Source organism: Pinus tabuliformis, chromosome 3_1 (genome assembly GCF_031772625.1).
Source record: "Pinus tabuliformis cultivar Carrire ecotype Pingquan chromosome 3_1, CPIR1, whole genome shotgun sequence".
Lineage (NCBI taxonomy): Eukaryota > Viridiplantae > Streptophyta > Pinopsida > Pinales > Pinaceae > Pinus > Pinus tabuliformis.
In genome coordinates this window covers 501,315,663-501,387,751 of record NC_142301.1, presented here as the reverse complement: position 1 = coordinate 501,387,751, position 72,089 = coordinate 501,315,663, and positions in this window count along the sequence as shown.

Sequence of the window (72,089 nt, the reverse complement as noted above, 5' to 3'; positions counted from 1 at the left end):
TTTAAGGGTGTTTGTAGCGATTAAGGGCCTTGGTTAATTTTAGTGATTAAGGATGTTGGAAAATTTTAGTCAACATTTGGGGGCATTTTATATGATTTATTTGAGTTCTCTTTGTGATCAATAAAGATCATACCATGAGGGATGGCTAGTCTTAATCAGGTATTACTAGTCTTCTTGTTTGAACTCCAATTGTTCTTGGGAAATGACTACTCTTAATTTCAGATGATTAGTTTGATTTTTGAACTCCAGGAATTTTTGGGGGTAATGCCATTTGGGAGTCTTAAATTTGGGGGTTCTTAGTGCATCAAGGATTAATGGATAAGTTTGAGGGGTTTTACTGCATCAATGATTAGTGGTTGTGAAGTGGAATATATGTGCAATAGGGAAATAGATTTCTAGGGCACAGAAGTAAAGCTCCACCAAAGATGGATCTAGGAGTGAGGAAAGATTATTTTATAGGATATCACATAGATAAGATAAAATAGAATTAAGAAATGAGAAGAAAATAGATAAGATCAATGAAATGCCCAAAGGACCATATCTAGAACCAAAAGGACCTTGAGGTAATATAGATGGGAACTTAGATAACATAAAATGAATGGAAGCACCTCTTTTCTTTGAGCAACACAACTATTTGGATTCACTTTGGCGTTCCCTTTCCCTCGCTTTTGGGGTGTACTAGTTTAATAATTTATTTCAAGTTTTTTGACAATGTTTTGAGGCTTTATATTTTCAAATTTATACAAACCACTGTGAGAAAAATTGATTTGATGTGGTATCATCCCATTACCTCTTTCCATTTTTTAAAATACCACATAGTTTCTTGAAAATGCCATAACCTCCTTATGACCCAACAAGCAAAATCTTCATGATTGGTTATGGATTGAACTATGTTGGGAACGATCTTTCCAAACTTCTTTGGTGATGAAAGGATACAAGGTTTACTACCATAATAACAAATATTATAAGTTTTATTGTCATATAATATACTTGCTATAATAATGAGATTAATGTCATTCTGAATTTCTTTTTGATTGGATTTATTGAATGGGAATAAATGTTATTATTCATATTTAGTTTATATTAAATATAAATAATATAATTTTATAAATTGATATATAAAAAATATTTTATTTTAAAATATTCTATTGAAATATTATTATCCAAATATTATATAATAATTTTTATTTTTTATTTTTTTTTGCCGAGGACAATTTTGTAATTTTCATTAAGAGGTTTGAAAATTACATTTTGTATGTGCACTCTAAAGGAGCCTTCACCAGGTTGCAACAAAACATAGATATCTCAACATATTGTGATCAAAATAACAAAGCCACAAAAAATTGCCACTCATGGCCATAGAGAACAACTACCAAAAAGTTGATTTGCATAATAAACAATCCAAAAAGGAGAGTAGTGCAAAACAACTAACTGTTACAACCAATCTAAGATATACAACATATACATAAGTATTGATTAGGTTCAAAAAGCCGGAGATATGAATCTGGAGAAAGAAAAATTAAATCAAAAATAGATCATCCATAAATGGCCTATGATAGTAGTTGTAATGCTGGTGCTCCTAATACTCTTATATTTGTCAAATTCCCACATTCTTAGTAATGCATTATTTGGACAGGATGTTAGCTATCCCATTTCTTTCCTTGTAAATGTGAAACAAATATATAATCAAAACACTGCTTAAACATGAGAATTTCCCCCAAAATAGGACCAAGAGTATGAACATGACATCTCAAAACATCATTGAACCAGTTAACAATCAACTAAGAGTCTCCAAAAATTCGAATACGGCGGATCTCGTTTTCAATTGCAAAAATATGAAGAGGCTTAAGACTCATAATTTCAGGAAAATTATACGATCTGACCCAAACCAACTTTTATTAAAAAAGAGTGGTTGTTCGAAAGATACAATGTGATACCACCCCCACATAGGCCCTCCCTAGAAGCTGATTCATTGAAAAAATCCCCACGGGAATGAGGGATCAATGGGCCCTTCAAACACATTATGCAGGCGAGAAGGAGCGTTGAGGTCAACAATAAGAGAAAAGGATGCTACAACTTTGGAAACGATGATATCAAGAAAGAGCTATTGTCCATAAATACTTTGACATTATGGGCCAACCAAATGCCCCAGGAGATAAGAAGGGGCAAAGCTCTGAGCTTCTTTGGAGAAGGAGAGTTCCACCAAAGGCCCCAAGCCTCCACATAAGAATCCCCACACCGTTGAAAATTAACCCCCAACGTGACAATTGCAGATGACCAAACAACAAAGGCAAAGGAGCAAAATTAGAAAAGAGTATTTACAGAATCAATGTTCCGCTTGCAGAGAGGGCACGATGACGACCCAATAATTCCACGCTTGGATAACATACCCTCAGTAGGCACTCGATTTTCTAGCAAGCACCTTTGGAAGAGATGATATTTTGATGGGCTTTCAATTTTCTAGAGCTTATTCCACCACCAAGACTTAAGTTTTTTACTTGGTTCAATTTACAGTAGCATGATTGGATAGACATCACAATAGCCAGTTCTCATTATATTCTCTACTTTTGTTTTTTTTTTTTTATGGTCAAGGCATTACCGATGTTTTATTCTTGGTGGCAAAAGAAGTCTCAATGGATTACTCAAAAGGTTGTTTTTTTGAAAGTGTCGAGAAAGCAATTGCAATGTAAACTCTTTTCATCTCAATATTAATAGAAATCTACCGAGCAATTTACAAAAAAAAATAATTCTTGTTTATGGTTAGGAGATTAGATGGGTATAAAATCATATAAATTATAAAATGACACCAACTTAGATTTTAGTATAGTGAAAAATATACCGTAACATGAGTGAGAATGTTGATGATAAGTACACAGATTTGTTGAATTATAAATATTCTAAAGAATTTATTATTGTGAGTAATATGTGTATATTATGTGGAATCAGGAACATCTTATAAAGCACTTTAAAATATTCATGTAAATGATTTAAGATACAATGAGGTTATTATGAATTGTGTGCCAAAGGCCTACTTAATGCTTATGAGCATTGCATCAATAATTAACATTTTATAAATGTTATAGAGCATGATATTTTACCATCATCCAAATAGTTTTTTTTGGTGGGGTGAATTGTATTGCTTTCAATGCTAGAAAGGATAAGATATGCTTAAGGCAGTTTGTCACGAGGGAGACTTGACCAAATCCCAAAATTTACTCTCTGAAGTAAGGAGAGAGGTAACTAAGTACTAGGAGAGACCACATTAAGCATACAAAAACTGAGAGACTGAGATTGGCGTAAGCGGCTTTAGAGAAAAGCAACTGTAACAAAGGGAAAAAAAAAACATAGACATGATAAAACTAGATAAAAGGGTTCAAATCCAAAACAACGACCCAGATGGGCTCTTTAATATCCCCAAAGGTTCTCCTTTCCAATGGGGGCTATATCGAGCTACTGTTCAATTTGTTCCATCCTTCGAGCTAAGTCCCTCATATACCAATGCAAATTCTCAGGGGAATGGGGAATATGCCCACGCAGCTCTTGTCGGTCCAAAAGAATGTGCCCCAATAAAAATTCCTTTGCTAATAAAGATCAACAATTTTTATATTGATTAAATTAGCCTCTTGCATGCCCTATGTCTAGTATCCAATCTACCCATTTAGTAAGACCCTGTGTCTGAGAGGGGAAGAGATGAAGCTTCCCCTTCAACATGGGTGAGCTCTTCTTGAATATGTCTCAGTGTTAGGTCATGATATCATGAGGCAAACTCAAAACAATGGTGCATATGTGTGCTTCCCTTGTGGGCTCGCACTTGGTAATGGGTGACACCCCTTTAAACTCACACCCATTAACAAGGCATGGGGGAAAGGTTAGGGAATCGGTAAAAACTTGAGCAAAGAATACGATAGACTTAAGAATTCAGGGAATTAGGACGAGTGCCATGTAGGTTGAATACTAACCAGATTATTGCCACGAGGACCTCCAAAGAGATACACCAGATATGTTAGCACAAATGGAACAGGAGGAGAATAACTACAACTTGACAAAAAACAGACCACCGGAAGGCACCAAAGCGAGAACTTACAATGAGCACACTCATATAGCAGGGCATGCAAGAAGATAAAACACATTGAGGGAAGGAGTGGAAGCTCAACAAATGAAAAGGGGAGCTTGAGGGAAAGAGAATGGGTGGGGGGCCATAAAGGGAAGTGAGGTTCACAAAAACAATTAGGAAAGTGGGGAAGTAAAATGCTCATGGTGTTCAATTATACCAAACATTTAAGATATTTTGAATTAGCTATAAAGGTTAATCTATAATGTCAAGCAAAAGTTAACAATTTCTCTAGTAAGAAAGAAATTCATCTACTCTACTCATTGACAACGAAAGGAGAAAAAAAGAGAGTGATTAAAGATACCTTCTATTAGCTATATTTTTAGAATGTCCATTACCTATCAATAAGTGGGATGTCATTTAACATTTGGAGGTATGAAGGAGCTTGTTCTTACTAGCCACAATTGTTACCACTTTACAATGACCCAATTATAGGAGCGACCGACCTAGGAGGGAAAACCTACTTTCATTTGAGAAATTTAATTTAGGTAAGAAGTGTTCTAATGCCTCACTATCGTGAACCTATCTCACTTCCCACAACTATAATTAAGGGAAACCAAGTATCACACTCGCATATTTTATACCTATAGGAAAAAGTAATGAAACTATCTTTTGAGATCTCTTCTAAAATATTGTTAATTATTCCCTTATAATACATCGAAAAAATTGCTTATATTAAAGAGAATAACTAAATTTAAGTTGTGCAAATTACTCTTTCGATTATGTTATTCAATATTAATAGTAATAGTCTCAATACATAAATACAAGAATTCTCAACATATTGTTCACTAAAAAAAGAAATTATTGACTCCCATATATCCAGTGCATTCAAAGCTAATATATTTAAAAAAAACCTAGGAGTCATAGTTCAATCCTGATAGCTTAGATATACCACTCAATGAATCAATCCAACAAGCTAAAAGTTTGTAGGTAAAAAAGCAACGATCCAAAAAGGATATAGTCCACCTGAACAATGATTGAAAACAAACACGATATAAATCAATATTTCCTTCAGCCATCTCCTTGCCATCAACCAAAAACTATAATGAATAGAGCTTGCTAATAGTTCTACTTTGGAATTCGAACCCAATCCCCGATGCTAGAAAAGAAGAAAATGAATTAGAGGATTAATCCTCAACCATGCTCCACAACCACACCTACCGTCTTGGGCTGCGCCAACGAAGAAACCTGATGGGAAGACCACTTAATTGAGGACACAAAATTTGGGAATTTTATCAGCCTAATTTGTATTCCTTTCAATCGACAACCATGCCATGATATTAGAGAAAATTTTGAGGTAATTGAAAGGCGTATTTTCAAATATTGCAAAGTTTCTTGCTGGCCATATCTCCTAGGAAACAAACGATGGAAGATTATTATAGCTTCCTCTCCTATTAAACCACCAACGATAACATGTTTCCATGGAATCAAAGGTACCCATATGTGGAATTTGAACACAATTTAGAATACGCACCCAAACCTCTATTGACATGGAGCACTGAATGAATAGATGTATGACACTTTCTTATTCCTTGAAACAAAGAACACAACAACCCGAGCCCTGATAACCCATCTTATAGATGTTTCCCCAAGCAAGGATTTTGTTTTTCCAGACTAGCCAACAAAATATTATAACTTTCAAAGGAACTTCCCACCTCCAAGCTTCCCTGTATCAACACAAGTTTGATAAGGGGTTAACCCTTCATGAAATATAGTTGTAAATATCATAAACCACCACCGAACCTTTTTTCATAACACCATTCCAAGTTATTGTTTCATGAAGAAAGCTCTAGGTGACTCTTTAATTAAAGACATTTCATTTGTTTAATATATAATTAAAAATTATATCAACAAAATTGTACATAAGGATTATTATAAGTTTTGGTTAAATTTTATTAGATATTTTAAATTATCATTCACAAACATTAAAATTTATAAAAAAAAACCCTACTGGTAAAAGAAATTATATTTGTTATGTGAGCATGGCAAATAAAAAGTTGAGTTCTTTGAATTTTAAAAGCTTTTAAGTTGAGCAAGGAAGATGTAGAATTATATAATTGAAGAGGTTTTCCAATGAGATGATAAGGGGTGGTTTCCAAAGTTTACAATTTAACTTTTATGCACATTTGAGATTTCTTGTCCATACTTCCCTATTTATTGATATAGAACTATTTTGAAATTCTATTTTGTTTTCAAAATAAAAAATTCTTTAATATACTTACTATTATATGTTCTAGAAAATTGTTTATTATTCATCATTTATCCATAAAGATTTGTGATGTTAATTGAATAATAACAAAAATGATATAATATAATTACTATAATATGTTCCAGAAAACTTCTAATTGGGCTTGGTTCATTGTTTATCCATAATAATTATTAGGTGATTTACGGTGCTAATTGAATTGTGTTAGGGTTTAAGCTTTAATTCATGTTTGTGAGAGAATGATTAAGGGTGCTTGCACTCATTAAGGGCCTTGGTTAATTTTAGTTATTAATAATGTTGGGAAATTTTAGTAGTCAACATTTGGAGGCATTTTATATGAATTATTTGAGTTCTCTTTGTGATCAATAGTCATACGATGAGGGATGACTAGTCTTAATCATGGATTACTAGTCTTCACGCTTGAACTCCAAGTGTTCTTGGGAGATGACTACTCTTAATTACAGATGATTAGTCTTGATTTTTTAACTCTGGGAGTTGTTGGGGGCAATACTATTTGGGAGTTCTTAGTGTATCAAGGATTAGTGGATAAGTTTGAGGGGTTTTACTCATCAATGATGAGTGGTTGTGAACTGGAATATATATGTGCAATAAGGAAATAGATTTCTAGGGCACAAAAGTAAAGCTCCAACTGAAATGGATCTAGGAGAGAGGAAATGTTATTTTATAGGTTATGAAATAGATAAGATAAAATTAAATTAAAAAAAGAGAATAAAAAAAGATAAGATCAATGAAATGCCACAAAGGACCATATCTAGAACAAAAAGGACCTTGAGGTAACACAAATGGGAACTTAGATAACATAAAATGAATGTAAGCACCTCTTTTATTTGAGCAACACAACTAATTTGATTCACTTTGGCGTTCCCTTCCCCTTGCTTTGAGGGTGTGCTAGTTTAATAATTTATCTTTGACAATGTTTTGAGGCTTTATATTTTCAAATTTATACAAACCACTGTAAGAAAAATTGATTTGATGTGGTATCATCCCATAAAATCCTTCCATTTTTTATAATATCACATAATTTCTTGAAAAAACCATAACCTCCATATGACACAACAAACAAAAGCTTCATGATTGGTTATGGATTGAACTTTGTTGGGAAGGATCTTCAAAACTTCTTTGGTGATGAGGTTTATTACCATAATAACAAAAATTATAAGTTTTATTGTCATATAATATAATTGCTATAACAATGAGATTCATGTCATTTGAATTTCTTTTTTATTGGAATTATTGAATGGGAATAAAAGCTATTATTTATATTTAGTTTATATTAAATATAAATAATATAATTTTATAAATTGATATATAGAAAATATTTTATTTTAAAATATTCTATTGAAATTTTTTATCCAAATATTATATAATAATTTTGTATTTATTATTCTTTTTCGGGAGGGAAAAATTGTAATTTTCATTGAGAGGTTTGAAAATTACATTTTGTATGTGATTTTGACACTAAAGGAACCTTCATCAGGTTGCAACAAAACATAGATATCTCAGCGTATTGTGATCAAAATAACAGAACCACCAAAAATTGCCACACATGGCCACAAAGAACAACTACCAACAAATTGACTCCCATAATAAACAATCCAAAAAAGAGAGTTCAAAACAACTAACCGTTACAACCCATCTGAGATATACATACATATACATAAATATTGATTAGGTTCAAAAAGTTGCAAAGATGAATCTAGAGAAAGCTAAATTAAACTGACAATAGATCATCCCTAAATATCTTGTGATAGTAGTTGTAATGCTATTGCTCCTAGTACTCTTCTATTTTCCAAGTTCCCACTTTTTGAGTAATTCCTTCTTTGGACAAGTTGTCAGTCGTCCCATTTCTTTCCCTGTAAATGTGAGAAACAAATATATAATTAAAACACTACCTCAACATGAGAATTTTCTCCAGAGTAGGACCAAGAGTATGAACATGACATCTAGAAACATCATTGAACCGGTTAACAATCAACTGAGAGTCTCCAAAAATATCAATACGGTGGATCTTGTTTTCAATGGAAAAAAGCAAGAGAGGCTTAAGACTCATAATTTCAACAAAATTATATGATCCTTGACCCAAACCAACTTTCATCAGAAAAGAGTAGTTCAAAAGATACAATGTGATGCCACCCCCACATAGGCCCTCCCTGGAAGCTGCTCCGTCGAAAAAATCCAACGGGAATGAGGGATCAATGGGCTCTTCAATCACATTATGCCAACGAGGAGGAGCATCAAGGTCAACAATAAGAGAAAATGATGCTACAACTTTTGTAGCGACAGTGCCCAGAATAGAGGTTTTGTCCAGAAATACTTTAGCATTGCGGGCCAACCAAATGCCCCAGGCGATAAGAGGAATCCACCATTGGAGAGTCTTCATACTTCTTTGAAAGAGAGGGGAAACTTGCAAAGTGATTGAGGAAGAGAAAACACCTCGCTGAGGATTTTTGAGCTCCGTAGGTCAAATAATTCTTTTCAAGTGTCTAAGATTCAAGCGACAAGAAGGGGCAAAGCTCTGAGCTTCTTTGGAGAAACAAAGTTCCACCAAAGGCCCCAAGGCTCCACATAAGAATCTCCACGCCATTGAAAATTAACCCCTAGCACAACAATTGTAGAGGACCAAACAGTATAGGAAAAGGAGCAAAATAAGAAAAGTTGATTGACATATTCAATGTTTTGCTTGCAGAGAGGGCACCATGACGGCCTAATAATTCCACGCTTGGATAGCATATCATCGGTAGGCACTTGGTTTTCCAGCAAGTACCATTGGAAGAGATTGGATTTTTCCGTGCTTTTGATTTTCTAGAGCTTATTCCACCACCAAGACTTTAGTTTTTTACTTGGTTCAATTTACAATGGCATGACTGGATAGGCATCACAATAGCCAGTTCTCATGGTATTATTTAATTTTGTTTTTATGATGGTCAAGGCATTGCCTATGTTTTTTGACTTCTTGGTGGCAAAACAAGTCTCAATGGATTACTCAGAAGGTTGTTTTTTGGAAAGTGTTGAGAAAGCGAATGTAATGTAAACTCTTTTCATCTCAATATTAATAGAAATCTATCGAGAAATTTACAAAAAAAAAAAGGATTCTTGGTTATGGCTAGGAAATTAGATGGGTATACAATCTTATAAAATGACACCAACTTAGATTTTAGTATTGTGAACAACATACCGCAACATGAGTGAGAATGTTGATGACAAGTACACAAATTTGTTGAATTATAAATATTCTAAAGAATTTATTATTGTGAGTAATGTGTGCATATTATATGGTACTATGAACATCTTATAAAGCACTTTAAAAGATTCATGTAATTGATTTAAAATATGTTGAATTATAAATATTCTAAAGAATTTATTATTATGAGTAATATGTGCATATTATGTGGTATTATGAACATCTTATAAAGCACTTTAAAAGATTCATGTAATTGATTTAAGATCCAATCAAGTTATTATGATTGGTTTGCCAATGGCCTACTTAATGCTTATGAGCATTGCATCAATAATTAGCATTTTATAAATGTTATAGAGCATGATAATTTATTGTCATCCAAATAGTTTTTTTTTGGTAGGGTGAATTGTATTGCTTTCAATACTAGAAATGGAAATATATGCTCAAGGCAGTTTGTCGCTAGGGAGACTTGACCAAATCCAAAATTTTACTCTCCAAAGTGAGGAGAGAGGTAACTGAGTACTAGGAGAGACCAAATTAAGCATACAAAAACTGAGAGACTTAGACTAGCCTAAGCAGTTTTGGAGAAAAGCAACTGTAACAAAGGAAACATATAACATAGACATGATCAAACTAGATAGAAGGGTTCGAATCCAAAACATTGACTTATATTGGCTCTTTAGTATCCCCTAAGGTTCTCCTTGCCAAGGGGAGGTATGTCGAGCTATTGTTCAATTGACTCCATCCTTCAATCTAAGTCCCTCATATTCCAATGCAAATGCTCAAGGGAATGGGGAATATCCTCCCGATGCTCTTGATGGTCTAAGAGAATGCACCCCATTAAATACTTCATCTGCCAATAGAGATCAACAGTTTTTATATTGATTAAATTAGCCTCTCGCATGCCCTATGTCTGGTATCCAATCTACCCATTTAGTAAGAACTTGTGTCTGAGAGGAGAAGTCTATGAGACGAAGCTTCTCCTTCAACATGGATGAGCTCTTCTTGAATGCGTCTCGGTGTGAGGTCATGATAAAACGAGGTAAAGTCCTCCAAAAAATGGTGCATGCGTGTGCTTCCCTTGTGGGCTCACTCTTGGTAATGAGCGACACCCCTTCAAACTCACACCCATTAACAAGGGTTGGGGAGAAGGTTAGGGAATCGGTAAAAACTTGAGCAAAGACTAAAACATTCTTAAGAATTTAGGTAATTAGCATGGGTACCATGGAGGTTGAGTACTAACCAAATTATTGCCACAACCAATGGTGCCTCCAAAGAGATACACCAAATATATTAGCCCAAAAGGAGGGGTATGAGAATAAGCGTGCCCTGACAAAAAACATACCACCAAAAGACACCAAAGTGGGAACTTACAATGAGCACACTCAGATAGTGGAGCATGCAACAAGATAAAACACATTGAGGGAAGAAGAGGAAGCTCAATGGAGGAAAAGGGGAGCTCAAGGGAAAGAGAATGGGTGGGGGGACATAAAGGGAAGAGTGGGCCGTAAAAACAATTAGAAAAGTGGGGAGGTAAAATGCTCATGGTGTTCAATTATATCAAACATTTAGCTATTTTGAATTATCTATAAAGGGTAATATGTAATATCAAACAAAAGTTAACAATTTCTCCAGTGAGAAATAAAATTCATATACTCTACTCATTGACAACTAAAGGAGAAAAAAAGAGAGTGATTAAGATGCTTTCTATTACATATATTTGTAGAATGTCAATTACCTATCAATAAGTGGGATGCCATTTAACATTTTGGATGTATGAAGGAGTTTGTTCTTACTAGCAACAATTGTTAACACTTTACAATGACCCAATTATAGGAGTGGGCGACCTTGTTCTTACTAGCAACAATTGTTACCACTTTACAAATAATGACCCAATTATAGGAGTGGGCGACCTAGAAGGGAAAATCTATTGTCATTTCATAAATTTAATCTAGATGAGCAGTGTCCTAATGCTTCACTATCATGAACTTATCTCACTTCCCACAACTACAATTAAAGGAAACCAAGTATTGCACTCCTTACATATTTTATAACTCTAGGAAAAAGTAATGAAACTATCTTTTGAGATCTCTTCTAAAATATTGTTAATTATTCTCTTATAATACATTGAAAATAATGCTTATATTAAAAAGAATAACTAAATTTAAGTTGTGTAAATTATTCTTTTGATTATATTATTCACTATTCATTTTTTGGGGTTAAAAATGCAATTCCCAAAAAATGATTAATACAATTGTCACAAATTTTAAAATATGTAATTAAATACTTGTAAAGTGATGTTACCAAAGAAAGATTAATATAATTGTCACCAATTCTAAAATATGTTATGTTACCATTTATCCATGGAAGGTATGAACGGACACATGCTCATGGTTAAAAGCTATATATGCTAAAGGGTAAGTGAATTGTAGTTTTATAATATGGAGATAAATAAACTTATAAACGAGGATTATTAGATTAAAATAAAGAACTAGCCAATACCTTTTTTTATAATGATGAAAGATACTATGGAAAACAAAGTCAACCATCCTCTAGGTTATATGTTTCCAAGTTACAATGACCATTACAAAGAATCTGATTAATTGATCTCATCACCAATGAGCCTCATAATTGCAATAACACTTTCCAAAGTCAACCAGGAAGAATAAATCCTCTAGGTTATATGTTTCCAAGTTACAATGACCATTACAAAAAATGTGATTAATTTATCTCATCACCAATCATGCTCATAATTGTAATAGCATCTTAGTGATACAAGGTTAAAGTGTACTAAGTGTACTATTGATACATGAATTTACAAATTTTAAGAACAATATTATTATAATTGATTATTTAATAAAATTACTGTTAAAATAGTAAATAATTAACATTTTTATTATTTTAATATTAATAGTAACAGCGTCATTACATAAATCTGAGAATTCTCAGCATATTGTTCATAAAAAAATGAAATTATTGATTCCCATATATCCAATGCATTCAAAGCTAATATATTTTAAAAAACTAGGAGTCATAATTCAATCTTGATAGCCTAGATATACCAATCTATGAATCAATCCAACAACCTAAAAGTTTGCAAGTAAAAAACCAACGATAAAAAAGGATATAGTGTACCTGAACAACCATTGAAAACATACATGTAATAAGTCAATATCTGCTTCAACCATCTCCTTGCCATCAACAAAAACCCTGTAATGAATAGAGCTTGCTAAGATTACCAAAACACACTTAGATAATTCGTTGGCCACTGTGTTGAGTTCCCTGTACAAATGGATGAATGTAATATTCACAAAATAATGTTTAAAGAACTTAGTGCACTCTATCCAGTGAACGAAGGAGGGCCCTGAGAGAGAGAGGACTGCCCAACCACTACAATAGTAGAACTAGAATCTCCATAAGCAAAAAAATTTGCAACTAAAAACGCTTGGTGAAAACTACTAAGCCCCAAAGAGCTACTAGTTCTTCTTTAGAATTTGAACCCAATCCCCTGTGCCAGAAAAGAAGAAAATGAATTAGAGGATTGATCCTTAACCATGCTAGCTAGCAAAATATTATAACCTTCAAAGGAACTTCCCACTTTCAAACTTTCTTGTACCAACACAAGTTTAATAAACACTTAACCTTACTTGAAATATTTTTAAACATCAGAAACCACCACCGAACCCTTTTTCATAAAACCATTCCAAGTTACAGTGTTTTCATAACATCATTCCAAATAAGAATTCATGAAGGAGGCTTCCCATGATATAACTAAAAATTATCAAAACAAAATTGTACATAATGATTATTATAAATTTTAGTTAAATTTAAAATCTTTTAACGTGAGCGAAGAAGATGTAGAATTATAGGATGGAGGAGGGTTTCCAATTTAATTAACCATTTTAACATTTTAAAATGACATACATATATATATATATATATATTTTTTTTTTACTGGTTTACAAACATTGTTAGAAATAAAATGTAAAATAAAATAATAATCTAATTCAATTACAAGAGATCAACATTGTCCTCGGTAAAATAATATTTTCAAGCGGGTGAAATGGCTAACGACTCTCCTAGTCGAGCATCAAGTTGGTGGCTTCCAATCAAGTTGCTGGTTAAAGACAACTATAACTTCATCTTGATTTTCTCGTAGTCGAATGAATAAGGGAATACGGGTTGTTGAAGGAGCGAACTGCGGCTGCAAAGCAGAGATACACGTGAAGCTAAAGAGCATACTGAGTTTTAGAAGCGCAACCAAGCATGGAATCAGTCGTGGTTTTGGAAGGGATTGTGGGCAGCCGGATGCGTGCAACTGAAGGGTGGCGTGTTTTAAGCAGATCTAATGGCCAGATCCGATGGTTGGCTGTTTGGGATGCCACTTGGAGCAGATCAAATGGACAAATCCGATTGTTGTGGTGCTACCACTAGCCGCAGATCTAATCGAAAGATCTGAGGGATGTCGAGATGCCACTTGGCACAGATCTAATCGAAAGATCTGAGGGCTGTAGAGATGCCAGATCCGATAGTTGTGGAGCTACCACTTGGCGCAAATCTAATCGGTAGATCTGAGGGCCGTGGTGTTGCCAATTTGTGCTCATCCTGTGGGCATATCTGAGGGCCTGGGAGCTGCCACTTGGCACCCACCTGTGGTAGATCTGAGGGCCATGGAGCTACCACTTGGCGCAAATCTAATGGCCAGATCTGATGCCTGTGGAGCTACCACTTGGTGCAAATCTAATGGCCAGATCCGATGGCTGTGGAGCTACCACTTGGCGCAGATCTCATCAGCAGCTCTGAGGGCCGTGGAGCTGCCACTTGGACCTTATCCTGTGGGCAGATCCGAGGCGCTGCCACTTGGCGCACAGCCTGTGGGCAGATCTGGGGGTCGTGGACTTGCCTGTTGGCGCTCATCTTGTGGGCAGATCTGAGGGCTGTGGAGCTGCCACTTGGCGCAAATCTTGTCGGAAGATCTGAGGGCCGTGGAGCTGCCACTTGGCGCAAATCTTATGGGCAGTTTGAGGGTGGAGTTGCCACTTGGCGCATATCTTGTGGGCAGATCAGGGGGCATATCCGAGGGCCATGGAGCTGCCACTTGGCGCCCATCCTGTGGCCAGATCCGACCGAGGTTCTGCCACGTGATGGAGATCTAGTGGATAGATCCGATGGTTGTGGGCCTGCCACTTGGCGCAGATTGATGGCCAGATCCGATGGCGCTGGGCCTGCCACTTGGCGCAGATCTAATTGCCAGATCCGATGGCACTGGCCCTACCACTTGGCGCAGATCCAATGGCAAGATCCGATGGCTCTGGGACTGCCACTTGGCACAGATCTAATGGCCAGATTCGATGGCTCTTGGCCTGCCACTTGGCGCATATCGACTGGCCAGATTCGATGGCTCTTGGCCTGCCACTTGGCGCAGATCTACCGGCCAGATCTGATGGCTTTGGGGATGCCACTTGGCACAGATCCGATGGCTCTGGGGATGCCACTTGGCACAGATCCGATGGCTCTGGGGATGCCACATGGCACAGATCCAGTGGCTAGATCCGATGGCTCTCGGGATGCCACTTGGCGTAGGTCCAGTGGCTAGATCCGATGGCTCTGGGCATGCCACTTGGCGCAGATACAGTGGCCAAATCCAAGGGCCATGGCGCTGCCACTTAGCGCAGATGACTGGTCAGATCCGAGGGCCACGGAGCTGCCACTTGGCGCAGATCCACTGGCCAGATCCGAGGGCGACGGAGCTGCCACTTGGGGCAGATGGACTGGGGCCATGGAGCTGTCACTTGGGGCAGATCGACTGGGGCCATGGAGCTGCCACTTGGCGTAGATCGACTGGCCAGATCCGATGGCTATTGGCTGTCACTTGGCGCAGATCGACTGGCCAGATCCGATGGCTATTGGCCTGTCACTTGTCGAAGATCTAATGGCCAGATCCGATGGCTCTAGGCCTACCACTTGGCGCAGATCTACTGGCCAGATCCGATGGCGCTGGGCCTGCCACTTGGCGCAGATCCAATGGCCAGATCCGATGGCAGTGGCCCTGCCACTTGGCGCATATCCAATGGCCAGATCCGATGGCTCTTGGCCTGCACACTTGGCGAAGATCTACTGGCCAGATCTGATGGCTCTTGGCCTGCACACTTGGCGAAGATCTACTGGCCAGATCCGATGGCTCTGGGCCTACCACTTGGCGCAGATCTACTGGCCAGATCCGATGGCGCTGGGCCTGCCACTTGGCGCAGATCTAATGGCCAGATCCGATGGCATGGCCCTGTCACTTGGCGCAGATCCAGTGGCCAGATCCGAGAGCTGTGGGGATGCCACTTGGTGGAGACCTAATGGACAGATCCGATGGCTGTGGGAATGCCACTTGGCGGAGACCTAATGGACAGATCCGATGGCCGTGGGGATGCCACTTGGTGGAGATCGAATGGCCAGATCCCATGGCTGTGGGGATGCCACTTGACGCAGATCCAGTGGCCAGATCCGATGGGTCTGGGGATGCCACTTGGCGGAGAGCTAATGGACAGATCAGATGGCCGTGGGGATGCCACTTGGCGGAGATCGAATGGCCAGAGCCCATGGCTGTGGGGATGCCACTTGACGCAGATCCAGTGGCCAGATCCGATGGGTCTGGGGATGCCACTTGGTGCAGATTCAGTGGCTAGATTCGATGGCTCTGGGGATGCCACTTGGTGCAGATCTAGTGGCCAGATTCGAGGGCCATGGCGCTGCCACTTGGCGCAGATCAATTGGCTAGATCCGAGGGCCACAGAGCTGCTATTTGGGGTAGATCGACTGGCCAGATCCGAGGGCCATGGAGCTGCCACTTGGCGCATACTTGGAGCAGATCGACTGGCCAGATCCGATGGCTATTGGCCTGCCACTTGGAGTAGATCTACCGGCCAGATCCGATGGCTCTGGGCCTACCACTTGGCGAAGATCTACTGGCCAGATCCGATGGCTCTGGGCCTACCACTTGGCGCTGATCTACTGGCTAGATCCGATGGCGTTGGGCCTGCCACTTGGCGCAGATCTAATGGCCAGATCCGATGGCAGTGGCCTGCCACTTGGCGCAGATCCAATGGCCAGATCCGATGGCTCTTGGCCTGCCACTTGGCGAAGATCTACTGGCCAGATCCGATGGCGCTGGGCCCGCCACTTGGCGTAGATCTAATGGCCAGATCCGATGGCATTGGGCCTACCACTTGGCGCAGATCCAGTGGCCATATCCGAGGGCTGTGGGGATGCCACTTGGCGCAGATCCAGTGGCCAGATCCGAGGGCTGTGGGGATGCCACTTGGCGGAGATCTAATGGAGAGATCCGATGGCCGTGGGAATGCCACTTGGCAGAGAGATAATGGACAGCGCCGATAGCCGTGGGGATACCACTTGGTGGAGACCTAATGGACAGATTCGATGGTCGTGGGGATGCCACTTGGCGGAGATCGAATGGCCAGATCCCATGGCTGTGGTGCTGCTGCTTGGTGCAGATCTGGTGGCCAAGGTTCTGCCAAGTGGCGCAGATGTAATGGCCAGATCCCATGGCTGCGGGGATGCCACTTGGCACAGATTTGGTCGCTGATGCTCTGCGACGTGGCGCAGATCTGGTGGCCAGATCCGATGGCTGCGGGGACGCTACTTGGTGCAGATCTGGTGGCCAGATCCGATGGCTGCGGGGACGCTACTTGGCGCAGATCTGGTGGCCAGATCCGATGGCTGCGGGGACGCTACTTGGCACAGATATAATGGCCAGATCCGATGGCTGCGGGGATGCCACTTGGCTCAGATCTCATGGCCAGATCCGATGGCTGTGGGGATGCCACTTGGCGCAGATCTAATAGCTAGATCCGGTGGCTGCGGATCTGTGACGTGGGGAAGATCTAATCCCTAGATCCGGTCGCTGAGGTTTTGCCACGTGGCGCAGATCTAATGGCCAGATCCGGTGACTGATGTTCTGCCACGTGGCGCAGATTTAATGGCTAGATCCGTGGGCTGTGGAGGTGCCGCATGGCATATCTAATGACCATATCCAGTGGCTGAGGCTCTGCCGCGTGGCGCAGATCTAATGGCCAGATCCAAGCGCTATGGAGCTAACACGTGGCCAAGATCTAATGGCCAGATTCGGTGGCTGAGGTTCTGCCACGTGGCACTGATCCAATGGCCAAATCCATGGCTGCAGGATGCCACTTGGCACAGATCTAATGGCCAGATCCGATGGCTACGGGGATGTCACTTGGCGCAGATCTAATGGCCAGATCTGATCGCTGGGATTCAACGTAGGCCAGATCTTATCGCTGGGATTCAACGTAGATCTAATGGCCAAATCTGATGGCTGCAGGGATGCCACTTGGTGCAGATCTGGGCAGATCCGAATCGCTGGGATTCAACGTAGGCCAGATCTGATCGCTGGGATTCAACGTAGATCTAATGGCCAAATCTGATGGCTGCAGGGATGCCACTTGGTGCAGATCTGGGCAGATCCGAGGGCTGTGGAACTGCCACTTCGAGTGAATTCATTGATGGCAGCGGATATGCTACGTGGCAGTCATCCAGTGGTCAGATAGGTGCCCAGTACGTGGTGCTGTTGAGTTGGCTGTGGGGTTGCGCCATGCTGAAAATGAATTTGTTTTTGCCTCATAAATAGTGTCTTAGAAAATTATGTGTTATTCATGTGGGATAAATTGTGATGTATTCATTTTGCCTCATTGTCGGGAAGTTCGAAGAACTCATCCATGAACTACGGTAGGTTACCCAGGGAAATTTCTATTGGGCATAAATTTCTCTCAGTAGCATCAAAGACAGAGACGACAACCGCTCATCATATTTAGTGTTCATGAACGGAAAGGATGTCAACTTATGCAAACTTGGTGGGAGGAAAGCTGAAGCGGAAAGGCAAAGCTTTCGATGTAAAAGCCATAGTTACCAAGTAAATACGTAAATTCGATTCGGTACAGCAAATGATTCATGGATTACAACTCGGTACGTGAATAATTTTGGTCAAATCTTTCCACTCGCTTACCGCCTCCAACATTTGTTGTTTCATCATCCGATGTGCTTTGTGCCTCACCCTGAATTTTCCAGAGTCCACTGTGCTTCGTGCCTCCACCTTGAACACAGAACTCGGCGTCCACTGTGCTTCTTGCCTCGACCCTAGACACAGACAGAAAAGAGAAAAAACAAAGATAATTACATGAATATGATAATTACATGAATATATACAGGATTCAACTTATTAACTGTAGCTATGCTAACCATGTAACTTCCTAACTTGGTAAGTATGAAATGTTAATGACTAATACTATTTCCGTTTTTCCGTTTCATTTTGTTATTTCACTATGATTTACAGATGGTTCCAACATACATTATGGTATAATGGAAAGCCAATTGTTTTAAAGAAAGTGAAATTTTTGTTTCATTTTGTTATTATTTCACTATGACTTATAGATGGTTCCAACATACATTATGGTATAATGGAAAGCCAATTGTTTTAAAGAAAGTGAATTTTTTATTAAATAATTAATTTAATAGAAAGTAAAATTTTTATTAAATAATTAATTTAATTAAAAATAAATTAAATTAAAGGAAAAAAATATTGTTATTGACATTAAATAATATGAATAGTTTTTATACATATATATATGTCAGAGTTATGTTGCTTAACTAAATGTTGCTCAAATTTGATTTGTAATTTTATCTTTTAAAAAAATCAATCGAGATACTTTAAAGAGAGAGGCGAGTTAGTATTTTTTATATAATGACAAATTGCAATAAAAAAAAAGAAAAAAGATAACTTCTATCTTAATAAAAATTATAAAATAGTAAATTGGTTGCAAATTATATATATTCCAAAAAAAACTATAATTTTTATATTGGAAAAAATTATAAACCACTCAAATTTCAATGTTAAATAGATAATTAGTTAGTAATTTCTTATAATAAATTACAATAAATAAAAAATATAACTTCTATCCTAACAAAAATTATAAAATAGTAAATTGGTTGCAAACTGATAACTCTTATATAAAGAAACAAAAAACAGTGACTTCTATATTGGAAAAAATTATAAACTAACAAACTTAAGTGTTAATTGGATAACTCCTATAAAAAAATTAGAAAATAGATAAATTCAATATTAGAAAAATTATAAAAGTTATAAATGGCAAACTTTAATTGCAAATCCATAACTATGAAAAATAAATAGAAAAAAAAAGAGAATTGATCTACAACATAAGGAGAAATTAAAGATGGAAATAAGTAAACAAAAATATATTTATTAGGAAAAAGATCCAATGATTTTTCCTATAATGATGGTACATTAAAAAAAATATTTACATATTTGTAAAATGTAAAATGTATAATGTCAAATTTTTCCTGTATTAAATTTTATAGAGTCAAATTTTTCCCTCAAATCAAATTAGAATTTGAATTTAGTAATTATGGTAAAAGCTGGAGGCATTAAGAAAGGAAAAGCATGATAAGCAGAATTTAGCAATGATAAAAACACCAAAATCATCAACGAAGGATTCAGAATGGTAAAAACACCCATAATTAGCAAATCTTTGTAAACATTACGAAATTCCTAAAGTTGGTGCAGGATAAATGATTAAAATACGTGTCCAACCCTTCATTTGCTCTTTACTTTCCATGCAACATAATATGAATAATTGGTCTTGACAGTATCAAATATCACTACAAGTAGAACCGCTTTATATCTGTTATACCTGTCCTTATCCAACTTCAATAGCATTTTGTGTTTATTAGTAATATGCGGTGGTAGTTGCAATTGAAAATGAAATTATATTGGATTAATGATTCCTAAATTTGAACAGGATAATGGTGAGTATGTGGTTAGCTTTTATCTAATTACCAAATTAATTTTTATGACACTTTGGCTCTTTTCAAAGTTATAAATTGGTAAAAAAAAAAAAAAACATTTCAACAATATATCTAGAATATCTTTAAAAAATATCATCATTTCTACATTTCTTATTACTATCAAATTTAATAATCAATACTCAATTGTACTTTCATTGTATTAATAAGCAAATTTTATAATTACAATATTAGTGATATATATTTATTATTATTATCTTTTCAAATTTAATAATTAAAATAATAGTGTAATCAATTGTAACACTATTAATAATAAAGTCATTTAAATTAATTTCAAAATAGATAAGAAGTAAATTTTTGTAAATGTATATTTGTATAAATAAACATGAAAATACTTTTTAAATATAAATTTAAAATAAATATAAATAAATATATTTGAATTTTTTATATATATAAATTAATATGTTTCATTAAAACAAAAAATATTAATTAATTATTTCTTTCCATGATTATTATAAAGATTAGAAATAAATTTTAAACTAGACATATTGATATTATTCAATTAAATTGATATTTTTTATTTTTTATAAAGATTATATATATATATATATATATATTTCAAATTTTTGAATTTTTATGAGAAGATTTTTCGATGTAGGTAAATCACATTAGAATACATTTGTCCACGCGTTTCAAACCAACAAGTGTGGTTTATCCTCATTAGAATGCATTTGTCAACCCGTTTCGAACCAACAAGTGTGGTTCATCCACAGGACCTAACGATGAACCACACTTCCAAACGCGTCGAATGTGATTTAAGATGAAAAATCTTCTCAGAAAAACTTGATATAGATCACAAAAGCCTCAATTCCACAATTGAAATTATTGAATTAAATTGATATCTATATATATATATATATATATATATATATATAGTTGAATTGAGCTTTGCCATTGTGAAACAAATAGATAGCTTGAAATCATTAATTTAAATTAATATTTTTTAAAACTTGCATAATAATTTATTATTATTATTATTATTATTTTATTAATAATGGGGAATAATGCTTTGTTTCTCAATAGAATTTTATTTTGTTGATGGGTTAACAAATTTACATAATTTACTAAAAAATGACGTCAAAAAATATTAATTCTTATATGTTAGAATTTAATTTATAATATTTTGTTAAAAAATATTAATTTATTAAATTTTAATTTTAAAATTTATATATTATATTGATTAAATGTATTTATAAAATTTTATATATTATATTGATTATTTAAATGTATTTATAAAATTTTGTATTTAAATTTTTTTATGTAGAAATCACATAATTTTTTTTTAACCAAAATCAACAAATAATAATTTTTTTATTTTAATTTATTTTGAAATTAAAAATTATGTAAAACTAAAAATATATTATTATTATTAATATGAAAGACATATTAAAAATATATATTATTATTATTAACTAATATGAATATGGGTTACTACATCTACAAAATGTAATTTTGTTATTTCTAATAAAATTAGGAATTTTCCTAAAAGAAAATATTATTATTACTCATGAGAAAACACACTAAAAATATATTATTATTATTGATATGAGAAAACACACCTATATTGATGAGTAATCGATATTAAAATTGTAGAGATTATTAACATTATAATATATAAATTATAATGTGTGGTTAATATTAAATCATCCCCACTTTTATATCTTCCGGGAATTTGAATAATGAAAAAGCTATCAAAGATCCATGCTCTCAATCACCCGCCTCGTAAAGTGGTTATGGTGAACCGATGAATAATCCACCTGACTTTTTATTACTACTTTTATTTCCACCTCAGATTTTCCCGCACTAGTCGGGGAGCCACAACGCTGGCTCAATGGTTATGGCCTTCTTCATATCTTCAGTGGCTTCCTTGCACCTTGAGTGTATTTTATTACAGTTCTTTATTGTATATTTTCATGAAAGGTTATAGAGTTTATTATTATAATAACAAGGGGTTTAAGTTTATTGTTGTATATTATAATAATTATGACTAATGGTTAAAATTGAAGTCGTATCTCTTATACCATAATCATTATAATATAATATAATATTTGAAAAGAAGTAAGTTAAAAGATTTTTAGAAGGAGAATATAAATTAATGGATGTGGTGTGAGAGACCATCCAAAACAATTTATTAGTGTTATGATATGGCTAATAAAAGCTTAGAAACATTAAGAGAAATAATTGATCATTTTCCAAGATTGGAAATAGGTATGTGCATTAAATTGTTGATTTGTAGTAGCCTAACCTAGAGGACCCCTCCCCCAAAGATTTGATCTCCTCCAATTCAACCATTCTTGAAGATGAACTTTAATGGTTCATCGAAAGGCAACCCAATATTAATTGGTTTTGAAGGGGTTTTAAAGGACCCAAAGGGAAATATTATAATATTATTCTTAGAAATATTGAATCATAATTCCAATAATAGGGTTGAATTGGCTAGACTAATAAAGAGGTGGATTATAGCAAGACAAAGAGGGTTCAACAAAAGGATTGTGGCGGATACTTCCAATTTCTCATTGAAGCTATGGAAATGATCCTCAATGACACTCATTTGGACAAGGTGTCCACCAAGTGCCACCTATTGACAAGGCTCTGGCAATACGAAACACTATTTAGCAAAATATGAGTTATCACCCCTTCACACATTAAGTGGAAGGGAGTGCCTTCACTTGCTCCTTAGTAAATGAGGGCATTTATATATAGACATCTTCCACTATTTGGTAGAGCATGGAGGATATTCCCTCACTATTACATGTAGTATGCTATAGAATAAATAAAATGGGTCTAGCTCCCTCAAAAGGGGTGGTAGGTCAATGGTTAAACATACGTTGTGATAAAAATTAGTTTAGAACATTGACCTTCGAACATGAAAATACAGGACAATAATAAGAGAGATCCTAATGTAATGGACGAAATGAGAGGCTATCAGAGTTTAATGAGCTTATTTTCTCATGATTTCCAGAGCATTGTATTGAAGGACAATTAGGCTCATTGTTGGATATAGGGGGAGGGGACAAGACCCACACCAACACTCGACCAAGACATGCATTCGAGGAATTGGAAGTTGCAGTCTAGAGACAAAGAAGGGAGATTTTGGATGCGCAACTTCCTTAGGACATGACCTCAAGATCTATCTTCCAATCCATTCAATAACACATGTTGAGATTAACAAAGGCCCTCCAAGTCCTGCTCTAAAAATGGTTCAAAGGAAACAATGGTGCCATTCTAGAAATGATAATGGAGATAATTTCTGTCTTTCCCACTACCTAATCTTTGCTTATCTACCAACACTATAGTTTTTGAATGGATGTAGGAGGATGTATGCAATGGTTTCATTTGTTTTCATATCACTAGACATGATAGGTAAGTCAAACATTGAAAACCTTAATGATATCATGTTAGTGGGGGCTTGATTTCTTTATGAGAAAGCCCCATTAGAAACATATACATTTTTTTTTTGTATCTTATGGAATATAGAGAGTTTTTAGTTTTAAAAAATAGTTAAAATTTATTATTTATATCGAATTTATTTTTTAATATAAATAAATAATAATTTTTTTATAAAGTGATGTATGAATATGACAATATTTTTGTTTAAGATACACTATTGAAAATAATATGATTACCCATGCCACCATTATTGATAAACATTCCAATGTTATAATTATTGGTTAATATTGAGGTTGTGTATTCTAGATAGAATATCTTTATTATATGTGATTTATAATATTTATGAAACGTCTAGTTTTGTGAAAATTTATTTTTTTCAAGAAAAATGATTTATGTTAGATATTTCAAAACTAAAACTAGAATATATTGTTGGGTTACTATTTTGTCACCTTTTTCGTCATTTAGCTCATTTTTTTTACCTCACCCTTCAATCATTTATCATCATTCCTATCATAAATCTTCACGAAAACACCACGATACATTGCCAAATTCTCAAATGGTTAATTATCATGCATTTCCTTTATTTTTAATGAACTAAGAAGGATTATGCGTGGTTTGTTAATGCAGTATTGTGAGTTGAATTCTTGAAGCTAAAATTCAACTCAAATAGCCACCTCTATGATTGAGATATCAAAACAATTCTAGAAGAAATTCAAGCGCATGGGTTTTGTCATTAGGATCCCCAACATGGATGTATGTTACTCATAACTCACCCAAGTAACCTGTGTGAGCCTCCAACACTTGATCAAGGTTATGGCCTAAATTTATCAACAATTTTCGAGTAGTTAAATTTTGAAGCAATTTCTTGGAAAATAAAGGCAAATCTCAAAAATCCAAAACATGGGTTTTGTGTAGAATGGGCCCATTCATGAGAATCATGAGCATAATTTCTGAATAATGCATGATTTGCAATATTTTTAGTTTTTTCTAAAGTAGATTTTCCTAGATTTCTTGTTGGGGCCAAAAAATATATAACATTAGAAGCAGGGATTCAAACTGCCCATCAAATCGAGAAGAACATCACTCATTTTGAGCACGACCCAATTGAAATAGAATCTAGTTTGTTGAGTTTTCAATCCCTTAGAAATATTTGAACCTAAGTAGTTGTGTTTCATTTTGTATAAATACCCAAAACTAGATTGTAATACAACTCCAAATTTGATAGGTGAAACTTTGGATTTGAGAAATTGTAAACAAGATTTTGGTTAATAAAGATCTGTTTTCTTTTCATTACTTAGTCCTCATTGCACGTGTGCTAAGCCTAGAGGTTCCCCTTCCTTTGGCCCATGGTGGATCATTTTTGTAGATTTTTGTACATAGCTTTTGATTTTCTACTTCTATTCACTTTTCATGATTCCTATTCCTAAATATAAGCATAATACCCAATAGATTGTCAAACATAAGCATTAGTCTATATCTTGCCAAAAATAATCATAATATCCATGGAGGATAGGCTTAGAGAAATTAAATCACAAATCAATAAACCCCAAGGTCCCATAAAGTGTTAGTAAAAGAAAGACACATGGAAGACTACCTTTAAGACAAGGAAATGCTTATATAAATGGTTGTTAATTGGTTTATGTAACATATTATCAACATTTATGTGTTTGATGGATGCCTCTTTCCGTTCTTTTCTAAATTTATTTGTAATATATTTGTACTTGGATGATATTTTGTTTCTTAGTTCTATCTAAGAAGAGCAAATATCACACCTCGTGTAGGTGTTAAAGACTTTGGAAAATCATCAAATAATGGAAAACCTTAAGAAAGGTGAGTTTTCCCCCACAGTGATTGAATACTTGGCGTACATGATTGGTGGAGGGGAACTAAGGATTGATGTTGTGAAGATAAAGACTATTTGAACTGGCCAACTTTTACCAATGCTGTTGGGATTAGGAGTTTTGCCAGAGAAACATAATACCTTCAAAATTTTCTAGCATCCTTTTTAGTTATGGTTGCATAGTCCATGCCATAACAACCATGTTCAATAATAGTTTCAAGTGGGGAAATAATTAACATAAACCTTTTGAAGAGCTAAAATGGAAGATTATTGAAGCACTATTTCTTGCATTGTACAATTCGTAGAAACCCTTGAATGCCAAGTGGATATACTATGGAAGCATCATTGATGCAAGGAAGTAAAACAATATGCTATCATTATGAAATGTTTCATGTTCTAGTCCTAAACTAACTGTTGGCATTATGATACAGGTATTGTCCTTGATGGCAACTCACACCGATGACAATTCACAGTGCAATAGGTTAACAATAAAGGATTACAAATCAGACTCAAGAGATTGAAGAAAGAGAGGTATACGCTGGTTCACTTTGTCAAAGTAGTGTATACACACGAGAACAAAGAACAAAAAGAGTGTATACGTATACACACACTTTCACAGAAGGAAAAGCACGTATGGGATGGAAAATCAAGGTTTTGGTCCAAGGTATTTGGTTCATGGTATTGACCCTAGGTATTTGATCCAAGGTATTGGTCCTAAGTGGTTTTGGTACAAGGTATTCGTCCCAAGTGTTTTTGGTACAAGGTATTGAAAAGGGGCCTAAAGCTATATAAGGAGGAGAAGATCATAAGGCCAATAGTGCAAGTAATAAGATTCTAAGGAATACTTCTATCTGAAGTATATTTTATGTTGCAAGAATATGTTTGGGACTAGATCTGAAATATTTATGTGCACCTTGAGTTCAATATTGGATCAGGATCATGAGACCTGAAATGACTTATTCTTGAATGATCTGATATTGGTTGAGACTAGATCTAATGTTTTGCGTCTGTTATCTATCATGATCTGGGTTGGTCTGAAGTCTAGAATTGTAGCAAAGTTTTAAGTCAATATTTGCAGATCTATATGCAGGTTCGTCTCAGCCAAAGAGTGTATACACGCATGTTCTGTTATTTCAAGTAGCATATACAAAAGAAAAGCTTCTTTTTCAGATCTGACTAATCTATCTGATCAAATTTTGTTGTTTTACTGTTGTCTGTCAATGAAGTCTTCTTAGATCTGAATGTAAAATTGAATGCATAAGGAGGCTGGCATTTGATTGATTGATTGTATAAGTGAGAATAAGTGATCTCTATCCCTGCCTGTGTAAATCTCTGTAAGTTGACAGTAGATATTCAGTATATTGCTGGTTGGTGCAGACTTGATTCAAAAGTTAATGTTTGTAGTAATTTGAAGGTATACACAGGTTTGATTATGGAAGTAGCATATACACGCAGTATGGGTTCAGCCAAGTAGCGTATACACTCTAATGCATGATTTTTTTGAGGTTACAACTTGTTCTAAATGATGATGCAGGGTTCTGGGTTCAACACGGTGTTCTGGGGTCAGTGATCTGATTGTTTAGATTAACTGAATGTTGGTTGATACAGTTTAAGTTTAAAAAGTTTTCACTGGGTCCAGTATGAAAATTGGATGAAACGTGGCCTTCAGATTGTGGTGTTGTGATCCAGGAGTATCCAGTCTGAAAATTCATGAAACGTGGTCCATGGAGGAAGAAAGAAGGTCGTAGCTTTCTGTAGGTCGGCACCTACATACTAGTAAACATATTGGCTAGTACAAGAGCTAGGGGTTGCAGCTCCCTTCCAGTAGAAATTGGAAAATGAGAGAAGGTTGTAGCCTTCTACAGGTGGATGCCTGCGTACTGGTATGAGTCTGCACCAATACAAGATTGTAAACATATTTTCTTATTATTAAAAGAAGACAGAGACAACAGCAGCAGGTGGTTTTTCACCCACATTGGGTTTCCACCTTAAATATTGGTTTTCATGTGTGTTTCTTATGTGTGATGCTTTATTATGCTTTTACTGCACTGTATAATAAATTACTGATGTACTGGTTTAAGATCAACACATGATAAATTGTCTAAATCACAAGTTCTCTGGATATACACTGGTATATTTAGTCACAGTTGCATGTACACTCTAGTTCGCTTCATTGAAGTAGCGTATATAAATCTGTTTGGGAAATAAAATTATTGATCTGATAATACTGATTCACCCCCCTCAGTATTATTTCCAACAATTGGTATCAAAGCAGGTCCTTCAGAAGAAGCTTGATCGCTTGAAGGGAGATCCATCAAGATGAATAATCAAAAAAGCATGGGATCCATCAGTCCGCCAATCTTCTATGTGATCAACTTTGTTTATTGGAAAATAAGAACCACAACCTATCTACAATCTCTTGGAACAGATGTATGGGAAATTGTGGAAGGAGGATATACATTTCCAACAACAATTCCTACAGACACGACAGGTAAAAAACAATATGAAACCAATGCCAAAGATGTCAATACTTTATTGGGAAGTTTGTCACAACCAGAGTTTGACAAATTCATGCAGCTCAAATCAGCCAAAGAGATATGGGACAAAATCGTTCAAAGCTACGAAGGATACTCTCAGGTAAAACGTGCTAAGCTTCAAACTCTCAGAATTCAGTATGAAACTCTTAAGATGCATAGTGATGAGAGTATAGCTAGTTACTTCTTACATATAGATGAGGTTGTTAATTGTATAAAGAATCTGGGTGAAGAAATAAAGGAAGTTACCTTATTTGAAAAAATTTTGAGATCTTTGTCTGCTAAATTTGAATCAAAAGTGTCTGCCATATAAGAAAAACAGGATTTGCAGAATATTACCATGACATAGCTTCACGGAATCCTAACTTCTTTTGAGATGAGAAAAGGAGGTCCATCAGATATGAGAGAAGCCGCATTCAAAGCTTCAACAAAAGGAAAATAAAAGGAAGAACACAATGGATCAAGACACATTACAGAAGAAGAAGATGAGGTAAATTTTGTCAAGAAGCTTCAACGGGGTTCTGGAAGGTTTAGAGGTAAGCTACCTTTCAAATGCTTTGCTTGTGGCAGAGTTGGTCATTATGATGCCAGATGTCCTCATAAAGATAAATATGAAAAAGAAAAGGTATATGCAAAAGGGAATAGGAAACAAGTTGTGAATAAAAGAAGTTACTATACTCATTAAGGTAGATATGGTTCATCTAATAGTGATGAAGATGAAACTGGACAAGATTACAGACTTCTCATGGCTTATGATGATGATGATAATTTTTGGGATGCTTTAGAAGAGGAAAACTTTTATGAAGAAATATCTACACTCAAAATTTGTTTATAAGAAAAGAATATGATTATAGATACCTTGACATACCAACTTGCTGAAAAAGAAAAACATAATAGAAAACTAGAATATGAAATTGTGGGTCTAAGAAAAGATTTTGAGAAAACAAAATCTCTCAATCTTAGATTTGCTAAAGGATCAGAAACTTTAAATGAAATTATCAAGGTTCAACATTCTCCTCTGATAAAGACAGGTCTTGGATATACTAAAGAAGCATCTCAACCACAAAAGCCATCAACCTCCACCAAAATCTATCTTGATGTAGGAAAGACCAGTGAACAGTATGACAATCGTCACCAAAGGCATAAAGTTGATCATTAGGTAAATCATACTCAATTTAATCCAAGGATGAATATCAATAGAAGCCACAACCAACCTCAGACAAATTATACTCAACTAAATATGAATATCAATAGAAACTACAATCAACAGGTAAATAGATTTGATAGTTGCAGAAACTTCTTTAATGGGCAATGTTTTTCATGTCATAATTTTGGGCACAAAAGCTACTTAATGCGTTTCTTACAAAACCATCATGACTAGAGAAGCACAAAATCAAAGGAATGTAACAAGGATCAAGAGAAGTTCCTATAATAACTTTTATCCTCTTGAAAATGAAATATAATGCTCAATCTGTAACAACCTTGGTCATGAAGAATCTGAATGCAAGAGAAAATTTCGGTGAACACCTCAAAAGAAGCAAACGCCATTAAATCCCAAGATATGGAAAATGAAAGAAACTCAAACAGAAAGATGTGGTATAGCCTTGTATGCAGAAGGACAAGAAAATCAGTGGTACATCGATAGTGGATGCTCCAAACACATGACAGGTGACAAAGAGAAACTTCACTCATATAATCCCTTAGAAAAATAAAATAATGTCTCATTTGGAAATGACACTCCAGCTGTCATAAAAGGTAAAGGTCCTATTTTCTTGAAAGAAATGGTTAAATCTGGAAATGTTATGTATGTATATGGTTTAAAGCATAACCTACTGAGTGTCAGTCAAATGTGTGATCAAGGAAATGAAGTGGTGTTTCGATCAAATGGATGTGTTGTTCGTGAGCTTGATACAAAAGGGACCGTGATCAAAGGTACAAGAACTCCAAACAACTTATACATACTCAAAGGAGGACAACGACAATGCTATCTAAGCAAAGCTGATGGAAACTAGTTGTGGCATAAGAGATTGGGACATATAAGCTTTTCTCAAATAAGAAAAGCATGCAAACTCAAGGTTGTTCATGATCTTCCAGATATCAACATCTTAGAAAATACAATATGCAAACCAGATTTCACTTCATGGAAAAAGAAGGGTCAGCTAGTAAGCCTCTTGAACTTGTCCATACTGATTTATGTGGACCAACAAGGAAAAAGTCACCTCGTGGAGAAGAATACTTTATTTTTTTCATTGATGATTTTTCCAGAATGTGTTGGATAGGTGTTCTAAAGCATAAAGATGAAGCATTTGAAAAGTTCTAAGCCTTCAAAGCTTTGGTTGAAAATGAATCAGATCGAAAAATCAAATGCCTCAAATCTGATCGAGGAGGGGAATTTATATCGGATGAATTCTTTGAATTTTGTGAACAACATGGAATAAAAAGGCAATTTTCCATCACATGAACTCCTCAGCAAAATGGTGTGGTAGAAAGAATGAACAGAACAGTTCAACAAATGGCTCGAGCTATGCTAGATGAATCTGGAACTCCTGCAACCTTCTGGGGTGAAGCTGCATTTGTTGCCATGACTATTCTCAACAAAGCAAATGTTCGGGTAAATAGCACTCAAACTCCACATGAACTTTGGTATGGTAAGACTCCTACTGTAAAATACTTTAAAGTTTTTGGAAGCAAATGTTTTATCAAAAGGACTGATGAAAAACTTGGTAAGTTTGAACCCAGAGCAGATGAAGGTATTCTTCTTGGTTATTCTTCCAGAAGTAAAGGATATAAATGTTATAATCAAAGACATGGGAAAATTGTTGAAAGCATTGATGTTATAGTTGATGAAGCATGCAAAAATCCAAAACAAATAAAAATCAACATAAAATTAGGACAATGAGGAAGATGAGGATTACTTTCCCACATCAAATCAAAATCATATTGAAGAAGAAACCAATGAAGCACCAAAAGAAGATATAATGGTTGAAGAAAAGACTTCATCCAGGTATCTTCAGAAAAATCATCCAGAATTTTAAGGGAAAAGGAGGCAGGTGTACATACAAGAAGAACTAATACAGGGACCTCAAGCTATCTAGCATTACTATCCTCCATCGAACCTCAAGATGTAAATGAAGCATGCAAAGATGAATGTTGGGTCAAGGCCATGGATGAATAACTTGAGAAAATTGAAAAGAATGATACTTGGAAATTAGTTCCTAGACCTCATGATAAAAATATTATAGGAACTAAATGGATATTCAAAAACAAGCTGAATGAAAATGGAGAAGTCATTAGAAATAAGGCCAGACTTGTTTGTAAAGGGTATGCTCAACAAGAAGGTATAGATTTTGAAGAAACTTTTACACCTATTTCCAGACTTGAAGCCATAAGGATGTTTCTTGCTCTTTCCAGCTTTCAGAAATTCAAAGTATACCAAATGGACATAAAATCAACCTTCCTTAATGGAGATTTGAAGGAGGAGTTTATATTGAACAGCCAGAAGGATTCATTCTTGGAAATGATGTAAAACTTGTATGCAGACTCAAAAAGGCTCTTTATGGTATGAAACAGGCTCCAAGGGCCTGGTATTACCACATTGACAAATATCTACACCAACAAGGTTTTACAAAAGGTTCTACAGATAGAAATCTATATACAAAGATGGAAACTGATAAATTGCTAATTATTATTGTTTATGTTGATGATATCATTTTTGGTAGCAATGAAGAATCCATGAGTCAGAATTTTTCTTTAGTAATGCAGCAAGAATTTGAAATGTCCTTTCTTGGTGAACTTACCTATTTTCTTGATCTACAAGTTCAACAAACTAAAGATGGTATTTTTCTTTCACAAACCAAATATATCAAACAGATCTTGAAAAGGTATGGAATGGAAGATTCTAAACTTGTATGTACCCCAATGGTAACAGGATGTAGTCTCAGCTCAAATGATGAATCAACAACAATACATCAACCAACTTACAAATCCATGATTGGCAGTCTACTCTATCTAATAGGTACCCAACTTGACATCATGCATACAGTAGGAATAGTTGGAAGATTCCAAGCAAATCCAAAGGAATCACACCTTCAAGCAATCAAAAGAATTTTCAAATATCTTCAAGGAACTCAGGAATTTGGACTATGGTATCCTAGAGATGAAGATCTTACTCTTCATGCATATACAGATGCAGATTGGGTAGGAAGTGTTGATGACAGAAAAAGCACTAGTGGTGGTGCATTCTATATGGGTTCCAGGTTAGTGTCTCGGTTCAGCGAGAAACAAAGTTCAATTGCCTTATCTATAGCTGAAGCATAATATGTGGCTGCTGCATATTGCTGCACACAACTACTTTGGATGATGAAAAATTTGTAAGACATTCAGATCACATGTACTCCACCCATCTCCATTCTATGTGATAATACAAGTGCCATCAATATTTCAAAGAATCCAGTGATGCACTCCAAGACCAAGCACATACCCATCAAATACCATTTTCTACATGAACAAGTGCTTGAACAAAAGGTCAAATTGGAGTATGTTCCCTCCAAAGAATAGGTTGTTGATATATTCACTAGACCACTGCCCAGAGAAACATTTGAATATCTCAGAAAAAATCTGGGAGTAGTTGTTGCATCATCTTGCTGTTAAATCCAGTTTTTTAGAGGAAGATTATTATACGCATGTTTCATGAATTATAGTTGCGTATACATGTGGGTTTCTATGGGTGATGTAGCGTATATGTTTTTCTAACAGGAAAAACAGTGGGTCAGACTCTGATATGGGTGCTCTGTCTGATGTTGATGATTACAGTCTAACGATATGCTTTGTTCATTAATTTTTTTCTGACTGACAAAGATGCCTTGATTATTGACTTGTTAACAATGCACATGTAGCATAGGTTCAGGGGGAGCATTAGCCTTCACACACATTCTGATTTTTTGGCATTAGGTTGTTGAGTCCAGCTATGGCTTTAGATATTTATACCATTTATTGCTTAAGTCATGTAAAAGTCTAGAGTGTGATATGTCTTCTCATACATTTGAATGAGTCCTATTGGACAAATGATGTAATTTGTATCCCCACTTTGCATGGGATGGATGATGTAATATTTAATGTATTTCTATCATGTATAAACAATTGGTATATCCCCACTTGGTTGGGTGGATGATTCAAATCTAGTGTATCCCCACTTGGTTTGGAGATTGATGTATGCATGAGTCGTTGGTGATAGGAAGGTCATTCTCACTTAGTTGAGTTATAGAGTCATGTTATTCTATATTTTTTTGCAGACTCTACATATACTCAGGGGGAGCATGGACAACATAATGTATATCAAAAAGGTAAAATATCTTGGTCCGCCCTTTTCCCTTGATGTCAAAGGGGGAGAGTGTCTTGGTGTTTTTGTTGCCATCAAGTACAAAAGGGGAGATTGTTGGCATTATGATACAAGTATTGTCCTTGATGGCAACTCACGCAGATGACAATTCACAGTGCAATAGGTTAACAACAAAGGATTACAAATTAGGCTCTAGAGATTGAAGAAAGAGAGGTATACACTGGTTCACTTTGTCAAAGTAGCGTATACACGCGGGAACACAGAACAAAAAGAGCGTATATGTATACACGCACTTTCACAGAAGGAAAAACACGTATGGGATGGAAAATCAAGGTATTTGGTCTGTGGTATTGACCCTAGGTATTTGATCCAAGGTATTGGTCCTAAGTGGTTTTGGTCCAAGGTATTGGTCCTAAGTGTTTTTGGTCCAAGGTATTGACAAAGGGCCTAAAGCTATATAAGGAGGAGAAGATCATAAAGCTAGTAGTGCAAGCAATAAGATTCTAAGGAATACTTCTTTCTGAAGTATATTTTATGTTGCAAAAATATGTTTGGGACTAGATTTGAAATATTTATGTGAACCTTGAGTTCAATATTAGATCAGGATCATGAGACCTGAAATGACTTATTCTTGAATGATATGATATTGGTTGAGACTAGATTTGATGTTTTGCACCTGTTATCTATCATGATCTGGGTTGGTTTGAAGTCTGGAATTGCAGCAAAGTTCTGAGTCAATATTTGCAGATCTGTACGTAGGTTCGTCTCGGCCAAAGAGCATATACACGCAAGTTCTGTTATTTCAAGTAGTGTATACAAAAGAAAAGCTTCTTTTTCATATCTAACTGATCTATCTGATCAAATTTTGTTGTTTTATTGCTGTCTATCAATGAAGTCTTTTTAGCCCTGAATGTAAAACTGAATGCATAAGGAGGTTGGCATTATTGTATAAGTGAGAAGAAGTGATCTCTGTCCCTGCATGTGTAAATCTCTGTAAGTTGACAGTAGATATTCAATATATTATTGGTTGGTATAGACTTGATTCAAAAGTTTATGTTTGTAGTAGTTTTGAAGGTATACACAAGTTTGATTAACAGAAGTAGCATATACACGCAGTATGGGTTCAGCCAAGTAACGTGTACACTCTAATGCATGAATTTTTTGAGGTTACAGCTGGTTCTAAATGATGATGCAGGGTTCTGGGTTCAACACGGTGTTCTGGTGTCAGTGATCTGATTGTTCAGATTAACTGAATGTTGGTTGATACAGTTTAAGTTTAAAAAGTTTTCAATGGGTCCAGTATGAAAATTGGATGAAACATGGCCTTCAGATTGTGGTGTTTTGATCCAGGAGTATCCAGTCTAAAAATTCATGAAATGTGGTCCATGGAGGAAGAAAGAAGGTCGTAGCCTTCTGTAGGTCGGCACCTACATACTAGTAAACATATTGGCTAGTACAAGAGCTAGGGGGTTGCAGCTCCCTTCCAGTAGAAATTGGAAAATGAGAGAAGGTTGTAGCCTTCTGCAGGTGGATGCCTGTGTACTGGTATGAGTCTGCACCAATACAAGATTGTAAACATATTTTCTTATTATTAAAAGAAGACAGAGACGACAGCAATAGGTGGTTTTTCACCCACATTGGGTTTCCACCTTAAATATTGGTGTTCGTGTGTGTTTCTTATGTGTGATGCTTTATTATGCTTTTATTGCACTGTCTAATAAATTATTGATGTACTGGTTTAAGATAAACACATGATAAATTGTCTAAATCACAAGTTCTCTGGATATACACTGGTATATTTAATCACAGTTGCGTGTACACTCTTGTTCGCTTCACTGAAGTAGCGTATATAAATCTATTTGGGAAATAAAATTATTGATCTGATAATACTGATTCACCCCCCTCTCAGTATTATTTCCAATGCTAACTTGCTCATGAAAAAGAGATATATGCTTTAGTGTAATATATTAAGAAATAAAAGCACTATTTGATAGAAAATGAAACTATTATCGACATTAATCACTAGCCACTGCAATATCTGTATGCCCAAAGTAAACTTCATTAAACATGACATTACAAGTGGATGGAATTTTTGCAACTATTTCATCTTACCATCATGTATGGTGTACTAATAAGTTGGAAGACATTATTTCAAGGCCACCCACACCCAAGAGCATTAATTTGTGTACTCTTATGCATGTGGAGACATCACCCATGATGAGACATATAATATGAGGAATTTGAGGAGATATTTCAGTAGTTACAAGGACACATTTACGAGGCAAAAGGTGATAACAAGGATAACTACTATCTCTATGATGGGTTTCTCCACAAAATAAATAAGATCTACATTCCTTGAGGAGAAAGGTTGCAGCTTATTAGAGAATCACACAACCCAGAAGTTGTAGATCATTTTGGTGTTGGGAAAACCATGACCAACATACAAAGATGCTTGTATTAGCTCAAAATGCAAGAAGACGTGTCTCAATTTATTAAAATATGCATACTTGTGGGACAAACAAACCCATTAATAGGAAACAAGGAGCGTCATCTTAGATAGAAATATGAGATTTCTTTGTGCCTTATGGACTACCTTTTGGAAGAATATGGAAATCAAGTTGAAGAGATATACAATTTTGCATCCACAATAGGTGGGGAAATAGAAGTAGTGAGCATGAAATTGATTTAGCTTTTTAAGGGTTACAATTAAAGGCATTCAAGGACCCAAGTTAAAAATTTGACACATATTCAACAATCTTATACCAAAGAAGTCCACACTTCCACTAACGAGTCCCCTTTTAAAACTTTCTTTATATATTTTTCCACCTTCACCTTTAGATGTTATATATGAACAACATACATGACAAAGAGAAGACAACAGATGAGATGAAATAAATGCTAGATATTTATTAACAAGAACAAGAAGATCCATTTACAAGTACAGAAGACATCGAAAAGTCATGGGAAAGCATAAGGCCTAATACGAACCACATATCGTTGAGAAGACATTCAAGGTAGGAGATCGAGTCTATTTGCACCAATATAAAGAAATTCTATGAGGTCCTAGTAATAATATCAAGGATATGCTTTATGATCCTTTAAAAGTGTTGAAATAGGAAGGTGATAATGCCTACATACTGAATCTACCTCTATATATATTATTTACTTAGTAGTGATTACAGAGAATCTAAAACTCTATGAACCTTTTATGTTGGATTAGGGAAATTAAACATAGAAGACTTAACACTAAAATATCATATAGATTTAGCAAGGATACCATTTTGCATAATAATTCCAAAATGGAAAATGTAAATATGAACTCTAGTAAGTTGAGTTAAAAGGAAAACTTTTAGGCAAGGTCAAATGGTCATTCAGGGAGAAGTCAGGGGAAAATTTTCCCATATCCTTTAATAAAATATTTTGGGGAGGAAAAACATCTCAAAATGGGGAGGTATGATCCAAAATGGATTTTTATGTAGTTTTTAATTTATTTTGGTACTTTATGAGTGATAAAATTGGAGCCATAGACTTGTACGAGCCATTTTAGGGGCATAACCTATTTTGCAGAAAATTTTAAAACCCATTTGAGGCATCAAAAAATCTCTTTGTTGTCAAAGCTTTAGAACCCAAGTTCCCAACCCTTCAATGTTGTTTTATACATTTACAAATTTCCAATAATGAAAACATGACCTCAAACATAGTCCGATGAGAAATTTATGATTCTCCCAAGTTGACCTAATATGCATTCACCACCATAATATCAAGTGGATGCCATATTACATCCTGCTACTCATGCATGTGGAATCAATAACATGTAGAGTTTCAAGGCTACTATAGATGTTCTTAAACTCTCACCCTAATCAAGACTTAAGGAATGAAAAACTTAACCTTAACCTTATATTAATATCAAGACATGTTTAAAATACTAGGTTGGTAGGAAAAGAGGGGATTCAACTCATATTGCATTGATTTATTGTTCCGTGTTTTATTATAGGAAAGGAGTGGGATATTGTAAGCATAACAAAGGTAGTGGATGATCCTATAACATCAATTTAGGCCATTGTCTCTACTTCAACTTGACATTGTGTTCATCTTTCTTTGTATTTGCATTTTACCTTTATGAAGAAAAGTGAAAAATATAGTCCTCACCCTCTATATGGGATTTTTCATGTTATATTTTCCCATGGTATGTCTTATAATCATTGTGTGGATTTGTGGATGGTGCAATGATTTTTATTTTTAGTTTATTTTATTAAATTATTAGTTTATTTCAATATTTTAGGCAATAAATTTGTAATACTAAACTATAATAATTAATAAACATTGCATGATGCAAATTTTACCAAAACTTACAAGATTTATTGTGATGAATTAGTTGAATATCCACAACAATGTACAAATCAATCACCATTGAGCATTTCCTCCCAAGTATTAGCCTTCTAACATTGACTATCCCCTCCCCCCCCCACCCGAAATCTATTTGTGTCATGCTTTCTATTGGTGTATGTCAATTAAAAGCTCTCTTAAGTTTGCCATACTTATAAAATCATCCTATATCTTACATATACACAAATATGAAAATATTTGAAACATCTAAAACAAATTCCCTCATCACAATGTGGGAAAACAATAATCCTTTTGTCTTTATTCATAAGCCATAACAACTAGTCAAATAAATGATACACAAATGATTATACCACAAATTATTGATGTATCATTTTTTTTTTTTAATTTGTCATAAGATTTGAATTGTTCATATATTTGAGCATGGTCCAAGGCCTCAAAATCCATGGATAGTTATCTAAAAAAAAACATACCCCACAAACGACCTTTCAGGTAAAGGTTGTGAAATATCATAATTCCAATTCTATTGTGTAGTAGTAACATCTCTTCTATCTATGGTTGCATATGCATCCATGCCATTGACATGATGATTTCCAATAACAATAAGAATCAACATGATATGGATTTGATCATTGTATTATTTTTCATCTATCTGAGGGCTTTCAAAGTGGAAAATTTGGGGGAATCAACTTGCAAGGTTACTTTTACCAATGGTTCCCAATTTGGAGAATAATTTGGGGTATGAAATCTTTCAGGGCCATTTTGAGGAATTAAACAATGTTTTTTTGGGGTAAAAAATCTCTCTTTAGTGAGAGACATCATAATGTTCTACACTCAGATACCTTTCCAATGATGCAAGAAACATGTGAATTTGAGTTTGTATGCAAAAGTTAAACATCCCAAAAGTTGAACTTTTGGTTTGACCAACATGGTCAAAGAGGATGCCACAACATCCCTTGTTACTCATGCAAAAAGGGATAGCCACATGTGGGTTATAAAGAGTGTTGTATAAGGGTCAAAGTTGTAGCCCTAATTGAGAGTTGAAGGAGCCAAACTTAACCCCTAGTTGGATATCAGGCTATGCTATATCCTAGACCTTTAGGAGGAGTAGGGGTTCCATTCTATGCTATTGTATCTTGTTCCAACGTAGAATAGAGAAATTGGGAGTGGGATTTAGAGAGCATGACATATGGTTTAACATTTTTGCAGTAGCCTAATAGGCCACAAGTCTTAGAGAGTACTTTCTCCTTTGTACTCGCATCCTCACCTTCTACTTTGGTTTTCTCTCATAACAATTTCCTATAATAAGTATTAATGTTCATTGTGGGTGGTGTATGATTGTATTTTTTGTTCTCTATTTTTTCAAATTTTACCTATTCCATGCATAAGAACAAAGTCAATAATTAACAAATATAGAATCTAAAAGAATTTAGCCTCCATGGTATAGATTTCAATTTATATTCATTAGATTTGTTGCGACGAACTATCCAATGGAATATCCATGATAGTTTATAGATAAAAACATCAAATGGTATTTCTTCACAAACATCCAAGGAGAGCTATTATAATTTATTAATAGAATGAGACAAATTGAATTAGTCATATATTGGAAATAAAATGGATCACTTTGTCCATGAGTAAGCCAAGCCTTACACTCCATGACTCACCTATAAAAATGTTAGGCCAACTATTCTCTATGTGATTTAATATCTTAAAATCAATAGGAATTTGAAACACTCCTTACTCATATTCATTGCATGCCAATCCATATAATCAACTAATGATTTGCAATGAAATTTTGAATGCAATATTAGATTTATGGGAGAGTGGCATAACATTTTTTGTGGGGCACGTGAGCCTTTTACATCATTGTAGTAGTATATTGTTTTCAATACAAGACACATTAATGTATTTATATGTTTTGAATATAATTTTTTCTTACATGGATATACTTTTTATTAAACATCCAAATTACTCACTAATATCCTTTCCTTTTTTAATGGAACCAAGGAGAACATTATTTGATGGAAACAACTATATTGCAACAAGTTATACATAACTAACATTTATTATTTGACATAATTGATACAAAATGTTAAAATCCTTAACACAAATTAAGTTACATATATGGAGTTTCCATGGCATGGAACTTCATCCATATCTAGTTTGTGTTGATCATGAAAACAAATATGGTCCTCTCATAAGTATCATGTAACAATTGATTTATAAGATGTATTTCATGTGGACTTTGTCTTCATTATAAATCATATTATTGTCATCCCTATGTTTCACATGTCTACTATTACCAGAACTCGCTACTATCAGACATAGTGAAATGGAAATTTTGTGTGTGGTACATCCAAAAATATGTCATACTCTTCCATTGAAATATACATCATATACTACATTCCCTCCCTCCAATACAAATTAGAGCAATAAAAGAGAAGAGGTTCAATTGCAATATTTTGATAATTTCCAGCTTCATTGATATTATCTTACAAACCGAGATTAGGGGTGATATTAGTGTTAAAAATAATACATGATGAAATGAATATTGTAAGTATAAAGCAATTATCCATGATTTTATTGTATTTATATTACCCATAATATTCTCAAAGTAGCATAATTTCATGTCTTGGAAATGTTTCATATAATAATTTAAATACCAATATTAATTGGTTTTCTGCCAAAAATTTCAATTCTCCATTTGCATTTTGAAAAACCTAAAACTATGATTGCTTCATAGTAAAGTTGAACAACAATTGTTTCCATGTACCTCTCCATCTATTGATTTGATACCAGACGAAGGATCAAAATTTGTAGGTTGAGACTCTTGGGAAATACCAACTCTTTTTGACAAAGAAATATATTATTTTAAACAACAATTAGATAAGTAGCATGATGTTACACAAAAATCCATACTATAAGTCATTGTTTAACATGGCATGTTTGTATTTGTGGAGCTGCAAACTAGAATTTGCAAAGATAAACATAAAATACATTTCCATTAATATGATAGACATTTAAATACATTAATCTAACCATTGGATTCAACTTGCTAGGTCCCTTGGATTATTGTTAATGGTTCAATTCCTCACCATAACCCTAGCAGATTAGGTTTTTAAAATTCGACCACAAATTATTGGAACTTAACTCTTAAGGCTCAATCTTAATTATACATACTTTATTGATAGGGCTTCAAAACTAGAAACTTGACTGCTAGCCACTAGTATTATTCCCCACTATCAGATACAAGATGAGAAGCCAAAAATATTTCCATAATGCTCAAAAGGACATAGATAAAAACTATAATCCTTCATGTGGAAAACTCGATGACAATGTTCTACCAAACATGCAACCATTTCAAAATTCAGTTTAACTAGTAAGAAAAAATACTATTTTTAAGTTAACGTTATTCTTGATTTCAAGTGTGTAATCGATTCTTATAGAATTCAAATGATTTTAGTGAGTTCCAAAAACACAGAGCCTCCTTCAAGGCATAAACACTCAAACGTATCCAATTGACAAATAAACATGACACATATATTCCCTTGAAAATGACAAAATATTCAAATATAATTTAATTGTCGAAACCCACTTTTGAACAAATAAATTAACTCTATAGATACCCAGTTTAATGTATAGATGGAAAGCTCCAATAGTAATATGTGTTCCCTACAATAATTAACTTGCATTTTCAATTCAATGGAAATTGTATAGAGAAATGATCCATTTCAATTTTTAGTGTGTCAAAGAAGATCACGCAACAAACAATGGAAACTTCCATACAAATTTTTAGTCAAAGACGTTAACTTAGCAACATGCTTGGTTACAAAACTAATGGAAATGGATCTAGAGTTGCATGTGGTTACAAATCGATATCTTAAGGTTTCTTGGATCAAAGTTCATGATCAACTTCAAACTTTGGTAAACTATGAAATACAACCATCACTTCTAGTGTAACCTTTAAACATGTTGATATTAGCATCATACAAGATGATTGTAAACACTTCCTTCATAATATCTACTTTCTCATTTCTAGTTGTGAAAATAACAATGCCCGTTTGGTCGACAATTAAACATTCGAAAATTTGCTTTTGATAAACTTAGTAAACAAGAGCTTCCTCAAATTCGAATTGTGATTTGAATTGGGAGAAAAAATTGTCTCGCTCACTTCTCAGCTTGAAACTAGGGTTGGATGATGCGTTAGAGCCTACCCATTCCATAATACATGTATGAATTAAATAATTCATAAATGAACTTCCTCTTTATCAAATTGAGTGATCTTTAGGTTGATTTTGGTCCTCTCGAAAAGAGGAATCTAATGAAATCATTATCTCGGTCATTTGATTTGTCCAAGGTGGAATTTTACCGCAATTGCAAAGATTAACATTCCCTCTCAACTAAGGAGAATTCCACCTACCAATACTTGTCCATCGAACAATATATCATCACAGATCATATTTTTCATGTAGTCACTGTTGATTTGGGGTGGCATCGGATTTGATTTATCCATGAAAATTGGTGGAGAGGTGATGCAGGAGCATCCGAGCACCCTTCATTAAAATCGAAATCCAAAGATGTGAAAGAGGAACCATGGACAATCATTGCACAATGGGGCAAATTCTGTTAAAAAATAGCTAAATTGATGGAATTGATAAGTCTTTAGAAGGCTTGATTAAATGTAATTATCTGCCATGTATGCGTATAGAGAGATTTAGGGGATTTGATTGAATGATTTTAGGAGAAGATCGTGGATCTAGAATGATCCATGATTCTGTAGTTATTTCTATAAATTGTGTAACTGCGTGTTGTGATAGGAAAGAGGATACAATGTAGTTGAAGGATATGCGTGTTATGTGGATTTCCGTGTATCTGTGTATTGTTGACCTATAAATTAGATGTGTGTAATGTTCAGGTTTGTTGATCAACCATCGATCACTACAAGGATCGATGGTGATCCAAAAATAATACGAGAGCTGTGTATGGAGTGATGCGAGTGTAAGACAAAGTTCCTATGGAATTCTCCTTAAACAAAGTATGGCAGATAACTTTGTGTTATAACATAATTCCACCAATAAGCGAATGAGATCAAGTCAACGGAGGAGATTGAATAAGCACAACGACACCGTAAGAGCATCTAGAGCGATGGATAAGATTGGTGGAACGAGAAAACCTGATAAAATTCATGAAGAAACCCGAGAGTAGATTTGGATCGTCCGATCAACAGATCCATAGATCTAACGGTCATCGCGTGGTCACCAATGCCAAAGTTTAATCCTAAAAGCGGACTTGAGAAATCATTAAACTGAGTTTAAAGTCCAAAGGTGATCGAACCGTCCATTTAAGGGTGATCAGACGCATATCGCGTGCAAATAAGTGCGACCATTAATTTGAAAACCGGACGCGATGAGTGTTTATATAACGGGATTAAAAGCTCGTTGAATTCCGGCCATCAGGACCGTCTGTTGGATGGTTGATCATACGTAATCGCACACGTACATGTGCGAGGGTTAATGGCCTGAGCGGACCCGGTAGGTTATCAATGAGGTTTTAATTTTATTTTGGTTCCGGCCATATGCAGTTAAAGGAAGGCTGGTGGTGATTGGTGGGGTTACGTTATATTCTAATGTTTCTTTGTGATTCTGCTGATTATGTCATTGGCCGGGTTTATTGTAAAATCCGCCAATTAGAAGCTTCTGATATATACGTGGGCCCATAACCCACAAGTCCATGTACTAATTCTGTAAAGTGATAACTTTGATGCGTTCAAGCGGCTAAGATGTCATCAATTTTGGTATCAAAGCAGGGAAAATATTTCCTGTGAGAAGGAGTTTGCAGACAAAAGGAGGAGGTAGAGTTATGTTGAAGACTCATGAGTTTTTGTTCTTTACATTGTCGTACAAATAGCGACCACAGAAGGTGAGAAGATTACATCAACCTAGAGCATGGAGAGCTCAAATGGTTCCAAAGAAGAGAGAACCAAAGAGATTTCGAAAGACTAAGCTCAGAGGAGAGAAGCTTAGTGAGGTATCGTGTAGCAAGAAGGAGACTTGTTACTGTAGAGGTTTCGTTGCAACTCACAGAAAGATCATAAAGGCAATTCCACAAAGAATGTGGCTAGAAGTTCTAAGGGATGAAGGAGAAGCATATGACCAAGAGGTCATAAATTTTTGTACATCGGGAGTCTGATGCAGGAGCATCCGAGCACCCTTCATTAAAATCGGAATCCAAAGCTGTGAAAGAGGAAACATGGACAATCATTGCAAGATGGGGAAATTCTGTTAAAACAAAGCTAAATTGATGGAATTGATAAGTCTTTATAAGGCTTGATTAAATGTAATTATGTTCCATGTATGTGTATAGAGAGATTTAGGGGATTTTATTGAACGATTTTAGGAGAAGATCATGGATCTAGAACGATCCATGATTTTGTAGTTATTTCTATAAATTGTGTAACTATGTGTTGTGATAGGAGATAGGATACAATGTAGTTGAAGGAGAAATTTGTAACTAAGGTCGAGAGGCTTTAGTCTGTAATCAATTCCATGTATAATAGAAATATGCGTGTTATGTGGATTTTCGTGTATCTGTGTATTGTTGACCTATAAATTAGATGTTTGCAATGTTCAGGTTTGTTGATCGACCATCGATCACTACAAGGATCGATGGTGATCCAAAGATAACACGAGAGCTGTGTATGGAGTGATGCGAGTGTAAGACGAAGTTCCTATGGAATTCTCCTTAAATAGAGTATGGCAGATAACTCTATTATAACGTAATTCCACCAATAAGTGAATGATATCAAGTCAACGGAGGAGATTGAATAAGCACAGTGACATTGTCGAATCATCTAGATCGACAGATAAGATTGGTGGAACGAGAGAACTTAACAAAATTCATGAAGAAACCCAGGAGTAGATTTGGATTGTCCGATCAACAAATCCATAGATCTAATGGTCATCGCATGGTCACCAACGGCGAAGTTTAATCCTAAAAGCAGACTTAAGAAATAATTAAACCAAGTTTAAAGTCTGGAGGTGATCGAACCGCCCATTTAAGGGTGATCAGACACATATCGTGTGCAAATAAGTGTGGCTGTTAATTCGAAAAACAAACGCGATGAGGGTTTATATAATGGGCCTAAAAGCTCATTGAATTCCAGCCATCAGGACCGTCCATTGGATGGTTTATCAGGTGGTAATCGCGCGCTTACATATGCGAGGGTTAATGACCTGAGCGAACCCGATAGGTTATCAAAGAGGTTTTAATTTTATTTGGGTTCTGGCCATATGGGGTTAAAGGAAGGTCGATAGTGATTGGTCAGGTTATGTTATATTCCACTGTTTCTTTGTGATTCCGTTGATTATGTGATTGGTCGGGTTTATTGTAAAATATGCCAATTAGAAGCTTCCAATATATACGTGAACCCATAACCCATATGTCCATGTGCTAATTATGTAAAGTGATAACTTTGTTGCATTCGAGCGGCTAAGTTGTCATCAAGAGGCTAAAGCACATGAGATCTCCAAAACCCAGAAATCATTTTGGAAAAATCCATCCGGATGAAGAGTTATTAAAATAATTAATATTTTTAATGAGTTCCTAAGTCTAAACTTAGGAAAATAAAATATTAATGGGTATTAATAAAGATAAGGATGAGAAGCTTCCAAAAGATAAGGATCAAGTCTATTTTAATCTTAGCCGTTGATTAGGGACTTAATCTCGGCCGTTGATTCATCAACAGAGAAAGTATAAAAGGGGACTTGAGGGTCACTTGGAGATGCACTGAGAGAGACCAGTCAGTTCGACTTCTGGAGCAGGGTTATCTGAGAAATGTAGGGACCAACCGTATAATTTTTTTTATTATAAAAATACAACCATAAGAAAATAGCATTGGGAACTCGAAAATTATTAAGCATTATAGAACACTTTCCTGAATTTCATTTTATTGAACATATCATCTAATTTACATGTTATTAACTAAAACCATATTGAAGTCATCCAAAAGAATATTATAATAACATAGGTACCATTCACCAGGAGACGAGATTCAAACTTGAATTTCTGATATTTGCCCTCCTTTGTTGTCGGTCACCTCCAAGTGTGAACGTCGATGTGTTTAATCTGAATGCAATGACCCAACGATTGACCTCCTAGCCTACTCCTTGGGTACTCTCCCTCCTCACGGACCCCCAAGCTACAATGGAGTTGTACAATGGAGGAATGTATTAGCTGGTAGAGGAGAGCACTCTTTGGCTCAAAAGTCCCCTCTCTAAAGTCCTCTACTTCACCAAACTCATTATAGCTCGTAGTCACTACTATGGCATAGTCTCATCCATCCAACAATAGGGTAAAGAAAAGTCCCTTCTCTCATGACCTGCCCTTTCTTTTATAGGAGTCCTCATAGGTGACACTTGGAATTCATGCATAATTAATTCTTTTTGATAATCCAGTAGTTTGATTATTCACCCACCCATGTGTCATTCTCTCATCAAGGATCTCCAAAATTGTTTACTTAAATTTTAATTTAAAAATAATATTTTTCCTCACCTCAACAAGATTCCTATTTCTTCTCCTAGTTATCTCTTGATCCCCCTTTTTACTCCCTTACTTTGTGTTTATTACTAAATTCAATTGATAAGTCAAGATTTGATCCCCTATCTACTCCCTAATTTAACTCAAGTTATCTCTTAGATGGATATTCTTATGTTGATTGTTGCCACATGGAGGTTCTCTAAATTTCTCTAATATTTAATTTATTAATCTTATTTTAATTCACCATCCTCTTCTCTTAATTAGGTTGAACTATTTTAGGATTACTATTTATCCTTACATTTATGTCCCTCTTTCCCCTTTTTACCTAATTAAATTACATTATCTACCTAATATTTTCCAACATGCGAAGGGTAGAGTTTTTAAGGTAAAATATTTTATTTCTTCCTATGATCCTCTTAACCCAAGTTTTATTCTTGATTTAATTTCCTCGATTTCTAAGATCATTTACCCTTGATGTGAATTTATCTGGTTTCCATATCTTGATAATATTTATTAATTTATTTATTTTTAATGATTCCAAGGGTGCCAACTTTGGTCGTGCCCTTCAAGAACTTCCCTTGAAGTTCCAACGGTGCCACGCCTAACAGTTTATTTGTGATGCCAAGGGTGCCAAGTTAGTCGTGCCCTTCAAGAAATTCCCTTGAAGTTCCAAGGATTCCACACCACTTTCCCTTCAAGCATTCAGTGGCTACGAGGGGAAAGTATAGGTGCAACAACGGAGACCACTATCATCTCTTATGGTGCCCGCTATAATGAGACTAATGGTGTCGGGGATCAAGGAATCCGCCTTGATGTGCACCCCATAGTAAAATCCTCGTGAGTGACCCAACTTTGGGACCTACCCCCATGACATCATGATCTTCAAAGCGAAGGTGTTTCAACCCTTCCAGCCTAAGTCACGACGGGAGTGCTAGTGGATGAGATCAGGGACACTATCCCACCCCTCCCATGCAGTTCCATCCAATTGTACAACCCCATCACCCATATGTGATTCATTCGGCCAAGGAACTAATCTGTGCCTGCAACCACTAACATATCATCAAAATATAGATAATCATATATAGTACGTATTCAAAATTGACTTAGAATTTCAAAGAAAAAAAATAAATTTTCATCAAACCAAGTGTCGTCAACTCGTCATATGCGAGTGCCTTTGGTGGTTTCCTTCCATACTCAATAATCACCAGTAACAAGGTTTCTTGGCATTAGTCATTGTCATAATAACATCATCAAAATCACCTAGTCATTCACATCATTGTTCATTGTGAACCAGAACTAATGAAAGTAGGTAACATAGGGGACACATCCATCATCGCTATCATCATCATAACATCAATGGAAACATACATATCCATCAAAGCTATCAACATCATAACATCAATAGAAAGCATACCTATCCATCAAAGCTATCATCATCATGATATCAATAGAGAGCATACATATCCTTTACTGCCATCATCATAATAAATTCAATAAAGACCAAACATAACCATTTATGCTACAACCATCATAATATCAATGGAGAACATACATAAACATCACAACCACTAATAATAGATTCATGTGTCTGGATCCTCAACCTGAGGTCCTCAAAGAATAATGTGTGGGCCTTAGGGCTAAATAAATGTTAATATCATATCATTGTCAGTCAACTAGAGCGGGGCACTACATACACCCCCTCTTAATAATAAAATTCATCTCGAAGTCCTTGGAATAGGTAAGGAAAATGATGATGCACCTCCTCGGAATCCTCCTAAGTAGATGAACTGGGAATATAGTTGTCCCACTGAACCTTAACCTGGTCCACTAACCGTCGTCTAAGCTACAAGGTTCCCTTCTCTAGTATGTGAACTGGTTCGGCCATTACTGTTCCCTCGTCCAAAACCTACCAATGAACAAAGTCAATAACATGCGAAGGATCTGAAATATAATGACGTAAAACAGAAACATAAAACACATCATGCATATGCACTAAAGATGGAGGTAAGGCAAACCCATATGCCACCGAACCTTTCCTTTATAAGATTTCAAAAGGTCTCACAAACCGTGGAGACAATTTTTCTCCCTTTCCAAATCTTATAGAGCTTTTTTGGGGCCTTACTCTCAGGAACACCCTGTCTCCCACTTCATAACTTCAGTCTATCCGATGAGAATCAACATAGATCTTTTGTTGATCTTGTGCTTCTTTTAGCCTTCCCCTAATCATAGTCATTTGCTCTTCCATCTCTTGCACCACTTTTGTTCCTATTAATACTCGGTCCTCTAGTCGGTCCCAACTGAGAGGTGTTCTGCAAGGTCTTCCATATAAGAACTCAAATGGTGCCATTTTTATGGAACTCTGATAACTATTATTTTAAGAAAATTCCACGAGGGGTAAAAACTCCTCCCATCTCTTTTGTTGGTCCATCACATACATCCGAAGCATGTCTTCGAGGATTTGATTATTCCTCTATGTCTGCGCATCTGTGTCAGGGTGATAAGCAGTGCTAAAGTTCAACTGGGTTCCCAAGGCTTCTTAGAAATTTGTCCAAACCTTCCTGTAAACACTACTCCCCTATCAGGTATGATCTTCCTAGGCACTCCATGCAATCTCATAATCTCATTAATAAAAACTTTGGCTATTTCTGGTGCCTTATATGTAGTCTTAACTGGTAAGAAATAGGCGCTCTTGGTCAACGTGTCCACCGCTACAAATATGGAATCATGTCTTCTTGAGTTCATTGGTAGTCCCACAATGAAGTCCATTGATATAACTTCCCATTTTGATTTTGGTATCTCATGGGATTGTAATAATCCTGTTGGATGTCTGTGTTCAACTTTTACTTGTTGACACTCTAAGCATCTTGCTACCAAGTTTACGATGTCCTTCTTCATCCCTTTCCAAAAGAAGAGTGGTTTCAGGTCCGCACTCATCTTCTTAACACCAGGGTGTGCCTGTATACTGCGTGATGTGCTTCATTCAAGATTAACTAGCATATATATTCATTCGGTGATACATATATCCTTCCCCGAAATCGTAGTAGCCCATTGTTATCAAGGGAGTATTCTTCATATTTTGGGATCCTCATTTCATCCTCTCTCAAACTTTTGGTAATCTCCTGATACTAGGTGTCTTTAAATTGTAAATCAAGCAGTTTCTCCCTCAAAATTTTCTTTAAGGGAATCACTAAAAATATACGAGGCCTACTACTTAAAGCATCAACCACCCTATTTACCGTTCCTTTTATGTAAGTGATATCAAAATCATATTCACTAATTAGCTCAAACCATCATCTTTGTCTTGCATTTAAGTGGTCTTGAGTGAATATGTGTTGTAGCCCACAATGGTCAGTCCTAAGATCAAACTTCCTTCCTAGAAGGTAGTGTCTCCAAATCTTTAGTGCATAAACAATGGCTACCATTTCTAGATCATGGGTTGTGTAGTTTTCTTCATGGGTTCTAAGTTTCCTTGATGCATAAGCTATTACTCTTCTTGCATCAACACACAACCCAACCCTTCCTTGGAGGCATCAGTGCAAACTGAAGATTCTTGTTCCATATCTAACACCTTCAAAATTGGTGTTGTCATTAATAACGCCTTTAACCTTTGGAATGCCTCTTCACATTTTTCAGTCCAATTGAATTTCTTGTTCTCTCTTTGGAGCTTAGTAATGGGGATTGCTATCGTCAAAAACCCTTAGACAAATCTATGTTAATACCCTGCCATGCCCATGAAACTTTGTATTTCATGAACATTTCTTGGTGTTGGCCATTCCATGATGGCCTCGATATTTACTGGGTCTACTGCAATACCATCCCCAGAGATAATGTGTCCAAGATAATGAATCTTGGTTTGGTAAAAGGAACACTTTGACAAATTCCCGTATAATTGGTTTTCTTTAAGACGTTAAAGAACTACCCTCAAGTGTTCGTCATGCTATTCTAGGGTCTTTGAGTAGATCAAAATGTCATCGATAAAAAATTGTACAAATTTGTCTAAGTAATCTCGAAATATTCCGTTAATCAAACTCATGAAAACACTGGGGGCATTTGTCAGTCTAAAGGGTAAAACTACAAATTCATAATGCCCAAATCTTGTCTTAAAGGTTATCTTCGAGATATCTTCTTCCTTGATTCTCAACTGATGATATCCCGACCTCATACATATCTTTGAAAACACAGTTTCCCCCCTCATTTGATCAAACAAGTCATATATCCTTGGCAGAGGGTATTGATTTTTATCCTCACTTTATTCAACTAGCGGTAGTCAATGCACAGTCGCCAAGACCCATCCTTCTTCTTAACGAAAATCACAGGGGATCCCCACGGAGATATGCTAGGTCGTATGAACCCTAAGTCCAACAATTCCTTTAATTGGATCTGTAATTCCTTTAGCTCTAGAGCCAACATATGATAGGGTGCCTTTGCAATAGGTTCAATGCTTGGTTTAAGGTCGATAGTTAAATCAATTTCCCTTTTTGGGGGTAGACTGGGTAGTTCTTCGAGAAATAAATCCTTAAATTCAACAAGAAATGTATGTTTATCAAGGTTTTCAGAATCACCCTTATCGTTTAGAGCTAAGGCCGAGAACATTTGACATTGCTTTTGCCTATATTTCATTAGTTGTATGGAGGAGATGAACCTCAGGGACACCCCTCAGTTCTTTCCCCTTAATGATTTTCTTTGGCTGTCATCATCTGTGAAATGTAGAATCTTGTCTTTGCAGTCTAGGAGTGCCTCATGTCATTCCAACCAATCCATTCCTATAACTACGTCATAGACTCCTAAAATTGTAGAGTACAAGGATACCTTGGTCTTACATACACCCAGGTCCACCTCACAATCCTTTACCATCCTTCCTACATTTCTTTTCATACCACATGCCATTTCTACATGTCTAAATTCATATTGTGAAATTTATTTATGTTTAATCCTTGATAATGCATTTAGAGAAATAAAGGAATCAGTAGCTCCTGGATCTATTAAAATGACAAAACTCATACCATCAATATTACCTGAGGTTTCCAACACAGTGGACTGGTGTTTGACCTGGCGATTGTTCACTACTGCATGGATGTGATGAGTCTTCCCCAGATCCCCCACTGTAGTTGCATTCTTAGTTGAGTTGATATTACCTACCTTCTGAGGGCAATCCCTCTCGTAGTGAGGACCTCCACAAGTCCAACCACCCATCTTAGGAGCTTGGCTCCTACTACCAACTGAACAGGGAGTTGGTCTGGAACTCCGCTGGAAAGAGCTAGATTATTTGGATCGGTGCTGAGGAGGTGTGACTTCACATAGGCTGGTGCTGTTGTGGTTGACGGGTTTGTTGAGGTACCCCGTGCGAGTGCTGAGCTGGATGCCTATATGGTGTCCTTTGATTTCTTGCTGACCACTTTTGATGATTAAGCACAGGACACCTTTGCAAATTTCTACGTTCCATATTGTTTCCACTTGGTACTCATGATCCTGTGGGCCTTGTTTGATACTTGATGATTGTTATTGTCATTTCACCTATCATTTCAACGTTTAAGTCACATCCCTCTAAGAAGGAAATAAAAATGATTTTACCCAACAAGGAGCTGGCTAATGCCACCTATGAAAATACCATTATTTAAGAAATCTAAGTAACTCTTACTACCTACAAAGCTTCATACTTATGGCTAAGACATTAATTAAAGCAATGTCGTAAATATGATTTCAGGGAACATATCATGGAGGGTTCAGAAAGGAACTTATCAGAAATATCAGGAAAAGTGTCAAAAATTATCAGCAAGCATAAACTTGAACAACTGAAGAAAAAAAATTCAGAAAAATGGGCATTATGAAAACATGCAAAAATTCAGAAACATCCGGAGAAATATCTGTAACACTGATTTAAAAGAATAAATTCAACACAGATCAAGTAAGAATTAGATCAAGAAATCCACTACACACCGATTATGGAAAAGAGATTACAGAAAAATAATCAGTTCCCGTGGATGACAGAAACATTCAATAGCGCTACATTTAAAGTATTGCCCAGATTCTACCTAATATGCAAAATACAAAATTCACGAAAAAGAATATAGAGAATCCTGTTTGTAGTAGTTATAAGCAGAGAAATAGCCAAGTCTTTGACGTCATCTAGTGCAAAATAAAATAAAACCAAAACCATAAGTAATATTAATCATACACAAAATAGGGTTATTGATAGACTTTGTGCAAGATCTCCATCGCCTCCCAATTATCTGCTTTAACTGCAATATCCTAAGGCCAATAATGTGTAGGGACATAATTCTTTATTCGAATATTGTGCGAACTAGTATGCTTCCATTCATAGCACCAGTTGCAATAATTGAAAGAAGCACAGTTTTAAAATAACGGAGAAGACTAGAGTGGTTGAAATCTCTGTATTGAGATTGTAGTGAAGTCTTTGGTGTCTTAAGGCTACAATTTGGGGATTCATAGACTTGGTAGGTCACCATTTGATATAATGTAGTAGATATTTAACAAAACTAGTCATGCATGCATGGGCCCATAGGTCTCAAGGGTTCAACATGGCTCTGATACGAAGTGTAGGGACAAACCTTATATTTTTTTTTTTTATAAAAATACAACCATGAGAAAATAACATTGGGAACTCAAAAGGTATTAAGCATTATATAACAATTTCCTGAATTTCACTTTATTGAACATATCATCTAAATTTACATGTTATTAACTAAAATCATAATGAAGTCATACAAAAGAATATTATAACAACATAGGTATCATTCAATAGGAGACTAGATTCAAACTTGACTTTCCACTATTTTCCCTCCTTCATTGTCGGTCGCCTCCAAGTGTGAATGTCGATGTTCTTAATCTAAATGCAATGACCCACCAGTTGACCTCCCAGCCTACTCCTTGGGTACTCTCCTTCCTCGTGGACCCCCGAGCTGCAATGGGGTTGTACAATGGAGGAATGGATTAGCTGGTAGAGGAGAGCACTCCTTGGCTCAAGAGTCCCCTCTCTAAAGCCCTCTACCTCACCAAACTCACTATAGCTCGTAGTCAGTACTCTGGCATAGTCTCATCCATCCAAAAATAGGATAAAGAAAAGTCCCTTTTTACATGACTTGCCCTTTCTTTTATAGGATTCCTCATAGGTGACACTTGGAATTTCATGCATAATTAATTATTTTTGATAATCCAATAGTTTGATTATTCACCCACCCATGTGTCATTCTCTCATTAAGGATCTCCAAAATTGTTTACTTAAATTTTAATTTAAAAATACTATTTTTCCTCACCTCAAAAAGATTCCTATTTCTTCTCCTAGATGTCTCTTGATCCCCCTTTTTACTCCATTACTTTGTGTTTATTACTAAATTCAATTGATAAGTCAAGCTTTGATCCCCTATCTACTCCCTAATTTAACTCAAGTTATCTCTTAGATGGATATTCTTATGTTGGTTGTTTCCACATGGAGGTTCTCTAAATTTCTCTAAAATTTAATTTATTAATCTTATTTTAATTCACCATCCTCTTCTCTTAGTTAGGTTTAACTATTTTAGGATTAATATTTATCCTTACATTTATGTCCCTCTTTCCCCTTTTACCTAATTAAATTACATTTTCTACCTAATATTTTCCAACATGGGAAGGGTAGAGTTTTTAAGGTAAAATATTTTATTTCTTCCTATGATCCTCTTCACCCAAGTTTTATTCTTGATTTAATTTCCTCGAGTTCTAACATCATTTACCCTTGATGCGAATTTACTTGGTTTTAATATCTTGATTATATTTATTAATTTATTTATTTTTAATGATTTCAAGGGTGCCAAGTTTGGTCGTGCCCTTCAAGAATTTCCCTTGAAGTTCTAAGCGTGTCACACCTAATAGTTTATTTGTGATGCCAAGGGTGCCAAGTTAGTCGTGCCCTTCAAGAAATTCCCTTGAAGCTCCAAGGGTGTCACGCCACTTGCCCTTCAAGCATTCAGTGGCTACAAGGGGAAAGTATAGGTGCAACGATAAAACCCACTATCATCTCTTATGTTTCCTGCTATAGTGGGACTAATGGTGTCAAGGATCAAGGAATCTGCCTTGATGCGTGCCCCATAGTAAAATCCTCATGAGTGACCCAACTTTGGGACCTTCGCCCATGACATCGTGATCTTCAAGACGAAGGTGTTTCAACCCTTCCAGCCCAAGTCACGACAAGAGTGCTAGTGGGTGAGATTAGGGACACTATCCAACCCCTCCCATGCAATTCCATCCAATTGTACAACTCCATCGCCCATATGTGAGTCATTCAACCAAGCAACTAATATATGCCTACAACCACTAACATATCATCAAAATATAGATAAACATATATAGCAGGTTTTCAAAATTGACTTAGAATTTCAAAGACAATATATAAATTTTCATAAAACCTGGGGTCGTCAACTAGTCATATGCGAGTGACTTTGGTGGTTTCCTGCCATACTCAATAATCATTAGTAACAAGGTTTCTCTGTGTTATTCATTGTCATAATAACATCATCAAGATCACCTAGTCATTCCCATCATTGTTCATTGTGAACCAGAACTAATGCAAGTAGGTAACATAGGGGACACATCCATCATGGCTATCATCATCATAACATCAATGGAAACATACATATCCATCAAAGCTATCAACATCGTAACATCAATAGAAAGCATACCTATCCATCAAAGCTATCATCATCATGATATCAATAGAGAGCATACATATCCTTTACTGCCATCATCATCATAAATTCAATAAAGACCAAACATAACCATTTATGTTATTACCATCATAATATCAATGGAGAACATGCATAACCATTAATGTTACAATCATCACAATACCAATAGATAACATACATAACCATTAATTCTATCTTCATTGTCCAGATCCTCAATCTGAGGTCCTCAAAGAATAATGTGTGGACCTTAGGGCTAAATAAATATTAATGTCATATCACTGTCAGTCAACTAGAGTGGGGAACTACAAGAAATTTGAACTAGATGTCTGGAGTGCAGCAAGAGGTAGCGGGTATGGAACAAAGAGTCAGGAACAACACCAGAAGATCAACGCAAAGGTTAGAGAGGTAGACGCAGAGGCAACAGGACTGTGCAGTCACTGGAGGGCCTGCGTGGGTGACGCAGAGAGGCGGGAGATGACGCAAAGGATCTGGGTGCTGTACAGAGGCCAACAAGCTTGACGCTGAGTCTAGGAGAAGTGCTAAACAATTTATCTCAGTTGGGTAAGCTAGTTTGGAACCCAGTTGTACTAAATAATAACTGATTAATAAAATCCTCCTTTACTGCACCAGTTTTCCCGCATTGGGTTTTTCTAGGGAAAATTGTCCAAAATATTTGTGTTGATGTGTTTAATTCTTATGCATGTATTTGTTTCTGTATTATGGTGTGATATATGCAACATAATTTATTTTAATATTTACTGAAGGGTTTTCGTAAATAACTTATTAGGTAAGTAGGTAAAATAAATCAGTTGTCGCAGTGATAGCATTTTCACAGTCACTGTGTCATGTCCATCACAAATCATCATTGTACATCTCGATCTATCCCTTGATTATTCATGTTTTATCTCTTGATTGTTCCTACTTGTATGCTGAACTTTCTCGAATCTAGAAGAAGAAGAATTTGTTACTAGAGGGAAGCTAAAGCTACCACCCTTTATCCATCAGGTTGCTATCTGCAATCTTTGTTGCTGGGATGCTACCTAGAATGTTTTCATCGGAGAGCATATCATCAGGGAGAACATCTCAACCTGGAATCACATCAGGGAGCAATAGCTTCCACCCATACCGAGCAATAAGATAACTCATCACACAGGGGAGTAAATGCTCGACCCTAGAATTTCATCGAGGAGCTTTACCCTCAACCCGGAATCATATCGGGTCATCTCAACCCATCCTATTGCCTATTGATCTTCCCATCGATGACCCAGTCATGTGGTAGAACACCTGCATCATAATTGCCTTGGGTTGTACACCCCCAAGTACACTCTCAACTCGTTGGCCAGACGAGGAGAGATACTCCCAACAAGCCCAACTTGTGGGTATGATGCCAACTGGGGTATACTCTACAAAGACCAAGATAGGGTGAGCTACTACTCCAACCCTATGGGTAACAGATAGGGGTAACCCCCTATTGTCCATAGATATCTCAACCCCAAGAGCCCCCCATCTCGATTCCTCACCCTGGGAGCTCAAACAGGGTAGGAAGAGTTGGCTCAGTGTCCTCGATCAGCACTGCCCCTCATCCGAAGGGGATGCTCTCTAAAAACCAAGAACTTTCTCTTTGGTAATGCCTTTGTGAGAATATCTACAATTTGCTTGTCTTAATAGCAATTTTTTCATGTTCATACAGAAAAACAAATCAAATATCATGTCAGATCATATATAATCATATAAATCACAAAAAGATACCATAATCATCCTACCTCTCAAGGAGGTGCCAACCACAAGCTTTAGCTTGTTTCAAACAACTGCAATGTCTCAATGTGTTAGAGTGTCTCAATCCCAAACGTAACCATGTCATATCCAGATCATGCTCAAACAACTCTCTAAGGAGCTTTTGTATCTTGCCTCATAGCTAGCCATGCTAGCAACATCATGATCAACCACAGTCATGCTATGGAATTCTCATCCAAGATATCATGGCATATCTCATACTAAAGCAACATCCAAATGTGCTTATCAACAATAATTTCAAATATCAGTAATACATCCATGCAAACACATACCATAGGAGAAATATCTCATTCTCAAAATATAATATATCTCATCTAGATATTTCAAATCATGCTCGGTGGAAACTCTATGAGAGTGAAGTAGCTCAATCATGAATTTATTCAGGTTCTATACACCATATATATACATATGGTTGTTCAAAAACATAATCAATACTTCAATTAATTGTTGGATGCTATGACAAGTTCAACAACTTCAAATAAAAGTATCAAGGATTCACAAAAACATTTTTAAATAGTTGTGGAATAAGGAATTTCTTTCGCAAATTCTAGACATCAATTCATCATGCCATGGTACATCATTTCGAGCTTCAGAATCCATCTCCTTATGATTTAAGTCATCAGAGTCCCATCTCCTGTCACAAATAGATCATCAGGATATAAAATCAAAAGTATAATCAATATCAAATCCATATTTTGTAACTCATCATCCCAAATTTATCAGATAACTGTCAAATATAGACATATCTGGATTCTAAGCATAATGCCTTGTTAAGCCATCATAATCATCCTTACATAAATCAATGTTGTATCATCATATCAACAAAATCATCTCATCAAAGTTTAGAAGCCAAATTACGACCATAATCAAAGTCATCATTATCGTAGTATTAATACTTTCAACTAGGAGACAGGTAGAGCTCATATCAAGTCTGAATTCGATTATGCAATATAAGTCTAAGGCTTCATCAAGTCATTCTCATAATCATAAGTCATTCATAATCACAACTATCATTCTTTCAACCATTGTGCTAAGAACAAGGAGGCCAATATCTAAATACCCACATAAGTCATCATGCCCACATAACATTGATATCATGACAAATCAACAATTGTCAAATCACATCACTAGACATCAGGTCATGTCCAAACCAAGCACATCTCAATCATCAATTCGAATTTATTGTCAAGCATCATGTCAAAACACTTTTCATATATACCAGTAATGTCAAATCATGCCAACCTTTTGTAGCATAGTCATTGTGACATATCTATATGTATGTTCTAGTCCTCTATAAACATAAGTTTAGTCTGCATGTTCATGTTATGGGAAATATTCAAGCTTTTCTTGTTAGAAGAACTTGTTGTTATCTAAAATTCATCTATGGTACTGACATCTTCCGTGTGACCATATGATTTCATGCACAATACTTCATTATATGATCAACAATTTAACTCAACAATTTCAGAAACTAGTTAACAGTGGCATAATATGTCAGAGACACTTTGATTCAGAATTCAAACAACTTTAGAAAGCTTCAGATGATGGTCAACAACAACTAAACATTTGGTCGCTCCCTTCAAGTTAGCATGAGAGCGACTTTGGTTGTCTGGATGTTGTCTAGGCCTTAGCATGTGAGCATCCAGGGACGAGATCTCCTAGATATGTGACTGTGTATGGAGCATAAACCCTAATTTTTGTATGGGCTTCAGATCTAAGACTCCTTGTAGATCAATACTGTTAGATGCACATAAATCATACTTCAACAACATAGAATACAAATAGTAATAAGGCTAAGAATCTTGATAAGAGATTATCCCTTTGACTGGGGATCTGCATCATTCATCTTCATCCATGTAAGCAACCTGTCTCGAATTGAGTCATGCAACAATAGATCTGTTATATCATAAACATATGGTTATCAACATCATGACATCAATCTTTCATCAAAGGTTTAGACTCAAAGTAGTAGATAGATGCAACATCATATCTCAAGGATTATGAACACAATAGCATTTTCTGTCAAGTCACTTCATCAAGTTAGGATATTCAGTTTAACCACGACCATAGTTAGTAAGAGATCTACTTATCAATATTACACTTATACTTCTCACATCAAGGTTACCATGCTCTTCATGACCAATGAAATCAGGTTAGATCATTCAATAAAGCTTTATCAAAACAACAAGAGTGTCAATCATGCTTATCACAAGTATTACCAGCAGACTCATGTATAGGAGTTAATGAACTATCCTTCTATATGAAATCCATCATGACAAGTATCAAGAATATCATTTACTGGAGTCAAGGTGCTAGCCTTCTTTATAGGATCAAGATGTCCAATAGATAGATCATAGATGTTAGCAAAACATCAAGTGTATCAATGTATCAACATTAGATAACCTCATATAATTCAATACTAGGAGTAACATTTCATTATAGGAGACATATATCCTAGTCACTTTCATATGCTTGTATGAGCCATTAAAGGAAGAGACATCCTCATCATACCTTAGGGCTTACCGAGCCAATAGCTAAAACATACCATGCATACCTTGTGGTATTTACTTGTGCACATTTCATTAGACATAGACCGCTTGAAGCACTTTGTCATCTTTTCATCAAGTACCTCTTTGTCTCTAACTGGATCTGCATCTCAAAATGATCCTCAAGAAGGATCTACTCATCACATCTCATCAAGGAGGTTAGAAACATCCATATAATCAAATACATATGCAAGAAGTACCAACAATAAACATAATCATCAGATCCAACAAGTAAGAAGCATCATAAGTCAAGAAATACTTATCTTCAATGAGAAGTGATTTTCTCCTTCTTGAACCAATATTCAAGAGCCATCAATGTCCATGGTCCATATACGAATGTTTCCTTTAAGTATCCAACCAAATCTACTAGGGATTATCCCATCTATGGCTTCATCAAATCTTCGTCAAGTGCTTGAGCATCTTTACATAGACCATGCTAGAGTTTCATACATCTAATCTAAATCCTTTTCCATAAACAAGGGTTTTTTCTCCAACCCTACCCTCATATAATCCATCAAACCCTAATCATCAAGATGCCTAGGGTTATCTTCAAACCCTAGAACTCTTTTAGGTCTCCACTATCCTCTTCTTGATACCATCAAAGGTGTCATCATCAGGGTGCTCTCCATGATTTTTATTCAGCCCAACTCTGACACCATGTTAATTTTTCATAGGGCAACATTATTCTTTGCTATGATAGTTGTTTTTCATCATTAATACATTAAGTTCACCCCATATCATTATTAGATTATTTAGATCTACACTATTAGATTATTTATAACATAGAAAGAAACAACATCACCATCATCATCAATGCAACGAAACATAAAAGGAATATTAGAAGAAAGCATGCACACATATAAAGATGCCAGGATTGGTCCTAGACCAGGGAAAAACCCACTATGGGGAAAACCCTTGCAAATCTTCTTCTTCTTAGATCATTATCAAATGATGCAACAAAAGAGAGTACAATGATCCATAAATTTATCTATGCAACAAAACAATAATGATATTCATGAAATAGATATAATTATGCTAGGAATCTGAATCCCCGTATTGATGGTTGTAAAGTGTTGTCACAAACTAATGTTAATTGTTGTATACTATTGTCACTATGTCGAACACTACTGAGCACTGTTGTCACTGTAAATGAGCCCAATACATATGTTTGCAACGGTTACTAACAAATAAAATCTATAGATCTATATAACAGTAGAGAGAAACCGAGATCTACCAGATCACTGAAGTCAAAATGTCAAACCTTAGATCTGAACTCGAGTCGTTTTATCAAACCTGTTTATGTGTGACTGAAACGCCCTGGTCACTCTCTCGACCATTGTATGCGAGCGACTATGACTATACGGTCGCTCTCAGGAACTATTTATGCATGCAACTGTGGCACAATACACCTAAATCCTAGAGTCGCTCCCTTATAGTTGTTGTGCGAGCGACTAAGATGTCTTGGTCACTCTCAGGACAACCCTGTACGAGCGGTCGAGGACTTGAACCTTCCAATCTACCTCTGAATCCAAAGTCGCTCCCATAAGCCTCTGTGTTAGTGTCCAAGGGTCTATAGCCGCTCTCATAGACTTATGTGCCATCGTCCAGGGACCAAAATGCCCTGTTCTGTGCCAACAACTGAGATCCAAAAGACCTTAACCCAAAGCAAACCTTTCGTCTATGATTTCATACCCATGAGCGAACTCCTTCCACTGAACCTATATGAATCAAGACAAAAGAGAAGAGAAGATGTGTACATATGATATTTAGGTCGCTTCTATTTATGGGCTTTCCTAAGGGTTCACTTGGGGTTAAGATTGACCCAAGCAGTTACTCATGGGGTTAGAGCCGACCCATTCCATAATACATGTATGACTAAAATAATTCATAACTCAACTTCCGCTTAACCAAATTGGGTGATATTTAGGTCGATTTTGGTCCTCTCAAAAATAGGAATCTAATGCAATCATTATCTCGGTCATTTGAACTATCCAAGGTGGAATTTTACCGTAGTTGCAAAAATTAACAAGGGATGAGTCTTGCATTCTCTCACACTTCAATTTCACTCATAAGAAAGTAGGGTCGCATAAGGTTGTATACTGTGGAATCTATCACTTTGATATACACCGAATTTGTAATGAATACAAATTTCCTAGTATATAATGGTTTTTTCCCATGAAATATAAATTTATTGCTAAATATAGAGTGGGAATGAAAGGAAAAATATGCACAAAGAAAAGTTACAAAGTTTGAGACATCAAGAATGGCCACAAGGGTTACTGTAGATAAATGGCAAGAAAAATGCTTAGGACTACCCAAAAGTTTAGAATGGTAGATAGGAACACACACATTTTTTAGTAGGACCTACTTTAATACATTATTGGGTTGTAGACCAAAATTTGAAAATATAAGCATGGAATACATTTCTATTAATTTGATACACATTTAAATACATTATTTTGACCATTGGATTAAGCTTCCAATGTCTCTTGGACTCCCACTAACAATTCATATTCCTCACCATAAGCATAACATATTAGGTGTTTAATAGTGTTTGCATAAGTGGAAGAGAGATTGAAGTAAACTATATAAGTTTCTATGGCATTACAATATTTGAATGTATAAGTAAGACATGTTGTAAAGAACCTAAATAATACACAAAAATAATAAATGGATGTACTATAATAATTAGAAATACAAGCATAGGACATAGGTTAATGGAGATGAGACCAAAGGACATACAACTTAGCAATATGAATAAATATTGAGGTAGTGATGTTCCACATTAAGGAACTTAATTTAATTTTGAAACATTATGACTTATTTTTTCATAATGAAGGCCAACGTGAACTTTGAAATTGTAACAACCCTGGTGAAAATTCCATGTAATAAAAGTTAAAAACAATAACCACGGTTGATCAGACACTTATTCCAAGCTAAATGTTGGGTAAGACATCCTAGAGGGTGTTCATTTATTTGTTTATGTCTAAGGAAATTGGAAAAGGAAATGACTAAGGCATTAAAAGGCAAATAGACATTTTTGGCACATTAATTTATGGAAATAATGGAAATTGGGAGAAAAATGAGGTGAAAGGTCACAGGTTGCATGTGAGGAGGAAAATAATGGAAAATGAAGAAAATAGAGGCCTCATCCATTAAAGGGCTTCTGAGGATCAGTTGGTAATCTTTTTTCAATTCCGTGTTGGATCTCTCTCTCATTATTCTCTCTCTTTCGCATACTCTCGAATACTTAGAGTTTTCTTGGAGAACTCTTGGAAGATGTGTTATACTTGGATTCTTGGAGCAAGAAGGCAAAGGAAGAGAAGGAAAGCACAAGAAGGCATCATCATCAACAACTACATAAGATTTGCTTGTGGGTACTGAGTTGCATGTATGATTTCTTCACTAGTTTTGGCATGCATGGCATATGCACGTGGTTTCTTGGTTGTGGTATGTCATTGACATGGAGGATTACCTAGATCGATAGTGGGTTACCTAGTTTTTCCATTTCTTGGATAGACATGGTGATTGTGGGTTTACTTTTATTGTTTTTTTTGTTGGTTCTCATGTTTCATTAGCTTGGGTTGAGTTATTAGTCCTGGAAGCCTTGGTTGACCAAACAGTGAACACTTTGGAAGCCTTGTAACAACTTGGGTTGAGTTACTAGTCTTGGAAGCCTTGGTTGGACAAACGATCTAGAAACCCTTAGTGGGTTGAGTTACTAGTCTTGGAAGCCTTGATTGGACAAATTCTCTAGAAGGCCTGTATAAGTTATGGGTTGAGTTACTAGTTCTGGAAGCATTGGTTGGACAAATTCTCTGGAAGCTCTAGAAGGCTTGGATGGATACCAATCTGATGATGGTTTTGTGATGTTCGACCGTGAGGTGGAATCACTATTTGATGGGTTGAGTTGGATGGCCTCTGGAAGCCCTAGATGAGTTTTGATTTATATGTTCTATGAGATCCCACATTCATGCTTGGAATATGGCACAGGGGTGAATGGCTGAAGAGAGATTTGGCTCAGCCATTCTACGGTCGAGTGGAACGTGGTAGTCCCATTTCTGGTTGGTTTATTTAATTCATTAATAAGAAATTCATTCCCTTGATTTTCATGTGTAAAGTTATTTATGTATATATGGATTTTGATGACTAATATGTTTATGGTATTTATGTTTCCTATTATGCTGGTTATATACACATTTTATGACAGCAACTATGTAAGGCTCTCAACATGTTTTTACTTGTATATGAATGGATAATGTGTCTATGACCTAATAGATGAATATGAAACAAATGGCGTGAGGGAACAATGGTTCATAGCGATTCTCAGATAAGTATGAGATTCCTACACTTAATTCGGTTGTTTACACATGCAGGTTACATGTCGATGATATGTTTGATCAAATGCCTATCATGGCTAGTAGGGGTCTGGTTAAGGTCTTGTCAATTTTATTGTGTTTGCCTCATTGTTTCCTTGTATTTTTCTTGATTACAAGTTATCATTCCATTCTGGGTAGTGGCTTGGGCTTTGGGCCTGAAAAAGTGGCTTAAATCCCGGGGTTGCTGGCACAACACTGGCAATTTTGGTCCACAGTCGTTGGCAGGCAGGCCTATGAGAGCGACTTTAGATTGTTGGTCGCTTCCTTGCCTATAGCATGAGAGCGGCTATGGCCTAAGAGACCTAAAACAACAATGGTACCCAGGGACAAGCTGTCTGAGTGGCTGACTTGTCTCCTGAGGGTTTGTCGATGATGTTGGATGACTGTGTTTGATGTTCTATCGATTCCACTTCCTTGAGGTCACATAGGAGGTCTAATCTGATCATAGTAGCCTCTCGTCTCATGTTTACCCCGATTGGCATGGTTACTTTGGGTAGGCCTGAGAGGAGGGCGCTACATAGTGGTATCAGAGCATGGTTCAACTCTCGGACTAGATCAGTCGGTTGAATGTGTTAGTCATGCATGCATGTCAATTGCATGTGTGTCTCTTACACTTATATACTTGTTACATTCTATTGATGATTGATTAGGGTTGTAGTATGGTTATCATCCAGGATTTGATATTGATTTCATGAAGAGTAATTTTCATGAGCATGAGACTAGTTCCATATGGATTATATGTCGCTTACATGTTGATTTTATGGCGCCTACTTACATCCTTGTATGTTAGGTTACATTCTTGAATATTTGGATTACATGTATCACTCTTGTAGGTTGATTTCAAGAACTATTGATTATGTTCGATTACATGCATTTAATCGTATTTGTATATGGTTAGGCATTGCTTATGCATATTGATGGTTGCATGTAGCAATGTGTATAATGGAGCAATGGTTGTTGTCATGCATGAGGTCATAACATGCATTGTTGACATGGCCTTGCATTGATGACTATACCCTAGTTAGAATGATGTTTATCAGTTGATACATTTACTTGCATATGTTGATATGTTGTTATGATTATGTTATACATGTATCATGTTGATTTATTGATCTTGCAGACAAGGTATCCTCCCCGAGCTATATTAAGGTATGTTGATATATTGTGATTCAGTTTATATGACATATTATGTCTTGTAGGAAGAAATATCAAATGGATAATAAAATGGTTGACTATAGAGACTCTCTCTACGAATCCAAAGAGTAGTATGGTGTTGGTAACTATTCTGATTTGGCAGTAACATTGAGAAGTTCAAAGGAAGAGATAAGGAGTTGTAATGCAAATAATGACAGAATCATAAAGACACAGAAAGAGCTAGATGTTGACCATGCTCGACCCGCAAACATTCAAGGTATCACCCCGGTATGAAGTCCCAACTAGACCTCACACCGTTTGGTGTGGGAGTCCCATCTTGTATGATGGATCATTTGCCATTGTCTTAAGGATTTTCTTCAACTCTTGCTTGTCAACACAGGGGATTTGTTCGCTTTTTCTTCAAGAAGTGAGGTTCGCGTGCCTGGTGAGTGTAAGTGTACTTGTGTCAATGGTTCTTTCATTGTGAGGGGAAGAAGGTGAAGGTGAGTTCTAGGTTGAAAGGGATCAATCCCAACTCGGCTAGGAACACACAACACAAAAGGACATACACAACTTCCGGTGGAGCAATCCACTCGGATGGGAAGTCACAACATATAAGGTAAGATAACACGTACATCACTCACGTATCAGTCTGAACGAGTGCAACGGTTGTTACAACAAGGTTCATGTGAAAGGTTTGTCTGATGTCCGACAGAGCAGTCGACATGGACGGGACAACATTAGAAGCATATACAACACATTTCCATTAATAGATTATGCATCACAACAAATGAATCAGTTCAGATGTAGAATACAGGGTAAAGAAACAGGCATTACAAGTGTTAAAGATCAGTCTTACAACAAATGAAATACATGTGTGAAAACGTGTTGGTCTGTTAACAGGGTTCTGAATTAAGCGAAAGTTCCAAGACACATCGTTACACCATACATCACTAACCTCGTCAGTGTGGCGTTGGAGCCACTACTTACTCTTGGCTATGTGGGAGGATCTGAGGTTAAAAGTCCTTTGCATGTACAAATGACGGGGTATTTATAGCCAAGGGTGAAACTGACCCTTTTGGATGTTCAACTACCCTCATGACCATTTGACTTCCATGATCTTTCGACTTACATGACTCTTTGTCCAACAAGTGGGTCTCTTGGACTTCCATGTTACATCACATTGATAAAAAACAAGCCCATAGTGGAGATGTGGGTGACATTACTCATGACGTGACTCGACATGACTCATGATGTGAAAATGATGGTACATTCGTGCTGTCGTTGGAGTGCATGTCAAGCTATAGTGTTGTTGGGTGATGGATGTCTTTATGGTGTATCATAGTTTCACCTCCGCATGGCGAAGTGCGCAGAGTCTTCGATGTTTCTTGGTTCATTTGATGAAGCTTTAACATGGTGTTCCTTGCTTGCATGTTGGAAGGCTTGACAGGCTCATCTGTTTGCAAAGGTGCATGTTCGTCACGTTCGTCCACTTCCCATGCTTTGTTCATTCTTCCGTTGGTGAACCTGTCATTCTGCATGTGCTCCCTTCATTCATCCCATTCGTCGTCTTGCCACGTTCGTTGGTGTACTTGTACCCGCAGTCACTCATGATGAGATGACATCAAATCCAAAACCTCCTAGTATACCATGACACATGATCATTTCAGAGGCAGGTGACCGAGAGAGGCAGCAAAGTTGTGAAGCGGGATGATGGATCCGGTCACTACTGATGAAAACCGCGCAAGAGCCATTGAGTGATGGAGATGGGAAATCTGAGTCGACAATGACTGTCTGCAAGATCTGGCTCGGCTGGGAGGCAAAATTGTGCAAATTTTGGGATGGACAGTTTGGGCTGCAGGGGGGCAAGGCATGCATGCTCTGTGCATTTTCTGGAATGAATAGTTAGTAGGGGATGGACAACTATATTTGCACAATTTTCCATAGGAGTGGACTAGGTTGCATGAAGGGTCAGCAGGCAGGGATTGCGCAGTTTTTTCTAGGGAACTGCCTGGGAGACTAGAAGCCATAACTACGCAATTCCCAAAGGGAACTGTCAGTTGGATGCCGGGTCACTAAAATCCAAAACTGAGCAATTCCCATAGGGAAATACCAATTGGTTGTTGGGGTCACTGGCAGCCAAAACTACGCAATTCCCAAAGAGAACTGGCAGTTGGCTGCTCATTCACTAGCATCCAAAACTGCATAATTCCTAGAAGGAACAGACAATCCGTTGCTAGGAGCTGCTGGCTGGGAAAACTACACTGAGGTCAGGAGGCCGGCCTGTTGATCATATCTGCACAATTTTTGAGCTGAGTTGATTGATGGGCAGCAACAGGCTTCCTCATGAGTATTGCGTATTTTCTGAGATGAACAGTCGGTCGACTCTCTGGATGGCTGACTGGGAAAAGGACGCAATTTTCTGAGGGATATAGGGACAGGCACTTGGTGTCTGTTCAGCCTGTCTGTGCAATTTCATCAGTCAATTGAGTAGGTGAGGTTAGTGGCCTCTACACAATTTTTTAGGGGAGTCAGTCTCGGGGTGACTGTCGGGTCCGTCTGTCTAGGTGGCCAGCATGAGAGTTGATTGAATTGCTTGCGGGCAACACATCTTCAAAAGACTAGCTTAGTGCTTCTATGCTACTCTGGTTGACAGTCGATTGAGTCGATGGCAGGGTGATGGTCCAGTTATTGGAGGGGAGTCTGGTCGTCAGAACTTCAGCAACAATGGCTAAGTGTGTGAGCAATTGAAAGATGCATATGTGATCATACGAACACACACTCGCATGACTTGATGATGAAACGACCAAACCATGCAGACACACATGTTCAATATGACTGACTGACGATGTAAGTGACAAGCATGACACTCGTGATTAATCATTCATTGATCAAGATGACGCTTGCATGACAGTGAATGTGACTCCGGTGTGAGTGCGACAGATGCTTTCATAGCGAACACAACAAGCACATACGAAGCAAAGACTTTGAGCATAACCAGAACACGGTCGCAAGCATGACTTAGACATCAGCATGCAGAGACTTGAATGAAATGAACAAGCAAGGTGGATGTAAAGACTCACACGAGCTCTCAAAGTGAACTCAAGTGTGTGCAATCATCAAGTGAAACTCTTCAAGGGAGGCTCTGAAATTGGTGCAGGCCAAAATTTTGGAGGGTGGTTGTAGCTACTACAACACTAGCATAAGTAAATGCAATGATACTCCAGAGCTTGTCAAATTTGTAACGGAAAGGGAGACTTAAGATCAGTCATGAGAAGGAGGAAAAAAATAATAGGGCATATGGCAGTAGATCGCATGGCGGTCACTGATTAGATAGAGAGGACACAATCCGAGATGGTAGATTGTTGGAAACTCCAGAGAGGAGAAGGGAAAGAAACAAGTATGACTCTAGTTCTGATTTAGATAAGAAATATGATCGTCACCGTTATCATCCTTACAAGAGGAATGATAGGGGATACTTGTTAGATGAGTTTAAGAAAGAAAATCCACCTAATTCTGATGGAGAGGTAAAGAGATCATAGGATGCAGAGGCTTGGTTACTCAGTATGAAGAAGTTTTTCAGGTTGCATGACTACTCAGAGAACATGAAAGTTAGAGTGGTTAATTTCAGTCTTAAAGGTAAAGCAGACATTTTGTTGGAAGATGTGAAGAATATCAAGGACATAAATGAGGAAGATCTGACTTGGAGTGAATTTAAATAGCTATTGAAGAAAAAGTATCCGTTAGAGAGGTACTTTGATGACAGGACAAAAGAATTCTATGAACTCAATATGGGATCCATGACAGATGATGAGTACACCAGTAAGTTCTTGGAACTGTTGAGATATGTGCCTTACCTCAAGGAGGAGAATGCTAAGATTCAAATATTCATTAGTGGACTACTAGTTGCATTCAAAGATATGATTAAATTCAATGAGCCTAGATCATTGGAGGAGGCCATTCGAAAGCTAAAGCATTGATGTGAACAATCGAGGCGCATCACTGAGACTAAGCCACGTTGGAGAGGTAATGTAAAGAACAAAGGAAAATGGGATAAAAAGCGAGCAAGGCCACATGGTATAGATAACAAGGAGAATGTTGCAACACCTAAGAGGTTATATGCGTCAAATAGAGGACATAGATATCGATTTGAAAAAAAAAGAATAAGGACAGAGGCTGGAAGCCTATAGAGTGTTGGACTTGTAGCAAAGATCATTGCACGAGAGGTTGTCCGCAGAATTGGGGTGGTAGGCCTCAGATATACAATGCACATGAGTTGCATACTGTTGAGGATGTTAGTCAAATTATTCCATGTATCTATGCAGCCATGGACAACAGGCAGGCAGAACACCAGGCATCTATTATTGAGATGGACGGTAGGCTTTGTGATTGAGTTATTTCTATTTTGATTGACCATGGATCTAATTATAGCTATGTTACTCCTGACTTGGTGGGTAAGTGTGGTTTGAATAAGGAGTTTCATGTAGAGTCTTGGTCAATGTAGTTGGCTACAGGTATAAAGAAGCAAGTGCATCATATGGTAAGAGCTTTCACATTTGATTTAAATGGTATGCCTACAACAACACATTTGAATGTATTACCGTTGGGTTCATACAATATGTTATTAGGCATGGGTTGGTTGTATCTACATAGAACTAAGGTTGACTACTATGATAAATTTATTGAGTGTGTTGATGACAATGGAGAACCACGAGTCTTACGGGGTAAGAAGAAAGCCACATCAGTTAGGATGGTGACAACTATGAAATCAAAGCATAACCACAAGAAGGGGTGTAATCTATTTGCAATACACATTTATAGTGATAAGGGTAAGGAGGTTGAGGATGCAGATGTGTTGAACAAGTACCCAATTTTGCAGCATTTTTAGGATGTACTTCCTTAAGACATTACAGAGTTTCCACCTCACAGGGAGGTAGAATTTTCTATTGAGTTAGTTCCAGGGGTAGCTTCAACATCTAAATAACCTTACAAGATGAGCACACCTGAGTTGGTTGAGTTAAAATTGTAGTTGAAGGAAATGTTGGACACGAGATACATTAGGCCAAGTGTATCACCTTGGGGCACACTGGTCTTATTTGTGAGGAAAAAAGATGGTACCCTCAGATTTTGCATTGATTACAGGCAGTTGAACAAAGTGACTATCAAGAACAAATATCTTTTGTCAATGATTGACGACTTGTTCGATCAGATGAAGGGAGCAACAATGTTCTCTAAGATTGACTTGAGATCCAGATATCATCAGGTACCCATCAAAGAGGAGTAAATTTACAAGAATGCATTCAGGACCAGGTATGGGCATTATGAGTTTGTTGTTGTTCCATTTGGCCTAACTAATGCTCTAACTACATTCATGTGCTTGATGAATAGTGTGTTGCGTCCATATTTGAATAAGCTTGTTATTGTGTTCATTGATGATATACTGGTATATTCTAAAAATGAGGAAGGGCACCCCGAGCACTTAACGACAATATTGAGGATGTTGAGGGAGTATCAGTTGTATGCTAAGCTCAGAAAGTGTAGTTTCTTTTAGACCGAGGTGCACTACTTGGGACATGTTGTCTCCAAGGAAGGCATTACAATAGGTCCAGAGAAGATAAGGGCCATCATGGAGTGGGTAGCTCCTAAGAGTGTGGACAAGGTGAGATCTTTCATGGGTCTGATAGGATATGATCCAAAATGGATTTTGGATAGATTCCTAAGTCAAGGTGTTCCTCACAGAGGAAAAATGAAAGTCCAAGGAAGTTCCTGGAAATAGCCCCATTGCAGAGATCTTCTCCTCCTGAATCTACTGCAACTTGAATGGGAAAAAATGGACTTAGGATGCAGAAGTTATCGCTTAAGGAAGATGCCCTTTGTTCCTTAGAAAAAGAGGCAAAATCCTTTAAAAAGGAAAAAAACCCTTCAAAAGGGGAAATCGCATCGGAATAGGGCAAAAGAGCATATTAAGTGAAAAAGCGAAGCCATGCCTGATCGTTGATCTGTGATATATCGAGTCGGAGGAAGGCACATGTGATATAACATAGGGATCGAGTCGAGCGATATGTTGATCGCCGATATCAGTGAATCGCAATCGGTGATGCCGTGAGGAAAATTTGGGACCCTGCGACACAAAATATGCCGATCGCTGATATCGGCGGATCGCAATCGACATCGGCATCGGTCATGCCATATGGGAAACCTCGGGCCCATCCGATATTGCAATATCTCGTCGAGGTCATGCGACGAAGCGGGCCACATATATATGCACAGATGCGATGCGACGGACCCAAAAGGGTTTTGTAAATGCCACTGCATAAATATTTCAGATCCGGCTAAAGCCATTGTTACGAGATTTTTACGATGTTTTAATGTGTTTTAAATATAAAAGGAAATCCATGAAACAAGCGGTATTTCGGGACGACCCAAAGGCGGTAAGTGGTTTGGACCGGGCTCCACCTGAGCCCATACAATGGTTGCCACGTGTCCAGGCCGAGGAGAGGGAAAACTACCCTTATCAAGCGGTTAACCCCCGTACGAAAAGGCCGCCTGACATGAACCACCACCGTTGGATCTAGTTCTCTCGGATCAATGGTGGGGATGCGATACATGATTTAAAAGGAAAACCCGAAGTAATATAAGGTGGGGTTCATAGTTTTAAAGTCCGATAGATGCGTTTTGGTGGAATTTTCTTGTGTTTGAACGCATTTCCCTGTGTAAATAGAGAATGATTGTTTCAGGGATTTCAAAAGGCTCGATGCACTCATCTGTTGCAGAACAGGTGGCCACCTCCCAAAAGGCGTTATGCCATGATTGCTAACACTTAGAAGAGGGATTCGAGCGGACAGAGGCCGAAAGATAGAAAGCCCGAGAAAAGGGAAAACAAACAGACAGTGCTAGTTGGCTTTAAAAGCCATGAATGTCAGAGACAGGGCGGCTGAATTGTTGTTGGTTATTGAGGTTGTTGTTGGGGTTTTGTTGATGAAAGTGAAGCCAAAGCAGGAAGCTAAGGTGAAGGAGGCAGTGCAGAAGCAAAAAGAGCAGCCGAGGGAGTCACTTGGAAGTCAAGTGAAAAGCCAAGAGGGTTGTAAACTAATAGAGAGCAGAAAGGAGCCAGAGCTGAAGAGCAAGAGCCAGAGCCAGAACCAAGAGCCAA